We start from the raw sequence: 69,114 nt of genomic DNA on the forward strand, positions 1-69,114 counted from the left end.
CCGGACGTCTGAAACCCGCTTGCAGGAGATCAGGCAAAAGAGAGTGACGAGCTTCGCCGACAGCTGCCGAAGGGAAAGGTCCGTATTCTGAGGCCAAGAAGACAAAAAAGAAAGGACACAAGACACATCCCACGTGGCAGAAAATCTAGGTCTAGGAGGACGAGACATCCGAGAACCGCGCAGGAGGCGACACACTAAAGGATGTTGTCCCGCAGGGGTACCATCAAAACCTTGGTGAGAGGCAGAAATAGCCGATCTGAACAGGCTGATTGTGCGGTAAGCCTTGCCCTGGTCAAATAAAGAAGAAAGGAAATGCAAGATCTCCGTCACAGGTGCCGATACGGGATCCAAGTCCCTAGCCACGCACCAGCGAGCCCAAGATCCCCAGGCCGATCTGTAAGATCTTCTGGTGCCAGGGGCCCACGCATTTTCCAAGAGGACTCTAGCTGTTCCCGAAACTCCTGGGACCTCCCAGGGTCCCCTGAAATCCGACATGCCAGCAGGCGCAGGGATCCGTCTAGGAGAAGAGGATGTGGTTGGTGATTCGGACCTCGGAGGAGAGTCTGAGACGTCGGGAGCAGGTACGGGATCTCTATCATCATCTCCAGAAGGTGCGGAAACCACGACTGGGAGTTCCAAAATGGGACCAGCAGCACCAGATCCGCCGAATAACGTCGCACCTGAATCAGGGTCCTCGGGATCAGCTGAAATGGAGGAAACGCGTAAAGCAGATCTCTGGACCAATCCTGCAGAAATGCGTCCACCGCTTCGGCTTCCGGGTCCGGGCGCCAACTGTAAAAACGTCGTAGTTGCGAGTTGAGACGGGAAGCAAACAGGTCGATGCAGCAAGGACCCCAAATTGACATTAAGGAACGGAACACCGCGGGATCCAACTGCCAGTCGCTGGAATCGGAAAGATACCGAGAGCTCCAATCCGCATGAATGTTCTGGACGCCAGGGAGATATTCCGCCAAAACAACCAACTCCTTGTCTAGACAGTAGTCCCAGAAATCCTTCGCCAGACGAGACAAGATGGTGGAGCGGGTTCCGCCCATGCCATTGATGTACCTCACCGCTGACACGTTGTCCATGCGAAGTTGGATGCAGGATCTGGCCGTGCCTTTCGTGAAACTCTTGATTGCAAATGATCCAGCCAACAGTTCCAGCGCATTGATGTGGAATCCCGCCTCGGCCTCTGACCAACCGCCTCCGGTCGTGATCCCCTCGCAGTGAGCTCCCCAGCCCGACAGGCTGGCACCCGAATCTACCACGAAATCCGGACGATGGCCGAAGATCGCCTTGCCGTTCCACGCACGCAGATTGTGGATCCACCAGGATAGTTCCTCCTTGGCCTCCTCGTCCAGCGAGATCCAATCCGCATAGGAAGCCCCCGCCCGAAGGTGGGAGATCTTCAGGCGCTGTAGAGCCCGGTAGTGAAGCGGGGCTGGGAAAACCGCCTGGATAGACAAGGCCAGCAGCCCTATGATCCTGGCTAGATGGCGTAGAGGGATCTGGGAAGACGACCGAGCTTTGCACAACTCCTTCCGTATGGACCGAACCTTGGCCGGAGGTAGGCTGAGCGTCCCTGCCGTGGCATCCACCAGAAACCCCAAGAACTCCATCACGTGAGACGGGGTGAGGCAAGACTTCTCCTGATTGAGGAGGAAACCCAGATCTGACAGAAGATCCATGGTCCAGCGAAGATGATCCAGTAACTACTGACCGATTCTGGGCCATGATCAGAATGTCGTCCAGATATATGATGAGACGAACTCCACGACTGCGCAGCCACGCCATAGCCGGACGCATCAGCTTGGTGAAACACCAGGGAGCTGAAGAGAGGCCGAACGGGAGGCACGTGAATCGCCAAATCCTGTCCTGCCAAGAGAAACAGAGAAGGTTCCTGGACGCGTCCTCTACTGGGACAGTAAGATAAGCGTCCTTCAAGTCCAGCTTGACCATCCAATCGCCCATCTGAAGGAGGTCCCGAAGGAGATGGATGCCCTCCATCTTGAAATGGCGGTATCTGACGAACGCGTTGAGGGCGCGTAAATTGATAACAGGCCGAAGTTGGCCCCCCTTTTTTGCCACTAGAAAAATATTGCTGATTATCAGGCCAGGGGACATCGGAGCCGGTTCTATGGCTCCTTTGCGGACCAGGTCCGACAGTTCTGAGTCGACCAGCATGCGGTTCTCCGCTGAGAGTATCGCCGGGTGCGGGGGTGGGAGGGATAGTGGAGAGGACGTCAGCTCGATATGGAAACCCCTGACCGTGGACAGGACCCAACGGTCCGAGGTGATGTGGGACCAAGCTGGGGAAAAAAGACGTAGTCTGCCCCCTACACAAGCCTTTAAAGAATTGAAATGAGTTGGTAGACTCACCGTAGGGACGTCTAGAAGACGGATTTCCTCGATATCCTCTTGGACGCCAGGAGCTTCCTCGTGAAGGGAAGAACGAAGACTGTTCTCGTCTGTGGTCCTGGAATGAAGACCTCTGGGAGTAGGAGCCTCGGCCCGAACCACGGGACTGAAATTGGGCACGGCCGGACAGGCGGCCCCTGAAGCTGCCGGCCCTGGTAGAGACCCTACCGTGAAAAACTCGCTTCATGGAGGACTGGGCCTTGTCTAAGGCCGTGAAAGCCCCCACAAACCTCCCTAGGTCCTTAATGAACGGTTCTCCAAATAAAAGGCCCTGGGCCTCCTTTCCAGCCTCCGTCAGAGCTAGGTTTGACAGCTTTGGCTCAATTTTGAAGAGGATGGCCTTCCGCCTCTCTATAGCCAAGGACGTATTCACGTTCCCTGCTATGCAAATGGCCCTCTGTACCCATTCGCGCAATTCCAGCGGGTCAACTTGCTTGTCCTCAGCTTTAGCTGTCTCTGCCAGGTCGAAAAGCTTAGCTAGCGGGCCAAATATGTCCAGGAGTTTATCCTGGCAGGATCGTAGCGCCGACTCCAGACCCCTACGCGGGTTCCAACCAGATTTGGCGAGGAACTGCGTCATTTTGGGGTCGACCGCTGGAGTCTCGCACACCCTGTTAGGGATGACTGGTCTGGGGCACTCCGCCCTAAGCTTATTGCGAGCCTCTTTGGAAAGAGGACATCGCACTCTAGCCTCCAAATATTTGGAGACGTGCTCCAATGGTAACCACTCAGCCGAGCGGGGGTGGTGGAGAGAATCTGGGTCGAACAAAGGTTCTCCAGAGGGATCCGTCAAAGGTGCAGGCATACCGTCTGCGGCAGACAATAGGGAGCTACACCCAGGTAGGGGGTTGTCCTCCATGACCCCTGATGGGTCCTCCTCTGCCTCCTCAAAGGCGTCATCAATAGCCTCCTCCTCGGATCCGATATCAGAGTCGGAATCCATCTCCTGCAGTGCTCTAGCACTTTTCCAGTTGCGCGTGCGTTCTGCCCGACGCGTACGGGCTCTCTTGCGCGGACCAGGCGCGCCAACATTGGTGGGAACATCATCACCTTTCTGAATTCTTTTTCTGGAGGCAGACGGCCCTGGCCCGGTGGGTGAGGACACCATGACGGGCTGCGGGGACTGAGAGGTAGTCGGATGGGCAGCTAGGGCCTGAGCGATAGTCTGGGAAATGACCGAGGTCATTGAACCCATGGCTGCAGCAATGGCGCTGGACAGCGACGCTTGAAAATCAATGGTCTGATCCCCAGGGATCGGGATATGGCCATCCTCCCCCGAAGGGGTTAATTCCACCAGAGGGACGTCCTCTGCTGCAGGGCCCTGGCCACTATGCACATTCTTAGGCATGATGGCCTGTGCAAGTGTGTACTGATAATGGTACTGCCTTAGTATAATATAATAGGCGATCTAGCCAGTTATAGTATGAGGGAAGACAGGGTTAAAAAACCCAGTCTCAACCACACAGGAAGAAAAAACGCTAACAATGGCCGCCCACTAGAACAAGCGGCAGCCACAGGAGCGTCTGGGGAGAAGGAAACTGGATGGGGATTTGCCCCAGGCCAGTAACAAGAGAAACGCTGCGAAAAGAAACCTAACCGGACACCCAGGGACGGACCGAGGCAGCCGAGCTCCAGGCCGAGAAGACGAACAAAGCGGAAGCGGAAGTGCCCGAGATCTCGCAAGATCTCGGGCGCGCCTGCCGGGAGGGAAGAGAGCGCAGCCGCGGCCGCACTGAGGTAAGCGGCGGCGGGGAAAGAGCCGCCCGATTAGGAGGGGGGAACAGAAGAGGGCACAGTGAGGGAGAAAACAGAGGGAGAAACAAGATGTCCGTCCTGGGAACCGAACCACCAATAGGGGACCCCAAAAGAGACCATAAGATAGGGGAAAAAGTATAAATTTAACAGGCACAGTAAAAATATCACCTATATGCACCCCCAAATAGCCCCACAAGGGGGAAAACAATCAAGACAAAATTCCCAAAGCATATAAAATCATCAGTAAGACATAATGAGAAAACAGTAACAAAGCACTACTTATCTCTGCGGTCAGCAGCAAAGAAAGAGGGGGATTTGCAGGCGGTGTGGCCTGTTATAGAGGGACTATGGGGAGGGGCTGATGACATGTTTCAATATTTTTATTTGTTCTTTGCTGCTATTGGTCAGAGTAAAGAAGGAGAATAGCAATATGAGCCTCCGGGTCTTGTAATAAAATCTGTATGCAGTGAGCTCCCTCTAGTGGTGGCTGTATAATCTGTATGTAGCGATCTCCCTCTAGTGGTGGCTGTATAATCTGTATGTAGTGAGCTCCCTCTAGTGGTGGCTGTATAATCTGTATGTAGTGATCTCCCTCTAGTGGTGGCTGTATAATCTGTATGTAGTGATCTCCCTCTAGTGGTGGCTGTATAATCTGTATGTAGTGAGCTCCCTCTAGTGGTGGCTGTATAATCTGTATGTAGTGAGCGCCCTCTAGTAGTGGCTGTATAATCTGTATGCAGTGAGCGCCCTCTAGTGGTGGCTGTATAATCTGTATGTAGTGAGCTCCCCCTAGTGGTGGCCGTATAATCTGTATGTAGTGAGCTCCCTCTAGTGGTGGCTGTATAATCTGTATGTAGTGAGCTCCCTCTAGTGGTGGCTGTATAATCTGTATGTAGTGATCTCCCTCTAGTGGTGGCTGTATAATCTGTATGTAGTGATCTCCCTCTAGTGGTGGTTGTATAATCTGTATGTAGTGAGCTCCCTCTAGTGGTGGCTGTATAATCTGTATGTAGTGAGCTCCCTCTAGTGGTGGCTGTATAATCTGTATGTAGTGAGCTCCCTCTAGTGATGGCTGTATAATCTGTATGTAGTGAGCTCCCCATAGTGGTGGCTGTATAATCTGTATGTAGTGAGCTCCCTCTAGTGGTGGCTGTATAATCAGGTGATTTTCCTATTTCATGACGTAAAGTCATGATTTTATTAAAGACACGGAGGCGAGTATTGCTATTCTCCTTCTTTACTCTGACCAATAGCAGCAAAGAACAAACAAAAATATTGAAACATGTCATCAGCCCCTCCCCATAGTCTCTCTATAACAGGCCACACCGCCTGCAAAACCTCCTCTTTCTTTGTAACTCAAGTCCGAACATCTAACAGAACCGGAAAACCGAAAGTCTCAGAACATCATGGAACAACAACCGCCGTCCATCCGGAAGCGGCGCCGAAGGATGCTCCTCGTCCTGTCCACATCAACCGAACGGCCGGAACCAAACTGCCGACGACGTAGACCAATAGACACCGCATACCAGGCCGGTCTCAACCTGAAAAGGTGAAAAAAACAGAAAAATGACAGTAACAAAATTGGGACATGGTATCCAAAATCAACTGGTTGCGATAAACCTACTCAGGAAAAACTCATAGAGTTAAGATCAACATGCGCATGACAACAAACCAATAACATGTGTAGAATAAACATCATTCATAATAATAAACATACATATAGGGAGGGAACTCAGGGTGGGCAATACTCGCCTCCGTGTCTTTAATAAAATCATGACTTTACGTCATGAAATAGGAAAATCACCTGATTTTATTACAAGACCCGGAGGCTCATATTGCAAGTTCAAAGTTAAGACAAATTCTCAATGATTGATGAGAAAACGTGAGGACCTGGCCGAAAGTAAAATTCTCTGAACGTGGATACTCTGGACCAGTCCGCCAATTTCAAAATGTCCTCCAACCTGGCGCCAGACACCGCCAAAGAGGTAGCGGATGCCCCCCTAGCGGAATGTGCCGAAAAAATGGAAGTGTCCACGCCCGCCAATTCCATGATCCACTTCATCCACCTAGCCAGCGTGGGAGTGGTCACCGGGGCAAAAGGACGAATGGTAGAGAGGAAAAGATGAGAAAACTCCCGTGAACGATGAAGGGAAGTGCGAGCTTCATACTCCTTGAGGCATTCCACCGGACAGAGAGAAGGCGAGGCCGGGAAAGCCGGATAAGCGACTGAGCGTATGTGAGACTTGGTCCTCCTAGAGATGTCAAAGGAGACCCCCTCCGGAGTATACGAGCGGGCATCATAATCCAAAGCCCGGACGTCGGACACCCGCTTGCAGGAAATTAGACAGAAAAGAGTGACGAGCTTCGCCGACAGTTGCCTCAAGGACAGGTCTGAATTCTGAGGCCAAGAAGATAGAAAGGAAAGGACACAAGACACGTCCCAAGTAGCCGAAAATCTGGGCCTAGGAGGCCGAGACATCCGAGAGCCGCGCAATAGACGGCATACCAAAGGATGTTGCCCCGCAGGAGTACCATCAAACCCCTGGTGGGACGCAGAAATGGCCGACCTGAAAAGGCTGATCGTGCGATAGGCCTTGCCCTGGTCGAAAAGAGAAGACAGGAAGTGCAAGATCTCCGTCACAGGTGCCGAAACGGGATCCAAGTTCCTAGCCACGCACCAGCGATCCCAAGACCCCCAGGCAGATCTGTAAGATCTTCTGGTCCCTGGGGCCCAGGCGTTCTCCAAAAGGACTCTAGCTGTTCCCGAAACTCCCGGGACCTCCCAGGGTCCCCTGAAATTCGACACGCCAACAGGCGCAGAGATCCGTCCAGGAGAAGAGGATGCATCTGGTGATTCGGACCTCGGAGGAGAGTCTGAGAAGTCGGGAGCAGGTACGGGGTCTCTATCATCATCTCCAGAAGGTGAGGAAACCACGACCGGGAAGTCCAAAACGGGACCAGCAGAAGCAGATCCGCTGAATGACGGCGTACCTGAATCAGGGTCCTGGGAATCAGTTGGAAGGGGGGGAATGCGTAGAGCAGACCCCGCGACCAATCCTGCAGGAACGCGTCCACAGCTTCGGCCTCTGGGTCCGGGCGCCAACTGTAGAAACGTGGCAGCTGCGTGTTCAAGCGGGAGGCAAACAGGTCGATACAGCAATGCCCCCAAAGAGACGTTAAGGACCGGAACACCGCTGGATCTAACCGCCAATCGCTGGAGTCGGAGAGATATCGAGAACTCCAATCTGCCCGAATGTTCTGGACGCCCGGAAGATATTCCGCCAAGACAATCAACTCCTTGTCCAGACAGTAGTCCCAGAAATCCTTCGCCAACCGAGATAGGATGGTGGAACGTGTACCGCCCATGCCATTGATGTAACGCACTGCCGACACGTTGTCCATGCGAAGTTGAATGCAGGCCTTGGCCGTGTCTCTCGTGAAACTCCTGATTGCGAACGAACCTGCCAACAGTTCCAGCGCATTGATATGGAATCCCGCTTCGTCCGCTGACCAGCCGCCTCCGGTCGAGATCCCCTCGCAGTGAGCTCCCCAGCCCGACAGGCTGGCATCCGAATCCACTACGAAGACCGGACGATGACCGAAAATGGCTTTGCCGTTCCAAGCTTGTAAATTGTGGATCCACCAGGACAACTCCTCCTTGGTTTCCTCGTCCAGGGAAATCCAATCCGCATAGGAAGCCCCTTTCCGGAGGTGGAAAATCTTCAGACGCTGGAGGGCCCGGTAATGTAGCGGGGCTGGGAAGACCGCCTGGATAGACGACGCTAGAAGCCCTATGATCCTGGCCAGTTGACGCAACGGGATCTGGGAGGACGACTTGGCTCTGCACAATTCCTTCCGAATGGACCGAACCTTGGACGGTGGTAGGCTGAGAGTCCCCGCCGTGGAATCCACCAGAAACCCCAGGAACTCCATCTCGCGAGCCGGGATGAGACAGGACTTCTCCTGATTGAGAAGGAAACCCAGCTCCAACAGGAGATCCATAGTCCAGCGAAGATGAGTCAGCAACACCGCATGATCCTGTGCCATGATCAGGATGTCGTCCAGATAGACGATGAGACGAACTCCCCGACTGCGCAGCCAGGCCATAGCAGGGCGCATCAGCTTGGTGAAGCACCACGGAGCAGAAGAGAGGCCGAAAGGGAGGCATGTAAACCGCCAAATCCTGTCCTTCCAAAGGAAACATAGAAGGTTCCTGGACGCGTCCTCGACAGGGACGGTAAGATACGCGTCCTTCAGGTCCAACTTGACCATCCAATCGCCCACCTGAAGCAGGTCCCGCAGGAGATGGATGCCCTCCATCTTGAAATGGCGGTACCTGACGAACGCGTTGAGAGCGCGTAAATTGATGACGGGCCGAAGCTGGCCCCCTTTTTTCGCCACCAAGAAAATGTTGCTGATTATCGCACCAGTGGATGCCGGAGCCGGCTCTATGGCCCCTTTGCGGAAGAGCTCGGATAGCTCTGAGTCCACAAGTATGCGGCTCTCTACTGACAGCACTGCCGGATGTGGGGGCGGGATGGATAGGTGAGGAGATGTCAACTCTATGTGGAAACCCCTGACCGTGGAGAGAATCCATTGGTCCGAGGTGATGCGCGACCAAGCTCGAGAAAAGAGCTGGAGTCTGCCCCCTACACAAACAGTTGAAGAATTGAAATGAGGCATCGGTCTTACCATAAGGACGTCTGGAACCAGGGTTTCCTCTGTATCCTCTAGGTCTCCAGGATCCTCCCCGGGAAGGGAAGAAAGATGATGTCTCCCGCCTCTGCTCCTGGAATGCAGGTCTCTGGGAGAAGGAGCCTCTGCCCGTAGCACGGGATTGGAAGTGGGCACGGCCGGACAGACGGCCCCTGAAACTGCCGGCCCTGGTAGAGACCCTACCGTGAAACACCCGTTTCATTGAACTCTGGGCCTTATCGAGTGCTGTAAAGGCACCAACAAAACGGCCTAAGTCCTTAATAAAGGACTCGCCAAACAGCAAGCCCTGGGCCTCCTTACCGGCTTCCGTGAGCGCCAAGTTGGAGAGTTTAGGCTCAATCTTGAAAAGAATGGCCTTGCGCCGTTCAATGGCCAGGGACGTGTTGACGTTTCCTGCCACGCAAATCGCGCGCTGCACCCACTCGCGCAGCTCTAGAGGGTCTACCTGTTTACCCTCGGCCTTGGCAGCCTCGGCCAGATCAAAAATCTTTGCCAGGGGGCCAAATATGTCCAGGAGCTTGTCCTGACAGGCACGCAGGGCCGACTCCAGACCCTTCCTCGGATTCCACCCAGATTTGGTGAGGAATTGGGTCATTTTAGGGTCTACCGCCGGAGTCTCGCACACCCTGTTGGGAATTACGGGTCTGGGGCATTCCGCCCTAAGCTTGTTGCGCGCCTCTTTGGAGAGGGGGCAACGCACTCGGGCCTCCAAATATTTGGAGACATGCTCCAACGGCAACCATTCCGCAGACCGAGGGTGGTGTAGGGAATCCGGGTCAAAGAGAGGTTGCCCTGACGGGTCCGTCAAAGACGCGTCTGCTGCCGAAAGCATGGAGCTGCACCCGGGTAAAGGGTTTGAATCTATGACCCCAGAAGGGTCGTCCTCTGCCTCCTCAAAGGCGTCACCTAAAGCCTCCTCATCCGAACCGACTTCAGAGCCGGACGCTACATCCTGTAGTGCTCTAGCACTTTTCCAACTGCGCGTATGTTCTGCCTGACGCGTACAGGCTCTCTTGCGCGAACCCGGCGCGCCAACATTGGTGGAGACAACGTCACCAGTCAAGCTTGTTCTGGAGGCAGGCCCTGGCCCGGTAGGTTTAGATACCGTAGCGGGCTGTGGGGTGGGAGAGGCAGCTGGATGGGTTGCAAGGGCTCGGGCAATAGACTGGGAAATGACCGAAGTCATTGATCCCATGGCCGCAGCAATCACATTAGATAAGGTAGTTTGAAAAACCAGGGAAGGATCCGCAGAGGGTGTCCCAATCTCACAATCATCCCCAGAAGGGGTTAAATCAGCCTGAGGCATATCCTCTTCCATAGGGCCCTGCCCACTGAGATCTGTATGGGGCATTATCACACAGCCCGCCTCTATATCTGTAGTGAAAGGGGTTAAACTGAACACTAATCCTACCCTAAGAACTCCGCTGGTGAGGATTTTCCCCAGCCAGGGAGAGGAACTAGAGTGGGGGAGAAACCTGATAGAAAGAAGCGGGAACCGGTAAGCAGGGAGGCCGCCGAGCACAGGAGCCGGAGCAGATGCAGGACAGTGCGCGCCGAGACTACGGAGCGCCGCACTGAACCCGGAAGCGGAAGCGCCCGAGATCTCGCGAGATCTCGGGCGGAGCGAAGCGCGGCAAGCAGGAGCGCCGGCGGCCAGATCAAAGGTGAGCCGCGGCGCGAAAGATAAGCGGATGGGGGAGGGAGAGCGAGGGGAGGTGCGCAGTGCGAACGGCAAGCCGGGGAGAGAGAAAAAACTCAGTCAGATGACAGAAGTAACAAACCCAGATAGGGAGAGGCACAGACAGAAGGGGATGATAACCCCCAAAGGGATAATCGGACACACAGGGTACCCCTGAACACAGGTCACCAGAGCTGTGCTAAGGAATCACACAGCAAAAGTCAATGGGAGATCCCATAAAACAACCTGCAAACAATAGAGTATCACATAAAACCCAAAAGGGAAAAAACTACAATAAGAGAAACAGTAATAGTAATCAGACAAATATCACAGGTACTTATCTCTGCGGTCAGCAGCAAAGAAAGAGGAGGATTTGCAGGCGGAGTGGCCTGTTATACTGGGACTATGGGGAGGGGCTGTTCAAATGTTCAATATTTATTTTTATCTTTGCTGCTATTGGTCAGAGTAAAGAAGGAGAATAGCAATATGAGCCTCCGGGTCTTGTAATAAAATCTGTATGTAGTGAGCTCCCTCTAGTGGTGGCTGTATAATCTGTATGTAGTGAGCGCCCTCTAGTGGTGGCTGTATAATCTGTATGCAGTGAGCTCCCTCTAGGGGTGGCTATATAATCTGTATGTAGTGAGCTCCCTCTAGTGGTGGCTGTATAATCTGTATGTAGTGAGCTCCCTCTAGGGGTGGCTGTATAATCTGTATGCAGTGAGCTCCCCCTAGTGGTGGCTGTATAATCTGTATGTAGTGAGCTCCCTCTAGGGGTGACTGTATAATCTGTATGTAGTGAGCTCCCTCTAGTGGTGGCTGTATAATTTGTATGTAGTGAGCTCCCTCTAGTGGTGGCTGTATAATCTGTATGTAGTGATCTCCCTCTAGGGGTGGCTGTATAATCTGTAGGTAGTGAGCGCCCTGTAGTGGTGGCTGTATAATCTGTATGTAGTGAGCGCCCTCTAGTGGTGAAAATCCAGCCTAAATGGATACAAATCTATATAATGGGTTAAAGGTAAGAATTTCTAGTCCAGCTACAGCATAACCCTTGCAAAAAGATAAACTTTAATATTACTCATACGGTAAACAATTTGTCCTATAATGTCCATACATATAACCGTCCACCAAGATTCTATTAAGGAAGGGGGGGGTAAGGTGACCCTAATTACAAAACCTAGATCTAGGCCCTCTGCCCAGGGGCGACTCCTGAAGGTGGAGACCCCCCGTCCTCGAACCTATCTGGCAGCTCCTAGTTGGCCCTAATGTGTATGGGCTAATAACAAGTAATCTAATGGTGGACTGGCATAGGCACGGACAGAAAAGATATAACAAAATGCACAGTGTATACAACCCTGATGGTATATAATGCCAAGAGGTACACGGTGCAACCGACTACATAAAACAATACACGACACCTAAGAAGATAACTATTGATCACACAGACAATTCTGTGCTCAACCCCAACGCGTTTCCCCCACGGTGTGGGATCATCAGGGGGTAAATGGATTTAGGTTAGATAGCTAGATAGACAAAATGTCGAACGGCGGGAGGCCCAATAAATATCGGGACACCCACGATACGCCAGTTCGGCAGTAAATGGTGTCACCAGATAGTCAATAATCAAGTTAAAAGATTGGACCAGATAACCATACTGGGAGAAAGGGAGGGAGGGACAGAAACCAACAGTCTTGATGTTAAAGGCACGTAATTTTGACGTAGTAGAATCAGAGTGGATACCTGTTGAAAAGAAAGGAAAATGTACACATGTATGTATGCATAGAACTACATCCAGACACCGAGATAAATTATGTGAGGGACCACCACCAGCAAAGGTCTCATTCAAGAGAGTCACTCACTGTGTCCAGAGGAAGTTCAATATATATATACCGCCACGTTAGGTCTGACAAAAGGCCATGATTAACCTTAAGTTAATATTCCCATAGACCTCTGGTGTTCACAGAGTCCAGTATACATAGATATCACTGACAACGATAAGCTGAAACACAATGTAGTGGCCAGTCAATAGAAGAAAATGCTTAATTGGACCCACATAGTGTAGCCTAGATAGGGGGAATAGGCATACCTTACAATACGTCCTGGATCAAATTAGACAGTCGCTTAGGATAAAGAGACTGATCGTCTTGCGTCCCCTATATAACAAAAGCATATGATAAAGCGTGTGTCCCCTTTAAAACCACAGTGGCAAACCCCACATGTATCAATGTGGTAGCCAGGGTTACTTACTGTTGGTGCCTACAACCGACTCATCCTCCCATGACAGATGAAGGTCACTTCTCCCAGGGTCCAACAATACGCCTCAGTGGACAGCCCCCTATTATAGTCAGCCCCTCCTAATCAATGATAATGGATAGCCCCTGTGTAAGGGCTAAGGTGTACAAACAGCCCCCTCATAGTGTCGATAAGGATTCCAGCTGAGAAGGCGTGCGTTCCACTGTGGAACGCACGCCGCACAGTCGACTTCCAGCCACGACGCCCCGATATGACGTCATGGGCCCTGGGTTCCAGAGTGGAGCGCATCGCAGCACTAGGCTGATAGATCGTGTGTGTGGCGTCCAATTTGGACGTCATCACCGTTGGACATGCGTTCCAGAGTGGAACGCTGATCGGCCGGACTCTATGAACACACAATGGTTAGGGCACTGCTAAGCCTCAAAGAGGGGGGACAGTTTGGAATAAAAATATATAAATATTATACACAGCCCTGATGTAGCCCCTATTCATAGATAAAAGATAAGGAGTCTCTACAGGGGGCAGTGATTATAATGATTTAATTACTTTAAATAGAAGGTATAGACGATAGCTATGGGGGGTGGCTAGACCAAGGGTATGACATAAGACAAATTTAAGATCGCAATAATTGATAGAATAGTTGATAAGTGAATTATAACTAAATAAGTGAAAATATACATAATCACTGTCCATGATAGTAGAATTTAGGTGCTTCACGCACCAGGCGCAGTGTATAGGGACCAAAAGGTCAACCGAGCCCATAAGTAGCAGGGGAATGAAAGGGGAGGGGGTAAGGGGTGAGGGGATGGGAAAAAGGAATATATCAGGGATAGGCCTAGAGGCCAAGAAGCAAAACGGGTCACAAAAAGCATGAAAATGTGAGTCTTTCATTGAGACCATGGGGGGATTGGGACCGGAGTCTATGGATCCATTCACTTTCCTTTTGTAGGATCCTCCTATCCCAATCGCCCCCACGGGGAGATGGATGTACCAATTCAAGAACAGTAAAGCGGAGGGACCTGGGATCACCATCGTGAACATCATTCACGTGTGTCGCAATCGGGGTCACCTCCTTATTCTTAACATCATTGACATGTTCGAGAATTCTCCTTCTGAATTCTCTGACTGTCTTACCGACATAGTCCAGAGGACAAGTGCACTGACATAGATATACTAGGCCCTTAGATCTGCAATTGATAAAATCACGTATCTGGAAGGTCTGACCCGATGTTGATCCAGTGATATGTTTAGCTGTATTCAAAAATTCACATGCCTTACACCCGCCGCATCTATGGACACCTATCGGCCGTCGGTCCAGCCAGGTACCCTCTTTCACAGGTGGTATAAAATGACTAGCCACCAGCCGATCCCTGAGACTTCTTCCCCGTCTATAAGAGACGGATGGACGTTCGATCACAACTTCCGAGAGGTCAGGGTCCATTTTCAGGATAGGCCAGTATTTATTTAAAATTTTCTTGACGTCTTGGTTAGCAGTATCAAAATTAGAGATAATTCTCATCGGCTGGGGGCTGTCCATTTTCCTCATTTTTGGAATGAGTAAATCACTACGTACTCTGGACCGTGCATGTTTAAAGCATCCTTGAGCACTGGTTGTGGGTATCCTCTGGCAGCAAATCTGTCCTGGAGGGCCCTTGCCTCTCTAAAGAAAGCTTCATCACTGGAGCAGTTCCTCCGTGCCCGAAGGTATTGTCCTCTCGGAATACCCTGTTTAAGGGAGGTAGGATGGTAACTGCTCCAGTGAAGGAGAGAGTTAGTTGCTGTTGTCTTCCTGTATAAATTAGTAGATAGATGGTCCCCTACTATTGTTACCATACGTCCAGAAATGTAATGCTGGACGGATTTTGTTCATAGGTAAAATGGAGTCCAATTTCATTTTTGTTGAGATCAGAAACAAAGCGCTTAAGCTCCATCGAGTCTCCTTTCCAGACAACGAACACGTCGTCGATATAGCGGGTCCAGAATTGAATATTTCTGGACCACCAGACTTCATGATCTGGAAAGACGTGTGTATCTTCCCACCAGCCCAGGAAGAGATTGGCATATGTGGGGGCACAGGGGCTCCCCATAGCCGTCCCCCTGAGCTGGTGGTAGAATCTTGAGTTGAATAGAAAGAAGTTATGGGTTAGGGTATATTCGAGTAGCCTGATAATAAAGCTATTGTGTGAATCGTATTGTATACCCCTAGCACATAAAAAATACTCTATGGCTTTAAGGCCATGCTGATGAGGAATCGAACTATATAATGACTCAACATCAATGCTACATAGGATACAGTCAGAAGTCAAGAACGAGAGCATCAATTTTGTTGAGGAAGTCCATTGTGTCCCTTGTATATGCTGGGAGGGACACAACGAACTCCCTCAACACCTTGTCCAGGTATACCCCACAATTCTGAGTAAGTGAGTTGACTCCCGATACTATAGGGCGACCCTTCAACGGGTTAACCCCTTTGTGAATCTTGGGGAGCCCGTAGAAGGTCGCTATCAAGGGTTTAGTGGGTAACAGGAACTCAAATTCGAGTGCCCCTATCACATTTCTTCTCCAAGCCAGCCAACAGAATCTGTTTAAGATCGGCCAAAAATATCTGAGTAGGATTCGAGGGTAAAATTCTATAGCCTTCCTTATCCTTAAGGAGGTCCAGGCACATATGGATATAGGCATCATTCTCGAGAACAACCAAATTACCGCCTTTGTCAGAAGGTTTTACTACAATACTGCGGTCTTTTTCGAGAGACTGTAATGCCTGCATCTCCTGTGCAGGGAAAGATTAAAGGATTTTGGGCCTAATCGAGCAAGATGTTCAAGGTCATTGATGACCATTTGTAGAAAAATGTCTACATGCTCATAGTTAGCAGGGGGGGGGGGCATTTTCTTACTTTTCAATTTTAATGTAGTGAACGGACCTGATCCAGTGACACGAGTATGATCTCTATTTAAAGTCGATGAGGGTTTGAAGGTCATCGAAATCCCCTTCATCTAGGCCCATCCTCCTACATGTATCTCTATTTGAGGTTCTAAAGAATTTATGCCACTTGAGTCTCCTGCAGAAGAGGTGAAGGTCCTTGGTCCATGAAAATAGACTAAGTTGGTGGTGGGCACAAATGACAGGCCTCTCTTAAGGACCTCCACCTCCACCGGAGTGAGACCCCGAGTGGACAGATTCACAATTTGGAGATCTGTTACTGTCCCCTCTCCTGTCGACCCCGATCGCGTAGCTGATAGGGCATCACGCTCTTCTCTAAAAAAGATGATGACGGTTGTGGTTGAGTTTGAATGTTGGAATAACCAGAGGGAGGCGAGGAGGAGGAGGTATTTTGGTAGCCTGGTCCACGTGTCCCCCGTCCCCTGCCTCTGTAACCTCCGCCCCTCTGCCATCCTCGACCACCGCGTCGTCTCGTGCCTTGGCGCCCCGGATTGGAAGAGCTACCAAAGGGTTTGGAGTATGACTCGGTGTCTGAGGAATCAATTTCCGAGGAGGATGGTTCAGAGCCCCCTACAGGTCCCGGTGTTATGGTGTATGCTCGATTCTCCTTAAACTCACTTAAGTCCCTCACAAATTGTCTATGCTTCCGTTCCTTAATCAGTCCCTGAAAGCGCTCAACAGAGGTCTGGAGGGATACTTCACGTCTGGAAAATTCGGGGTCCTCTTTTAATTTTAGGGCACTCTCAATTTGCTCATGTAATTTTTTAGAGGACAGCTCGAAGACTTGTTTCTCTTCTTCAAGTAGTAGATTCATTAAATTAAGTGAGCTTTGTGTGAGTATCTCCTCCCACTTGACTAGGAGAGATGGTGATGATATTCTGTCAGCCGGTTTAACCCGAAGGCGTAACCCCCGGGGGACGATTTTATGTCCAATATAACTCTCCAGGGATTTGATCTCCCACCACGACTTAATGTTTTCCTTATAGCAATTGTATAAATCGTTAAAAACCTGTTTACTAGTGACCTGTTGGCCTAAACCCGGTACATCCTTATCCGAGAATATATCCCTTGCTTCGATAACTAGGGCTTCGGTGAATATAGTCCCTGAGAGAAAACTGGGCATAATCTAAAGTAGAAGATAAAAATCCAGCCTAAATGGATACAAATCTATATAATGGGTTAAAGGTAAGAAGTTCTAGTCCAGCTACAGCATAACCCTTGCAAAAAGATAAACTTTAATATTACTCATACGGTAAACAATTTGTCCTATAATGTCCATACATATAATCGTCCACCAAGATTCTATTAAGAAAGGGGGGTAAGGTGACCCTAATTGCAAAACCTAGATCTAGGCCCTCTGCCCAGGGGCGACTCCTGAAGGTGGAGACCCCCCGTCCTCGAACCTATCTGGCAGCTCCTAGTTGGCTCTAATGTGTATGGGCTAATGACAAGTAATCTAATGGTGGACTGGCATAGGCACGGACAGAAAGGATGTAACAAAATGCACAGTGTATACAGCCCTGCTGGTATATAATGCCAAGAGGTACACGGTGCAACCGACTACATAAAACAATACACGACACCTAAGAAGATAACTATTGGTGGGCCGGAAGAGGAGGCGCCCGAGATCTCGGACGCGCGCGGAAGCTGAGGCCGGAGGGCGCAGAGGCGGCAAGAGGATAAAGGGAACAAAGTAAAATGGCGGGAAACGGACACAGAAAGGGACCGGAGCGGTAAGGAAGACAGGCGATAGCCGACCAGGCGCAGGCAGATGAGAACGGGGCAAGTAACACCCTAGGAAAAAACACTAGTTATATATACCTGTAGAGGACAAACAGAAATACAATAAGACCTGTAAGGACAAATAAATATATATACAATGAAACAGCCAGAAAACAAGGAGCTATCACAAGTACTTATCTCTGCGGTCAGCAGCAAAGAAAGAGAAGGATATGCAGGCGGAGCTGCCTGTTATACTGGGACTATGGGGAGGGGCTGATCACGTGTTCAGTTTTTCTTTGCTGCTATTGGTCAGAGTAAAGAAGGAGAATAGCAATACTCGCCTCCGGGTCTTGTAATAAAATCTGTATGTAGTAAGCTCCCTCTAGTGGTGGCTGTATAATCTGTATGTAGTGAGCTCCCTCTAGTGGTGGCTGTATAATCTGTATGTAGCTAGCTCCCTCTAGTGGTGACTGTATAATCTGTATGTAGTGAGCACCCTCTAGTGGTGTCTGTATATTATGTATGTAGTGAGCTCCCTCTAGTGGTGGCTGTATAATCTGTATGTAGTGAGCTCCCCCTAGTGGTGGCTGTATAATCTGTATGTAGTGATCTCCCTCTAGTGGTGGCTGTATAATCTGTATGTAGTGAGCTCCCCCTAGTGGTGGCTGTATAATCTGTATGTAGTGAGCTCCCCCTAGTGGTGGCTGTATAATCTGTATGTAGTGATCTCCCTCTAGTGGTGGCTGTATAATCTGTATGTAGTGAGCTCCCTCTAGTGGTGGCTGTATAATCTGTATGTAGTGAGCTCCCTCTAGTGGTGGATGTATAATCTGTATGCAGTGAGCTTCCCCTAGTGGTGGCTGTATAATCTGTATGTAGTGATCTCCCTCTAGTGGTGGTTGTATAATCTGTATGTAGTGATCTCCCTCTAGTGGTGGTTGTATAATCTGTATGTAGTGAGCTCCCTCTAGTGGTGGCTGTATAATCTGTATATAGTGAGCTCCCTCTAGTGGTGGCTGTATAATCTGTATGTAGTGAGCTCCCTCTAGTAGTGGCTGTATAATCTGTATGTAGTGAGCTCCCTCTAGTGGTGACTGTATAATCTGTATGTAGTGAGCTCCCTCTAGTGGTGGCTGTATAATCTGTATGTAGTGAGCTCCCTCTAGTGGTGGCTGTATAATCTGTATGTAGTGAGCTCCCTCTAGTGGTGGCTGTATAATCTGTATGTAGTGAGCTCCCTCTAGTGGTGGCTGTATAAGGCTACTTTCACACGAGCGTTCTGCTGTCCACTCGTGAGCTCCGTTTGAAGGAGCTCACGAGCGGAGCAGAACGCTTCCGTCCAGCCCTGATGCAGTCTGAATGGATGCGCTCCGCTCGCCTCCGCACGGCCAGGCGGACACCTGAACACTCCTTGCAGCGTTCGGGTGTCCGCCTGGCCGTGCGGAGGCGAGCGGATCCGTCCAGACATACAATGTAAGTCAATGGGAACGGATCCGCTTGAAGATGACACCATATGGCTCAATCTTCAAGCGGATCCGTCCCCCATTGACTTTACATTGAAAGTCTGAACGGATCCGCTCAGGCTACTTTCGCACTTAGAAATTTTTCTAAGTTATTAATGCAGACGGATCTTATTAATTATAAGATTAATTAGCAGAGAGCTGTGGGTCTGTCCAGCATGGAGAGATGGCCTGATTTGTAGGAGACCAGAAAATCCAGTGACTTCTACGACTATGGAAACTTTTGGGTGCCAGAAATAGCAAAAGGGGATATCTCCTCTGTAGCTTCTGTAGAGCTGAGATGTAAAATCCAGAATCTGTCATTTATCTTTTTTTTTCATGTTATTTCCGGTCTGTTTTCTCCCTGAGCATTGTTGAAGTAATTGTTTCTCCCAGGAAACTATCAGTAAGCAGGCTGGTTGCTGTTGACTGATTTTTTTTCAGTGCTGGTTTTCCATTTGCTTGGTTTATATGAATCCATGGGACAGTGCAGCTCAGTAAAGCCTGTCTGACACACACTCGGCAGTAGAGACGTCTGTCTGCAGCAGTTTGCTGACAGTTTCCCTATGTGCTCTATTTTTCCATAGAATTAAACAAAAACTAAATTTTAATTGCCTAAAAAAGCTTATGAGGATGCATCGCTCAGATGCCGGATTCCTCATCTGACGACTATAGATCTGATGAGATGTACAGGGAATGGTCCCAATCACCCGATCAGCGGAGCATTATACATTCTGGGCGGGGTCTCCCCAGTCAGGTTATTACAGTATTGTGTTTGAGCTGAGCTGCCGCCACCTGCTGGTCATACTGGTAATTTCATGTCTTTAACGCAATTAGTGATTTGGTACCAAGTGCAATTCCCAGCTCAGACAGCAGAGGGCGCAGATGTGTCATACTAAATGGATCAGTTTGTCTACGTTCACAGCGGCGCAGTAGTAATCTGGCCCAGTATGAAGGCTACTTCAGCACCTACAGGGGGCGCCACCCGACTTTCCAGGTCTCCTGAATGTCTATAGTCTGGCTGGAGGGGCAGTACTGACGTCTGACTGAGGCCTCATGCACACGACCCTTGTTTTGGTCCGCATCCGAGCCGCAGTTTTTGTTCGTTTTGCGGACAAGAATAGGCAGTTATATCAATGGCTGTCCGTGCCGTTCTGCAAATTGCGGACCGCAAAACACAGAACGGTCGTGTGCATGAGGCCTGACACTTATAAAGGAGCCTTTAAAACCACCCAGCTTTCCCAGACACCGGAATGGTAAGGTGAACATCAGCCGGGAAGATGGAGGAGACGTGCCATTCAGGCGTCCAGGAAAGCTGGGTGACGCCCCCGTGATGTGCAGGGTGATCAGATCGCCGCCTCGCCCCGTGCAGACAGCGCTTCCTCTCGCCCAGTTTATTTTGGATTCTCTTCACGGGCGAGGACGCCGGGCTCAGATATCGCTTCTGTTTTATTTGGCCTCTCTGCTGGATCATATCAGATGGATCTCGACATCTGGGCGTCTCGGAGAGGCTGAAACGGAGGCGCTTCAGACAGAGGGTCGCGTATGACGGCAGCTGCATGTCCTAATAGCACCATCTAATAGTCCGGAATATCTGATAATCTGGGACGGCCTCGAACCAGGAAGCGTCACTGAGAGGTGAGATCAAAAATGATTTTCAGGTGAGATCCTACATGGGGGGGGGGGGGGAGCAGTCTGAATTTGTCCTCCATGCTTTACACTGCAGCTCTGTTGGTTCTGATTGGCGGCCCAGTAAGAAGTCAATGCATGGAGAGGTGATTATATTACATCAAGGAGCGAAACCCCCTAGGAAGAAACCGTAGATTATAAAAATGACTGCGGCACATAGAGGGAAGGGGTCTTCATAAGGAAGAGGGTACCCATTGTCCATGAAGATTTTGGGGGGTCCTGCCCCTTTAAGGCCTGGAGAGCATCCTGCAGTTGATACATTGTAGCTGTTAGGATCTGATACATTGTAGCAGTTATTGCAGCTGGAGGGGGAGGGGCTTGCTGGGGAGCTGGCCGCCGGCCCTGTGGTCGCCGATCGCTGCTGAGACCTGATTATTATTTCCTGACTTTTATTCTGGTTATTTCCTTCTCAGAGATACATTTCTTCATGACGTTGTGTAAGCGGCGGCGGCGGGGTGACCAGATGGCGGCTAACCCTGTAATGCCCTGCTGGACGCTGCTTGGGGGCACAAGGCAAAATGACATGTTATTCAGTGATTATGTCACCTTCTGTCTGATCCTGGGAAAGCTGGGTAACAACAGAGGGGTCAGAGGCCCTAATAATGTGACAGCGCTCCCATAACATTGTCAACCACGTGCCTACTAGGTCCTGGAGGTCTGGTGCCCTATAGGGGGGGCTAGTGAAAAGACAAGCAGTCCATATAGATATATAGGGGAGGGGGCATCACAGGAGCAGCCATGGATCCCCCATAACACTATCACCCGGTCATGTGGCTGAGATGCTGCGGTCCCTTTATCCGCAGTGTGCAGGGGCCCCCCGATCTCCTGCAGGTAGAGGCCAATCCCTAGTACGGGGGTTGAACACTTATGCAAGCGGGATCTTGAACCAATTTCATTCATAATCCGCTGATGATCTGGGGACTGAATACTTTTGCAAGGCACTGTGTATGAAGGGATCATAACTGTAAAGTGTCTGGTGACTTGTGATTCAGCCCCCCGACTACCTTGTGATCTCATGTATTCATATCTATGGTGGCACCCCGAATACCTGGTGATCTCATGTATTCATGTCTATGATGGCACCCCGACTACCTTGTGATCTCATGTATTCATATCTATGGTGGCACCCCGACTAGCTGGTGATCTCATGTATTCATGTCTATGATGGCATCCCGACTAGCTGGTGATCTCATGTATTCATGTCTATGATGGCACCCCGACTACCTGGTGATCTCATGTATTCATGTCTATGGTGGCACCCCGACTACCTGGTGATCTCATGTATTCATGTCTATGATGGCATCCCGACTACCTGGTGATCTCATGTATTCATGTCTATGGTGGCACCCCGACTACCTGGTGATCTCATGTATTCATGTCTATGGTGGCACCCCGACTAGCTGGTGATCTCATGTATTCATGTCTATGTTGGCACCCCGACTACCTGGTGATCTCATGTATTCATGTCTATGGTGGCACCCCGACTAGCTGGTGATCTCATATATTCATGTCTATGATGGCATCCCGACTACCTGGTGATCTCATGTATTCATGTCTATGGTGGCATCCCGACTACCTGGTGATCTCATGTATTCATGTCTATGGTGGCATCCCGACTACCTGGTGATCTCATGTATTCATGTCTATGATGGCACCCCGACTACCTGGTGATCTCATGTATTCATGTCTATGGTGGCATCCCGACTACCTGGTGATCTCATGTATTCATATCTATGGTGGCACCCCGAATACCTGGTGATCTCATGTATTCATGTCTATGATGGCACCCCGACTACCTTGTGATCTCATGTATTCATATCTATGGTGGCACCCCGACTAGCTGGTGATCTCATGTATTCATGTCTATGATGGCACCCCGACTACCTGGTGATCTCATGTATTCATGTCTATGGTGGCACCCCGACTACCTGGTGATCTCATGTATTCATGTCTATGATGGCATCCCGACTACCTGGTGATCTCATGTATTCATGTCTATGGTGGCACCCCGACTACCTGGTGATCTCATGTATTCATGTCTATGGTGGCACCCCGACTAGCTGGTGATCTCATGTATTCATGTCTATGATGGCACCCCGACTACCTGGTGATCTCATGTATTCATGTCTATGGTGGCACCCCGACTAGCTGGTGATCTCATATATTCATGTCTATGATGGCATCCCGACTACCTGGTGATCTCATGTATTCATGTCTATGGTGGCATCCCGACTACCTGGTGATCTCATGTATTCATGTCTATGGTGGCATCCCGACTACCTGGTGATCTCATGTATTCATGTCTATGATGGCACCCCGACTACCTGGTGATCTCATGTATTCATGTCTATGGTGGCATCCCGACTACCTGGTGATCTCATGTATTCATTTCTATGGTGGCATCCCGACTACCTGGTGATCTCATGTATTCATGTCTATGGTGGCACCCCGACTAGCTGGTGATCTCATGTATTCATGTCTATGGTGGCATCCCGACTACCTGGTGAGCTCATGTATTCATGTCTATGGTGGCATCCCGACTACCTTGTGATCTCATGTATTCATGTCTATGGTGGCATCCCGACTACCTGGTGATCTCATGTATTCATGTCTATGGTGGCATCCCGACTACCTGGTGATCTCATGTATTCATGTCTATGGTGGCACCCCGACTAGCTGGTGATCTCATGTATTCATGTCTATGATGGCACCCCGACTACCTGGTGATCTCATGTATTCATGTCTATGGTGGCACCCCGACTACCTGGTGATCTCATGTATTCATGTCTATGATGGCACCCCGACTACCTGGTGATCTCATGTATTCATGTCTATGGTGGCACCCCGACTACCTGGTGATCTCATGTATTCATGTCTATGGTGGCACCCCGACTACCTGGTGATCTCATGTATTCATGTCTATGATGGCATCCCGACTACCTGGTGATCTCATGTATTCATGTCTATGGTGGCACCCCGACTACCTGGTGATCTCATGTATTCATGTCTATGGTGGCACCCCGACTAGCTGGTGATCTCATGTATTCATGTCTATGATGGCACCCCGACTACCTGGTGATCTCATGTATTCATGTCTATGGTGGCACCCCGACTAGCTGGTGATCTCATGTATTCATGTCTATGATGGCATCCCGACTACCTGGTGATCTCATGTATTCATGTCTATGGTGGCATCCCGACTACCTGGTGATCTCATGTATTCATGTCTATGGTGGCATCCCGACTACCTGGTGATCTCATGTATTCATGTCTATGATGGCACCCCGACTACCTGGTGATCTCATGTATTCATGTCTATGGTGGCATCCCGACTACCTGGTGATCTCATGTATTCATATCTATGGTGGCATCCCGACTACCTGGTGATCTCATGTATTCATGTCTATGGTGGCACCCCGACTAGCTGGTGATCTCATGTATTCATGTCTATGGTGGCATCCCGACTACCTGGTGAGCTCATGTATTCATGTCTATGGTGGCATCCCGACTACCTTGTGATCTCATGTATTCATGTCTATGGTGGCATCCCGACTACCTGGTGATCTCATGTATTCATGTCTATGGTGGCATCCCGACTACCTGGTGATCTCATGTATTCATGTCTATGGTGGCACCCCGACTAGCTGGTGATCTCATGTATTCATATCTATGGTGGCACCCCGAATACCTGGTGATCTCATGTATTCATGTCTATGATGGCACCCCGACTACCTGGTGATCTCATGTATTCATGTCTATGATGGCACCCCGACTACCTGGTGATCTCATGTATTCATGTCTATGGTGGCACCCCGACTACCTGGTGATCTCATGTATTCATATCTATGGTGGCACCCCGAATACCTGGTGATCTCATGTATTCATGTCTATGATGGCATCCCGACTACCTGGTGATCTCATGTATTCATGTCTATGGTGGCACCCCGACTACCTGGTGATCTCATGTATTCATGTCTATGGTGGCACCCCGACTACCTGGTGATCTCATGTATTCATGTCTATGGTGGCATCCCGACTACCTGGTGATCTCATGTATTCATGTCTATGATGGCACCCCGACTACCTGGTGATCTCATGTATTCATGTCTATGGTGGCACCCCGACTAGCTGGTGATCTCATGTATTCATGTCTATGATGGCACCCCGACTACCTGGTGATCTCATGTATTCATGTCTATGGTGGCATCCCGACTACCTGGTGATCTCATGTATTCATGTCTATGGTGGCATCCCGACTACCTGGTGATCTTATGTATTCATGTCTATGATGGCACCCCGACTACCTGGTGATCTCATGTATTCATGTCTATGGTGGCACCCCGACTACCTGGTGATCTCATGTATTCATGTCTATGGTGGCACCCCGACTACCTGGTGATCTCATGTATTCATGTCTATGGTGGCATCCCGACTACCTGGTGGGTGTACCTGGTCAGATTTTCACATCACTCATCTCTGGCCCCGTCCCAGTATTACCCCTGTGCCTCTCTGACCGTCCAGGAAATCGCCGGCCCCGGGGCCGTGAGTCAGGGTGAGTCACTATATAACATCACTGTATACAGGAGCAGTGGAACTGAGTGCAGCAGGAGGAGCTGGAGTGGGCTGCACCGTGCCCGGGACCGCAAGCTCCTCTGCCCAAAAATCCAGCATCTGACATTCCTGTGCACACAGCGCTGGACCCCGGGGAGAGGAGGTAAGAGACCCCGATATACTCTGCGGAGACCCCACCAAAGCCAGGACAGGGTGCTCACTTATCTAATCCTACCATGTGTGATACTGTCTGCTGAGCTGTGTATCTAATCCTATCCTGTGTGATACTGTCTGCTGAGCTGTGTATCTAATCCTCTCCTGTGTGATACTGTCTGCTGAGCTGTGTATCTAATCCTATCCTGTGTGATACAGTTTGCTGAGCTGTGTATCTAATCCTATCCTGTGTGATACTGTCTGCTGAGCTGTGTATCTAATCCTCTCCTGTGTGATACTGTCTGCTGAGCCGTGTATCTAATCCTGATCTGTCTGCTGAGCTGTGATAATCCTATCTGGTGAGCTGTCTGCTGAACCTCTGTATAATCCTATCCTGTGTGATACTGTCTGCTGAGCCTGTGTATCTAATCCTCTCCTGTGTGATACTGTCTGCTGAGCTGTGTATCTAATCCTATCCTGTGTGATACTGTCTGCTGAGCTGTGTATCTAATCCTATCCTGTGTGATACATGTCTGCTGAGCTGTGTATCTAATCCTATCCTGTGTGATACAGTCTGCTGAGCTGTGTATCTAATCCTATCCTGTGTGATACTGTCTGCTGAGTCTGTGTATCTAATCCTATCCTGTGTGATACTATCTGCTGAGCTGTGTATCTAATCCTATCCTGTGTGATACGTCTGCTGAGCTGTGTATCTAATCCTATCCTGTGTGATACTGTCTGCTGAGCTGTGTATCTAATCCTCTCCTGTTGTGGGGGGGATCCAGTCCTGCTGAGCTGTGTATCTAATCCTATCCTGTGTGATACTGTCTGCTGAGCTGTGTATCTAATCCTATCCTGTGTGATACTGTCTGCTGAGCTGTGTATCTAATCCTATCCTGTGTGATACTGTCTGCTGAGCTGTGTATCTAATCCTATCCTGTGTGATACTGTCTGCTGAGCTGTGTATCTAATCCTATCCTGTGTGATACTGTCTGCTGAGCTGTGTATCTAATCCTATCCTGTGTGATACTGTCTGCTGAGCTGTGTATCTAATCCTATCCTGTGTGATACTGTCTGCTGAGCTGTGTATCTAATCCTATCCTGTGTGATACTGTTCTGCTGAGCTGTGTATCTAATCCTATCCTGTGTGATACTGTCTGCTGAGCTGTGTATCTAATCCTATCCTGTGTGATACTGTCTGCTGAGCTGTGTATCTAATCCTATCCTGTGTGATACTGTCTGCTGAGCTGTGTATCTAATCCTATCCTGTGTGATACTGTCTGCTGAGCTGTGTATCTAATCCTATCCTGTGTGATACTGTCTGCTGAGCTGTGTATCTAATCCTATCCTGTGTGATACTGTCTGCTGAGCTGTGTATCTAATCCTGTCCTGTGTGATACTGTCTGCTGAGCTGTGTATCTAATCCTCTCCTGTGTGATACTGTCTGCTGAGCTGTGTATCTAATCCTATCCTGTGTGATACATGTCTGCTGAGCTGTGTATCTAATCCTATCCTGTGTGATACTGTCTGCTGAGCTGTGTATCTAATCCTATCCTGTGTGATACTGTCTGCTGAGCTGTGTATCTAATCCTGTCCTGTGTGATACTGTCTGCTGAGCTGTGTATCTAATCCTATCCTGTGTGATACTGTCTGCTGAGCTGTGTATCTAATCCTATCCTGTGTGATACTGTCTGCTGAGCTGTGTATCTAATCCTTCCTGTGTGATACTGTCTGCTGAGCTGTGTATCTAATCCTATCCTGTGTGATACTGTCTGCTGAGCTGTGTATCTAATCCTCCTCCTGTGTGATACTGTCTGCTGAGCTGTGTATCTAATCCTATCCTGTGTGATACTGTCTGCTGAGCTGTGTATCTAATCCTATCCTGTGTGATACTGTCTGCTGAGCTGTGTATCTAATTCCTATCCTGTGTGATACTGTCTGCTGAGCTGTGTATCTAATCCTATCCTGTGTGATACTGTCTGCTGAGCTGTGTATCTAATCCTACCCTGTGTGATACTGTCTGCTGAGCTGTGTATCTAATCCTCTCCTGTGTGATACTGTCTGCTGAGCTGTGTATCTAATCCTATCCTGTGTGATACTGTCTGCTGAGCTGTGTATCTAATCCTATCCTGTGTGATACTGTCTGCTGAGCTGTGTATCTAATCCTATCCTGTGTGATACTGTCTGCTGAGCTGTGTATCTAATCCTATCCTGTGTGATACTGTCTGCTGAGCTGTGTATCTAATCCTATCCTGTGTGATACTGTCTGCTGAGCTGTGTATCTAATCCTATCCTGTGTGATACTGTCTGCTGAGCTGTGTATCTAATCCTATCCTGTGTGATACTGTCTGCTGAGCTGTGTATCTAATCCTATCCTGTGTGATACTGTCTGCTGAGCTGTGTATCTAATCCTATCCTGTGTGATACTGTCTGCTGAGCTGTGTATCTAATCCTATCCTGTGTGATACTGTCTGCTGAGCTGTGTATCTAATCCTATCCTGTGTGATACTGTCTGCTGAGCTGTGTATCTAATCCTTCCTGTGTGATACTGTCTGCTGAGCTGTGTATCTAATCCTGTCTGCTGAGCTGTGTATCTAATCCTATCCTGTGTGATACTGTCTGCTGAGCTGTGTATCTAATCCTATCCTGTGTGATACTGTCTGCTGAGCTGTGTATCTAATCCTATCCTGTGTGATACTGTCTGCTGAGCTGTGTATCTAATCCTGTCCTGGTGTGATACTGTCTGCTGAGCTGTGTATCTAATCCTATCCTGTGTGATACTGTCTGCTGAGCTGTGTATCTAATCCTATCCTGTGTGATACTGTCTGCTAGCTGTGTATCTAATCCTGTCCTGTGTGATACATGTCTGCTGAGCTGTGTATCTAATCCTATCCTGTGTGATACTGTCTGCTCAGCTGTGTATCTAATCCTGTCCTGTGTGATACTGTCTGCTGAGCTGTGTATCTAATCCTATCCTGTGTGATACTGTCTGCTGAGCTGTGTATCTAATCCTATCCTGTGTGATACTGTCTGCTGAGCTGTGTATCTAATCCTATCCTGTGTGATACTGTCTGCTGAGCTGTGTATCTAATCCTATCCTGTGTGATACTGTCTGCTGAGCTGTGTATCTAATCCTATCCTGTGTGATACTGTCTGCTGAGCTGTGTATCTAATCCTATCCTGTGTGATACTGTCTGCTGAGCTGTGTATCTAATCCTATCCTGTGTGATACTGTCTGCTGAGCTGTGTATCTAATCCTATCCTGTGTGATACTGTCTGCTGAGCTGTGTATCTAATCCTATCCTGTGTGATACTGTCTGCTGAAGCTGTGTATCTAATCCTATCCTGTGTGATACTGTCTGCTGAGCTGTGTATCTAATCCTTTCTGTGATACTGTCTGCTGAGCTGTGTATCTAATCCTATCCTGTGTGATACTGTCTGCTGAGCTGTGTATCTAATCCTATCCTGTGTGATACTGTCTGCTGAGCTGTGTATCTAATCCTATCCTGTGTGATACTGTCTGCTGAGCTGTGTATCTAATCCTATCCTGTGTGATACTGTCTGCTGAGCTGTGTATCTAATCCTATCCTGTGTGATACTGTCTGCTGAGCTGTGTATCTAATCCTATCCTGTGTGATACTGTCTGCTGAGCTGTGTATCTAATCCTATCCTGTGTGATACTGTCTGCTGAGCTGTGTATCTAATCCTATCCTGTGTGATACTGTCTGCTGAGCTGTGTATCTAATCCTATCCTGTGTGATACTGTCTGCTGAGCTGTGTATCTAATCCTATCCTGTGTGATACTGTCTGCTGAGCTGTGTATCTAATCCTATCCTGTGTGATACTGTCTGCTGAGCTGTGTATCTAATCCTATCCTGTGTGATACTGTCTGCTGAGCTGTGTATCTAATCCTATCCTGTGTGATACTGTCTGCTGAGCTGTGTATCTAATCCTTTCCTGTGCGATACAGTCTGCTGAGCTGTGTATCTAATCCTATCCTGTGTGATACTGTCTGCTGAGCTGTGTATCTAATCCTATCCTGTGTGATACTGTCTGCTGAGCTGTGTATCTAAGCCTCCCTAGTGTGATACTGTCTGCTGAGCTGTGTATCTAATCCTATCCTGTGTGATACTGTCTGCTGAGCTGTGTATCTAATCCTATCCTGTGTGATACTGTCTGCTGAGCTGTGTATCTAATCCTGTCCTGTGTGATACTGTCTGCTGAGCTGTGTATCTATCCTATCCTGTGTGATACTGTCTGCTGAGCTGTGTATCTAATCCTATCCTGTGTGATACTGTCTGCTGAGCTGTGTATCTAATCCTATCCTGTGTGATACTGTCTGCTGAGCTGTGTATCTAATCCTCCCCTGTGTGATACTGTCTGCTGAGCTGTGTATCTAATCCTATCCTGTGTGATACTGTCTGCTGAGCTGTGTATCTAATCCTATACTGTGTGATACTGTCTGCTGAGCTGTGTATCTAATCCTATCCTGTGTGATACTGTCTGCTGAGCTGTGTATCTAATCCTCCCCTGTGTGATACTGTCTGAGCTGTGTATCTTATCATATCCTGTGTGATACTGTCTGCTGAGCTGTGTATCTAATCCTATCCTGTGTGATACTGTCTGCTGAGCTGGTATCTAATCCTATCCTGTGTGATACTGTCTGCTGAGCCGTGTATCTAATCCTCCCCTGTGTGATACTGTCTGCTCAGCTGTGTATCTAATCCTATCCTGTGTGATACTGTCTGCTGAGCTGTGTATCTAATCCTATCCTGTGTGATACTGTCTGCTAGGATGTGTATCTAATCCTCTCCTGTGTGATACTGTCTGCTGAGCTGTGTATCTAATCCTGTCCTGTGTGATACTGTCTGCTGAGCTGTGTATCTAATCCTTTCCTGTGTGATACTGCCTGCTGAGCTGTGTATCTAATCCTATCCTGTGTGATACTGTCTGCTCAGCTGTGTATCTAATCCTGTCCTGTGTGATACTGTCTGCTCAGCTGTGTATCTAATCCTATCCTGTGTGATACTGTCTGCTGAGCTGTGTATCTAATCCTGTCCTGTGTGATACTGTCTGCTGAGCTGTGTATCTAATCCTATCCTGTGTGATACTGTCTGCTGAGCTGTGTATCTAATCCTATCCTGTGTGATACTGTCTGCTGAGCTGTGTATCTAATCCTATCCTGTGTGATACTGTCTGCTCAGCTGTGTATCTAATCCTGTCCTGTGTGATACTGTCTGTTGAGCTGTGTATCTAAGCCTATCCTGTGTGATACTGTCTGCTGAGCTGTGTATCTAATCCTATCCTGTGTGATACAGTCTGCTGAGCTGTGTATCTAATCCTATCCTGTGTGATACTGTCTGCTCAGCTGTGTATCTAATCCTGTCCTGTGTGATACAGTCTGCTGAGCTGTGTATCTAATCCTATCCTGTGTGACACTGTCTGCTCAGCTGTGTATCTAATCCTATCATGTGTGATACTGTCTGCTGAGCTGTGTATCTAATCCTATCCTGTGTGATACTGTCTGCTGAGCTGTGTATCTAATCCTATCCATAGGGACGGCCATACTGGACTTAGTATTAACCAATAGACCTGACAGAACAACAGATGTGCAGGTCGGGGGACACCTGGGAAATAGTGACCATAAAGCAATAACCTTCCAATTATCATTCAAAAGAGAGTTTCTACAGGAAGGAACAAAAATACCAAACTACAAAAGAGAGGCCATAGGCCTAACTAACTGGGACAAAGTCCTCAAAATCAAAAAATACAGCCACAAAATGGGATAATTTTAAAAGCATCCTAAAATCTAATTGTTAGAGGTACATACTTTATGGGAATAAAGGGTTAAGGAACAAGAAAAAAACTATGTGGATAAATAGAACTGTAAAGACAGCAATAAATGACAAAAAGAAAGCATTTAAATCACTAAAACAGGAGGGTAGCATAATAACAAATAAAAGTAGAGACCGAGAAATTAATTGCCAAAGAGAACAAAACTAACCCTAAAATGTTCTTCAATTATATAAATGGTAAAAAGTATAAATCTGAAGGTGTCGGCCTCTACACAGTGATGAGGGGGAGAGAGCGACGAGGAGAAAGCAGAGCTATTAATTTTTTTTCTCCAATGTTTTCACTGAGGAAAATAAACTGTCAGATGAAATGCAGAATGTAAAAGTTAATTCCCCATTAAAAGTGTCCTGTCTGACCCAGGAAGAAGTACAGCGGTGTCTTAAAAAGATTAAAATAGACAAATCGCTGGAACCAGATGGCATACACCCCTGTATCCTGAGGGAATTAAGTAATGTCATAGCCAGACCCTTATTTCTGATATTTGCGGACTCTATACTGACAGGGACAGGATTGGCGCAGGGCAAATGTGGTGCCAATATTCAAAAAGGGTCCAAACACAGAGCCTGGAAACTATAGGCCGGTAAGTTTAACATCAGTCGTGGGTAAACTGTTTGAAGGTTTTCTGAGAGATGCTATCTTGGAGCACCTCAATGAAAATAAGCAAATACCGCCATATTGGCATGGCTTCGTGAGGGATCGGTCATGTCAAACTAATTTAATCAGTTTCTATGAGGAGGTAAGTTCTAGACTTGACAGCGGCGAATCAATGGATGTCGTGTATCTGGTCTTCTCCAAAGCATCTGACACTGTACCACATAAAAGGTTAGTATATAAAATGAGAATGCTCGGACTGGGGGAAAACGTCTGTATGTGGGTAAGTAACTGGCTGAGGGATAGAAAACAGAGGGTGGGTATTAACGGTACACACTCAGATTGGGTCACTGTCACTAGTGGGGTACCTCAGGGGTCAGTACTGGAGGTGTCACTGTCATTAGTGGGGTACCTCATGGGTCAGTACTGGAGGGGTCACTGTCACTAGTGGGGTACCTCAGGGGTCAGTATTGGAGGGATCCACTGGTCCACTAGTGGGGTACCTCAGGGGGTCAGTACTGGAGGGTGTCCACTGTCACTCAGTGGGTACCTCAGGGGTCAGTATTGGAGGGATCACTGTCACTAGTGGGGTACCTCACTGGGGTCAGTACTGGGAGGGGTCACGGTCACTAGTGGGGTACCTCAGGGGTCAGTACTGGAGGGGTCACTGTCAACTAGGCGTAGTACCTCAGGGGTCCAGTACTGGACGGGGTTCACTGTCACTAGTGGGTACCTCAGGGGTCAATGCTGGAGGGGGTTCCCTGCCACTAGTGGGGTACCTCAGGGGTGCAGTACTGGAGGTGTCCCACTGGCCCTAGTGGGGGTACCTCAGGGGTCAGTACGGAGGGGTCACTGTCACTAGTGGGGTACCTCAGGGGTCAGTACTGGAGGGGTCACTGTCACTAGTGGGGTACCTCAGGGGTCAGTACTGGAGGGTTCACTGTCCACTAGTGGGGTACCTCAGGGGTCAGTGCTGGAGGGTCAATGTCACTAGTGGGGTACCTCAGGGGTCAGTGCTGGAGGGGTCACTGTCACTAGTGGGGTACCTCCAGGTGGTCAGTACTGGAGGGGTCACTGTCACTAGTGGGGTACCTCAGGGGTCAGTACTGGAGGGGGTCACGTCACTAGTGGGGTACCTCAGGGGTCAGTGCTGGAGGGGTCACTGTCACTAGTGGGGTACCTCAGGGGTCAGTACTGGAGGGGTCACTGTCACTAGTGGGGTAACCTCAGGGGTCAGTACTGGGAGGGGTCACTGTAACTAGTGGGGTACCTCAGGGGTCCTAGTACTGGAGGGGTCACTGTCACTCTCGGGGATACCTCAGGGGTCAGTACTGGAGGGGTCACTGTCACTAGTGGGGTACCTCAGGGGTCAGTACTGGAGGGGTCACTGTCACTAGTGGGGTACCTCAGGGGTCAGTACTGGAGGGGTCACTGTCACTAGTGGGGTACCTCAGGGGTCAGTACTGGAGGGGTCACTGTCACTAGTGGGGTACCTCAGGGGTCAGTACTGGAGGGGTCACTGTCACTAGTGGGGTACCTCAGGGGTCAGTACTGGAGGGGTCACTGTCACTAGTGGGGTACCTCAGGGGTCAGTACTGGAGGGTCACTGTCACTAGTGGGGTACCTCAGGGGTCAGTACTGGAGGGGTCACTGTCACTAGTGGGGTACCTCAGGGGTCAGTACTGGAGGGGTCACTGTCACTAGTGGGGTACCTCAGGGGTCAGTACTGGAGGGGTCACTGTCACTAGTGGGGTACCTCAGGGGTCAGTACTGGAGGGGTCACTGTCACTAGTGGGGTACCTCAGGGGTCAGTACTGGAGGGGTCACTGTCACTAGTGGGGTACCTCAGGGTCAGTATGGAGGGTCACTGTCACTAGTGGGTACCTCAGGGGTCAGTACTGGAGGGGTCACTGTCACTAGTGGGGTACCTCAGGGGTCAGTACTGGAGGGGTCACTGTCACTAGTGGGGTACCTCAGGGGTCAGTACTGGAGGGGTCACTGTCACTAGTGGGGTACCTCAGGGGTCAGTACTGGAGGGGTCACTGTCACTAGTGGGGTACCTCAGGGGTCAGTACTGGAGGGGTCACTGTCACTAGTGGGTACCTCAGGGGTCAGTGCTGGAGGGGTCACTGTCACTAGTGGGTACCTCAGGGGTCAGTACTGGAGGGGTCACTGTCACTAGTGGGGTTACCTCAGGGGTCAGTACTGGAGGGGTCACTGTCACTAGTGGGGTACCTCAGGGGTCAGTACTGGAGGGGTCACTGTCACTAGTGGGGTACCTCAGGGGTCAGTACTGGAGGGGTCACTGTCACTAGTGGGGTACCTCAGGGGTCAGTACTGGAGGGGTCACTGTCACTAGTGGGGTACCTCAGGGGTCAGTACTGGAGGGGTCACTGTCACTAGTGGGGTACCTCAGGGGTCAGTACTGGAGGGGTCACTGTCACTAGTGGGGTACCTCAGGGGTCAGTGCTGGAGGGGTCACTGTCACTAGTGGGGTACCTCAGGGGTCAGTGCTGGAGGGGTCACTGTCACTAGTGGGGTACCTCAGGGGTCAGTGCTGGAGGGGTCACTGTCACTAGTGGGGTACCTCAGGGGTCAGTACTGGAGGGGTCACTGTCACTAGTGGGGTACCTCAGGGGTCAGTGCTGGAGGGGTCACTGTCACTAGTGGGGTACCTCAGGGGTCAGTACTGGAGGGGTCACTGTCACTAGTCGGGGTACCTCAGGGGTCAGTACTGGATGGGGTCACTGTCACTAGTGGGGTACCTCAGGGGTCAGTGCTGGAGGGGTCACTGTCACTAGTGGGGTACCTCAGGGGTCAGTACTGGAGGGGTCACTGTCACTAGTGGGGTACCTCAGGGGTCAGTGCTGGAGGGGTCACTGTCACTAGTGGGGTACCTCAGGGGTCAGTGCTGGAGGGGTCACTGTCACTAGTGGGGTACCTCAGGGGTCAGTGCTGGAGGGGTCACTGTCACTAGTGGGGTACCTCAGGGGTCAGTACTGGAGGGGTCACTGTCACTAGTGGGGTACCTCAGGGGTCAGTACTGGAGGGGTCACTGTCACTAGTGGGGTACCTCAGGGGTCAGTACTGGAGGGGTCACTGTCACTAGTGGGGTACCTCAGGGGTCAGTACTGGAGGGGTCACTGTCACTAGTGGGGTACCTCAGGGGTCAGTACTGGAGGGGTCACTGTCACTAGTGGGGTACCTCAGGGGTCAGTACTGGAGGGGTCACTGTCACTAGTGGGGTACCTCAGGGGTCAGTACTGGAGGGGTCACTGTCACTAGTGGGGTACCTCAGGGGTCAGTACTGGAGGGGTCACTGTCACTAGTGGGGTACCTCAGGGGTCAGTACTGGAGGGGTCACTGTCACTAGTGGGTACCTCAGGGTCAGTGCTGGAGGGGTCACTGTCACTAGTGGGGTACCTCAGGGGTCAGTACTGGAGGGGTCACTGTCACTAGTGGGGTACCTCAGGGGTCAGTACTGGAGGGGTCACTGTCACTAGTGGGGTACCTCAGGGGTCAGTACTGGAGGGGTCACTGTCACTAGTGGGGTACCTCAGGGGTCAGTACTGGAGGGGTCACTGTCACTAGTGGGGTACCTCAGGGGTCAGTACTGGAGGGGTCACTGTCACTAGTGGGGTACCTCAGGGGTCAGTACTGGAGGGGTCACTGTCACTAGTGGGGTACCTCAGGGGTCAGTACTGGAGGGGTCACTGTCACTAGGGGGTACCTCAGGGGTCAGTACTGGAGGTGTCACTGTCACTAGTGGGGTACCTCAGGGGTCAGTACTGGAGGGGTCACTGTCACTAGTGGGGTACCTCAGGGGTCAGTGCTGGAGGGGTCACTGTCACTAGTGGGGTACCTCAGGGGTCAGTGCTGGAGGGGTCACTGTCACTAGTGGGGTACCTCAGGGGTCAGTACTGGAGGGGTCACTGTCACTAGTGGGGTACCTCAGGGGTCAGTACTGGATGGGTCACTGTCACTAGTGGGGTACCTCAGGGGTCACTGTCACTAGTGGGGTACCACAGGGGTCAGTACTGGAGGGGTCACTGTCACTAGTGGGGTACCACAGGGGTCAGTACTGGAGGGGTCACTGTCACTAGTGGGGTACCTCAGGGGTCAGTACTGGAGGTGTCACTGTCACTAGTGGGTACCTCAGGGGTCAGTGCTGGAGGGGTCACTGTCACTAGTGGGGTACCACAGGGGTCAGTACTGGAGGGGTCACTGTCACTAGTGGGGTACCACAGGGGTCAGTACTGGAGGGGTCACTGTCACTAGTGGAGTACCTCAGGGGTCAGTATTGGAGGGGTCACTGTCACTAGTGGGGTACCTCAGGGGTCAGTACTGGAGGGGTCACTGTCACTAGTGGGGTACCTCAGGGGTCAGTACTGGAGGGGTCACTGTCACTAGTGGGGTACCTCAGGGGTCAGTATTGGGCCCTATTCTCTTAAATATATTTATTAATGATCTTGTAGAAGGCTTGCATAGTAAAATATCAATTTTTGCAGATGACACTAAACTGTGTAAAGTAATTAACACTACAGAGGATAGTATACTGTGTATATACTACAGAGGACACTACTGTATATATACTACAGAGGACAGTATACTGTATATATACTACAGAGGACAGTATACTGTATATATACTACAGAGGACAGTATACTGTACATATACTACAGAGGACAGTATACTGTATATATACTACAGAGGACAGTATACTGTATATATATACTACAGAGGACAGTATACTGTATATATACTACAGAGGACAATATACTGTATATATATACTACAGAGGACAGTATACTGTATATATACTACAGAGGACAATATACTGTATATATATATGTACCAAAGAACATAGTGTACTGTGTATATATATACTACAGAGGATAATATACTGAATATATACTACAGAGGACAGTACACAGTATATATATACTACAGAGGACAGTACACAGTATATATATACTACAGAGGACAGTATACGGCTACAGAGGGATCTGGATAGATTGGAGGCTTGGGCAGAGAAGTGGCAGATGAGGTTTAACACTGACAAATATAAGGTTATGCACATGGGAAGGAATAATGCAAGTCACCCGTACATACTAAATGGTAAAACACTCACATGGAAAAGGAATTTTGGTGAACAGCAAACTAAGCTGTAGAAACCAGTGTCAGGCAGCTGCTGCCAAGGCCAATAAGATAAGTGGTTGCATCAAAAGGGGCATAGATGCCGGTGATGAGAACATAGTCCTACCACTTTACACATCACTGGTCAGACCACACATGGAGGACTGTGTACAGTTCTGGGCTCCTGTGAACAAGGCAGAGGGTCCAGAGGAGGGCAACTAAAGTAATAACTGGAATGGGTGAACTAACAGTACCCTGAAAGATTATCAGCATTAGGGTTATTCACTTTAGAAAAAAGACTGAGGGGAGATCTAATTACTATGTATAAATATATCAGGGGTCAGTACAGAGATCACTCCCATCATCTATTTATCCCCAGGACGGTGACTGTGACGAGGGGACATCCTCTGCGTCTGGAGGAAAGAAGGTTTGTACACAAACATAGAAGAGGATTCTTTACGGTAAGAGCAGTGAGACTATGGAGCTCTCTGCCTGAGGAGGTGGTGATGGGGAGTGCAATAAAGGAGTTCAAGAGGGGCCTGGATGTATTTCTGGAGTGTAATAATATTACAGGCTATAGCTACTAGAGAGGGGTCAGGGATCCAGGGAGTTATTCTGATTGGAGTCGGGAAGGAATTTTTTATTCCCCTAAAGTGGGGAAATTTGTCTTCTACCTCACAGGGTTTTTTTGTCTTCCTCTGGATCAACTTGCAGGATAACAGGCCTAACTGGATGGACGGAGGGATTTTTTCGGCCTTATATTGTGTTACTATCCTGTGTGATACTGTCTGCTGAGCTGTGTATCTAATCCTATCATGTGAGATACTAGCGGGGCTCGGTCAGCAGTATATTCCTAGTCGGGTCTGTATATTACGCGGTCACAGACATGATTTTTACTCCAGTTACATCCAGAGCTGCATTCACAGTGTTGCCAGTATTAAGTGAAAGAGCAGTGCATTGTGGGAGCTACTTTACCAGGTCACATGTCTGGCAGCAGGATGAAGCTGAACTGAACAAAGTAAAAGCCAACAGAATTGTGAATGCAGCTCTGGATGTGACTGGAGTAGAAGATGTAAAGTAATTAACAAACATCAGCCGCCTGTATGAAAACAAATGCAGTGAAATTGACTTTTGTTTTTCTGGCAGGGGTTATAATTCAGAATCTGATTGGCTAATGGAATGTATTCCCCAACCCCCACTCCGTTAGGGGCGGGGTCTTGAGGGTGCATTATATTCGGGGGGGGGGGCACTAAGACTGAAAATGGGTGGTGCAGAGGGACAAAGGGAAAATAAGATGAAGCCAGTAATGCAAAGTGATGACATCACAAGCAGCACCTGTGACATCATCAGCAGTGACAGGGTGGGGCCAGGTGTGGCTTTGGCACTTAAAGGGGTCTTACATTTTCTGTGTTTTCTTCAAATTGTGGATTTTCTGAGCAGGATTCCGTTCTCTGCAGGCGCCGCTGTCTGTGGTCAGGGAGGGGGAGTGACCACAAGGGGACGCAGATCTGGTAGGGGCTCATCAGGGAATGTGAGCAGAATCATAGGGCTATAGAGGGGGAAGTAGAAATCTGGGAGGCGGGCACATGGGGGGGGGGGGCTCTGGAAGTGATTTTGTGACTTGCTGACGTGATCTCTGTAAAATTAACCTCTTATAAACTGAAAATCCACCCTGCTCCCATCCTGCTTACACAGCTGAGGCTTTGTTGCAGTGTATCATGTAGACAGGAGCTGAGGTCCAGGACAAGAGACAGATGAGATCATACAGCGCTGGTCGTGGTCGCAGAGACCCGGGCCCTGGAACCTAAGAAGGAGACCAGTTCTATAATTGCTACATTGTGACAAAACTGCTGCTGTGTGAGGCTTGGATAAGAAGATTCCCAGTCACTGACAGCAAGCAGAGATTTTAGGAGTTAGATGTTGCAGGGTTATGTCCGGACGCCTCCTGTAAGTCATCTGGATCTGGTTTAGAAAAATCAGATGTGGAAAATAAGAATAATAAGAGGAAGAAGAGGTGCGATCCTCAGGGAAATCCCCCCGTCCCTCCTCCTGTCATTGTCCTTAACGGCTGTAATGGCTTCACACAACAGCCCGGGAGGGGGGCAAAAAAACTGGGCCCTAGGTTTAGGGGCCACGGGCTGCTCCTGCCGAGAGAGCAGTGCTGATGCAAGCAACCATTGTGGAAAAGCAATGATGATGTCATTACACGAATCAGTGACGTCATCGCAACATTTGAATACAAAAATAGTGCTTCACTGTCATAGTTATATGTGCGTTGTACAGTGCCTTGAAAAAGTATTCATACCCCTTGAGCTTTTCCACATTTTTTCCCGTTACACCCACAAATGGATTGTATGTGATCGACACAAAGTAGCAAATATGTGTGAAGGGAAAAGAAGATGATACAAGGTTTCACAATATTTATTAAATAAAAGTCTGGAAAGTGCGGCTGCTTTTGTATCCACCCCCCTGAGTCAGTACTTTGTAGGACCACCTTTCGCTGCAGTCTTTGGGGGATGTCTCTACAGCTTTACACACCTAGACACTGACATTGTTGCCCATTCTTCTTTGCAGAAGAGCTCGCGCTCAGTCAGATCGGATGGAGAGCGTCTGTGAACAGGGATTTTCAAGTCTTTCCACAGATTCTCAATGGGATTTAGGTCTGGACTGTGACTGGGCCGTTCTAACACATGAAGATGCTTTGATCTAAACCAGGGATGCTCAACCTGCGGCCCTCCAGCTGTTGTAAATCTACAACTCCCACGATGCCCTTCTGTAGGATGATAGCTGTAGGCTGTCAGGGAATAATGGGAGTTGTAGTTTTGCAACAGCTGGAGGGCCGCAGATTCAGAATGCCTGATCTAAACCCTTCCATTGTAGCTCTGGCTAGTAGCCTTCTTGGCATGTATCAAAGCTTATAAACACTTTTTGTAGCAGCCAAGAGTCTTTCAATTCTTTTTTTAGGGAATTTCCTCCATTCTCCCTTGCAGACATCTTCCAGTTCTGTGAGATTCCTGGGATGTCTTGCATGCTCTGCTCTTTTGTGGTCTAACCACAGATTTTCAATGATGTTAAAATCAGGGGACTGTGAGGATCATGGTAGAAACTTCAGCAGATCAGGGGACTGCGAGGATCATGGTAGAACCTTCAGCAGATCAGGGGACTGTGAGGATCATGGTAGAACCTTCAGCAGATCAGGGGACTGTGAGAATCATGGTAAAACCTTCAGCAGATCAGGGGACTGTGAGGATCATGGTAGAACCTTCAGCAGATCAGGGGACTGTGAGAATCATGGTAAAACCTTCAGCAGATCAGGGGACTGTGAGGATCATGGTAAAACCTTCAGCAGATCAGGGGACTGCGAGGGCCATAGTAAAACCTTCAGCAGGTCAGGGGACTGTGAGGATCATGGTAGAACATTCGGCAGATCAGAGGACTGTGAGGGCCATGGTAGAACCTTCAGCAGATCAGGGGACTGTGAGGATCATGGTAGAACCTTCAGCAGATCAGGGGACTATGAGAATCATGGTAGAACCTTCAGAAGATCAGGGGACTGTGAGGATCATGGTAGAACCTTCAGCAGATCAGGGGACTGTGAGAATCATGGTAAAACCTTCAGCAGATCAGGGGACTGTGAGGATCATGGTAAAACCTTCAGCAGATCAGGGGACTGCGAGGGCCATAGTAAAACATTCGGCAGATCAGGGGACTGTGAGGATCATGGTAGAACATTCGGCAGATCAGAGGACTGTGAGGGCCATGGTAGAACCTTCAGCAGATCAGGGGACTGTGAGGATCATGGTAGAACCTTCAGCAGATCAGGGGACTGTGAGAATCATGGTAAAACCTTCAGCAGATCAGGGGACTGTGAGGATCATGGTAGAACCTTCAGCAGATCAGGGGACTGTGAGAATCATGGTAAAACCTTCAGCAGATCAGGGGACTGTGAGGATCATGGTAAAACCTTCAGCAGATCAGGGGACTGCGAGGGCCATAGTAAAACCTTCAGCAGATCAGGGGACTGTGAGGATCATGGTAGAACATTCGGCAGATCAGAGGACTGTGAGGGCCATGGTAGAACCTTCAGCAGATCAGGGGACTGTGAGGATCATGGTAGAACCTTCAGCAGATCAGGGGACTATGAGAATCATGGTAGAACCTTCAGAAGATCAGGGGACTGTGAGGATCATGGTAGAACCTTCAGCAGATCAGGGGACTGTGAGAATCATGGTAAAACCTTCAGCAGATCAGGGGACTGTGAGGATCATGGTAAAACCTTCAGCAGATCAGGGGACTGCGAGGGCCATAGTAAAACCTTCAGCAGATCAGGGGACTGTGAGGATCATGGTAGAACATTCGGCAGATCAGAGGACTGTGAGGGCCATGGTAGAACCTTCAGCAGATCAGGGGACTGTGAGGATCATGGTAGAACCTTCAGCAGATCAGGGGACTGTGAGAATCATGGTAAAACCTTCAGCAGATCAGGGGACTGTGAGGATCATGGTAGAACCTTCAGCAGATCAGGGGACTGTGAGAATCATGGTAAAACCTTCAGCAGATCAGGGGACTGTGAGGATCATGGTAAAACCTTCAGCAGATCAGGGGACTGCGAGGGCCATAGTAAAACCTTCAGCAGATCAGGGGACTGTGAGGATCATGGTAGAACATTCGGCAGATCAGAGGACTGTGAGGGCCATGGTAGAACCTTCAGCAGATCAGGGGACTGTGAGGATCATGGTAGAACCTTCAGCAGATCAGGGGACTATGAGAATCATGGTAGAACCTTCAGAAGATCAGGGGACTGTGAGGATCATGGTAGAACCTTCAGCAGATCAGGGGACTGTGAGGATCATGGTAAAACCTTCAGCAGATCAGGGGACTGCGAGGGCCATAGTAAAACCTTCAGCAGACCAGGGGACTGTGAGGATCATGGTAGAACATTCGGCAGATCAGAGGACTTTGAGGGCCATGGTAGAACCTTCAGCAGATCAGGGGACTGTGAGGATCATGGTAGAACCTTCAGCAGATCAGGGGACTATGAGAATCATGGTAGAACCTTCAGAAGATCAGGGGACTGTGAGGATCATGGTAGAACCTTCAGCAGATCAGGGGACTGTGAGGATCATGGTAGAACCTTCAGCAGATCAGGGGACTGTGAGGATCATGGTAAAACCTTAAAGGGGTTGTCCAGGTTCAGAGCTGAACCTGGACATCCCTCCATTTTCACCCCGGCAGCCCCCCTGACATGAGCATCGGAGCAGTTCATGCTCCGATGCTCTCCTTTGCCCTGCGCTAAATCGCGCAGGGCAAAGGCATTTTTCTGAGTTCCGGTGACGTACCGGGGCTCTCTATGGGGCTGACAGGAACCCCGGTGACGTCACCGGCACTGATGGGCGGGATTTGGCTCTGCCCTAGCCAGTAAAACGGCTAGGGCAGAGCTAAAGCCCGCCCCTCAGAGCCGGTGACGTCACCGAACACACTGCTGGGCGGAAGTTACCGCCCGGCAGTGTGTTATTGTAAACACAAGAGCCTGTGCCCTGCGCGATCTAGCGCAGGGCACGGGAGCGCATCGGAGCATGAGATGCTCCGATGCCAGGCTCAGGAGGGCTGCCGGGGTGAAAATAAGGGTATGTCCGGGTTCAGCTCTGAACCCGGACAACCCCTTTAAGCAGATCAGGGGACTGTGAGGATCATGGTAAAACCTTCAGCAGATCAGGGTACTGTGAGGATCATGGTAGAAACTTCAGCAGATCAGGGGACTGTGAGGGCCATGGTAGAACCTTCAGCAGATCAGGGGTCTGTGAGGGCCATGGTAAAACCTTCAGCAGATCAGGGGACTGTGAGAGCCATAGTAAAACCTTCAGCAGATCAGGGGACTGTGAGGATCATGGTAAAACATTCAGCAGATCAGTGGTCTGTGAGGGCCATGGTAAAACCTTCAGCAGATCAGAGGACTGTGAGGATCATGGTAAAACCTTCAGCAGATCAGAGGACTGTGAGGATCATGGTAAAACATTCAGCAGATCAGGGGACTGTGAGGATCATGCTAAAACCGTCAGCAGATCAGGGGAGTGTGAGGGCCATGGTAGAACCTTCAGCAGATCAGGGGAGTGTGAGGGCCATGGTAGAACCTTGTACTTGCACCTCTTGAGGTTGTCTGTTGTGGATTTTGAGGTGTGTTTAGGATTATTACCCATTTGTAGAAGCCATCCTCTTTTTTGCCTCAGCTTTTTTACAGTTGGTGTTATGTTTGATTCCAGAATTTGCTGGAATTTCATTGAATCCATTACTCCCTCTACCCATGAAATGTTCCTTGTGTCATTGGCTGCAACACAGCCTGTAATAAACGTACCCGTCTGAACTCCAGTGGTGCAGTCCTCAGCCTCGTCACGACCTCGTCGGGAGAGACGCCCTGTGGAGCCACACCCCCTGGTGATGCGACCACATCCTTAGTACAGGATCCTCTTTCTCCCCATAGGGGGCATGTCATGGAGGAGATTAGCAGTGGGCTGATTACTCAGCTGCTCTATTACTGTGTGCCAGTGTTTCTGACTAATGGAGCACCGAGTCATGGACCTATCTGGTTCTGATCCAGGGACCCGGCACTCTATTTAAACCCCTTCCTTGCCATATACCATTGCCAGTCCTAGTCTTTGTTGGCTCTAGCTGGTTCCCTTGTTCCTGTATTGCTACTTGTTCCCAATTTTCCTGACCCTGGCTTGTCTTCTGACCACTCTCTGTCTCTGTCTCTGTTTTGGTACTGCCAGCCCACCTGATTCTGACCCACTTTGTACGACTCTGCTTTTGTGTTGTCTGTATTGTGTGTCTTGTTCGTCCTGCACCTATACTAGTGTAGGGACTGTCATCCAGTTGCAGTTCTGCCATTTAGGGCTCACACTGCAAGTAGGTAGGGAAAGCGGGCTGGGGTCTAGTTCAGGGACTCACTGTCCTCATCTGTCCCTACCCATAGCCGTTACATTATCATTGGCCATAAAAAAAGTTAGTCTACCTGCACTATTATGAAAATCCTGTCAGCCTTAGCCCCACAGATGGAGGGTATTGCCCAGTTGGTGCAGGATCTGGCTGAGAGAGTCCCGCTGCAAGAGTTCCATCAGACTAGTTCCCCTGCTTCCACAGCCCTGTCACTGGTGGAACCTAATGTTAAACTCCCTGGCTGCTTCCCTGGTTACTGTAAAAATGTTGTAACCTTCAATGAAAGCTGGAAACATTATTTTCATCTTAGGCCACACTCATCAGGTCCTGAAGCACAGAGAGTAGGCATCATCATGTCTCTGCTTCAGGGGAAGCCTCGGGAGTGGGCATTTTTGCTATCACCTAATTCTCCTGAACTATTTCCTGTTGACCGTTTCTTTTCCGCTCTCGGCCTTTTGTATGATGAGCCAGACGGGGCGGCTTATGCTGAAAGTCAGCTTCTTTCTTAACATCAAGACAGACGACCAGTGGAAGATTATTGCTCGGAATTCCGTTAAGTGGTGTACTGCCTCTGATCGGAATGATCCGGCCCTTAAGTCACAGTTTAAACTAGGTCTTTCTGATATTCTGAAAGACCCCCTAGTTAGTCATCCTACCCCAAGATCCCAAGACAAGGCTATGTCTTTAGCTATTTGACTTGACAGACGTCTTAGGGAACGTAAGTGGGAATGATCTGTCCTTGTCCATCATTCTTCCTTTTCCTTCTCTTCCTTCTCTGTTCCTCAAAGCCTCTGTGTCCAAGGCACCAGGGGAGTCCGAGGAGCCCATACAAGTGAGTACCATGTCTTCTCAGCAATGGTAGGAACACCGCCTGAAGAATGGCCTTTGCTTCTACTGTGGTAGTCCTGTAAATCAACTGTGTATTATACCTTATGTCTGTGGAGGTTTCACTACTCGTTTAGGCTCACAATCACTGATGCAAATAACTGAAGTGTGAACTTGGCCTTAATTAAAATTTTGTGTCAGCCTTGGGTCTTGTAGTACATAAACTACCTGAACCCATTCCATTTTCTAGCCGGAGGGTTTATTGAATATAAAACCCCTGAATCGGTTATAGTCACGGGGGTTATTTCGAGGTTCCTTCATAAAGCAGCCAGAAGATCCAGATGGAGCTCCACTCTTTTATTTGTAATCCAATCCAACAAAATATCTCAGGGGATGGCCTCAACACATCTCCCTGATCAGACAAACCTTACACATGGTCCCAGGATCTGGCCTCAGCTCAGATCTTGACCCTTCCAGTACAAAAGAGCAACTAACTACCATGCCCAACTTCTTCACTTTGTCTTCTCATCAGTTCCCCCTTTTCTCTCATTTCTGATCTATTTGTTAGGGCTCAGTGGTTCACTAAAAGTGACCTTAGAGGAGCCTACAATTTGATTAGAATACCCTGAAGGGCATTTTGAATCCCTTGTGATGCCCTTTGGGCTGTGTAATGCCTCCACTCTGTTTCAAAACCTCATAAATGACATTTTCTGAGAGTTCCTGGGTCAGTTTGTTGTTGTGTATCTCGATGATATTTATATATATTTTTTCTCCCGACTAGTCTTCTCATGTTATACATGTGAGAAAGGTCCTCCAAAAATTGAGGGACCATAAACTGTTTGCTAAGCTAAGTAAATGTGAATTTGGTGTAAGAGAAGTTTCCTTCCTGGGTTATATACTGTCACCCCAAAGTTTCTGTATGGACCCCACTAAAGTACAATCCATAGTTGATTGGGCCAAACCTACCTCTATCAAGGCTCTTCAACAATTCCTGGGTTTTGCAAAATGTATAGAAAATTCATTCATGTTATTGCCAAGCCTTTGACTGATTTACCCAGGAAAGGGGCAGATCTGCGCCATTGGTCCCCTGATGCTCCTCTGTCCGGCTTTGAAACCCTGAAAGAAAGATTTATTCACGCACCCGTACTTATTCAAGGGCCAAGGTACCCAGGAGACATCCTGCAGGTTTACTTTGTTCCTTGCCCATTCCTCAGAGACCCTGGACCCACATCTCAATGGATTTTATTACAGACTTTTCTTCTTCTCAAACAAATGGTCCAACTGAAAGGGTCAACCAGGTACCGGCAATTTTTTTAAAAAGCTTTGTGTCTGATTGTCAGAACCAGGGGAAGAGGTTTTTGTCTCGAGCAGAGTTTGCTATCAACAATCACGTCATCTCCTCTAGTGGTGCTTCACCTTTTCATTGTGATTATGGTTAAATCTGTGTTTTTCTTCAGTCTCTGGGTAAAGCTCTCTGAGTCCTGTGGTGGATGCCATTGTGAATGATCTCGCAAGAGCCTGGAACAATCTCAAAGCATCCAGTGTGAACAAGCCAATAAAAAGCGTTCCTTACATCCGGACTTTACTCTGGGAGAACTTGTCTGGCTTTCTACAAAGAATCTGCATCTCAGGGTCTCGTCTGGTAAATTTGCTCCTAAGTTTATTGGCCCAAATAAGATCACCTCTATAATAAACCTTGTATCGTTCCGTCTTCAGTTACCACCCTCATTTAGGGTACATGATGTGTTCCACAAATCATTGCTGAAGAAGTACATTCCTCCTGTAATTCCTCCACCTCCTGATCCAGTTGTAATTCAAGGCAATTTAGAGTACGAGGTAGAAAATATTCTTGACTCCTGAGTCCATGGTTCTCTTCAGTACCTCATCCTTCGGAAGGGATACGGTTCTGAACAAAGAACATGGGTCGCTGCCCGGGATGTTCACGCTCCTCCTTTAAAGAGGAAGTTTCATCTTGAGTTTCCATCGGAACCTGCTGCTTATGTTGAGGGTCTGGTGGTCCCTCTTAAGGAAGGAAGTTATGTAATGCTATGTTTCTCCCCGCAGTGCTGGAGGACACCAGCAGTGGGCTGATTGATTGCTCAGCTGCTCTATTACTGTATACCAGTGTTTCTGACTAATGGAGTGCTGAGTCATGGACCTATCAGGTTCTGATCCAGCGACCCGGCGCTCTATTTAAACCCCTTACTGGCCATACACCATTGTCAGTCCTAGTCTTTGTTGACTGTAGCTAGTTCCTGGATTGCTATTTGATCCCAGTGTTCCTGACCACCGCTTGTCTTCTGACCACTCTCTGTCTTATATTTATACACCTATACTGGTGTAGGGACAGTCGTCCAGTTGCGGTTCTGCCATTAAGGGCTCACACTGCAAGTAGGGAAAGCGGGCTGGGTTTTAGTTCAGGGATTCACTATCCTCGTCTATCCCTGCCTACAGCCATTATTATAGTCCCAAAGCATGATTGATCCACCCCCCATGTTTAATGGTTGGAGAAGTGTTCATATTCACGAAATTCTGTGCTCTATTTTTTCCAAACATACCTTTGCTCATTGTGGCCAAAGAGTTCTATTTTACCCTCATTGGTCCACAGAACTTGTTTCCAAAATACATCAGGATGGTTTAGATGTTCTTTTGCAAACTTCTGATGCTTGTGGTGAGGACGCAGGAGAGGTTTTCTTCTGATGACTCTTCCATGAAGGCCATATTTTTGTAGGGGTCGCTGAACAGTAGAGCAATGTACCACAACTCCAGAGTCTGCCAAACCTTCCTGAAGGTCTTTTGTGATCAAGCTGGGGTTCTGATTTGCCTTTCTAGCAATTCTACGAGCAGCTGTCTCTGACATTTTTCTTGGTCTTCCAGACCTTCTTTTCACCTCCACTGTTCCTGCCATTTCATAATAAAATTTCGAACTGAGGAGATGACAACCTGAAAACGCTTTGCTATCTTCTTATAGCCTTTTCCTGCTTTGTGGGCCTCAACCATTTTTATTTTTAGAGTGTTAGGAAGCTGCTTAGAAGAACCCATGGCTGCTGTTTTCTGGGACAAGGTTAAAGGAGTCTGGGTATTTATAAAGCTTTGAAATTTTCATCTGCTGGCCTTTCCTAACTACGTTCGTGAACAGGTTTGAGTACGGGTTCCGATATATGGTGAACTGCGTTATGGATTCCGTTGCCACGTACCATAACGCAATTCAATGACGGAATGCATAACGGAATTCCTTTAGAGGCATTCCGTTATTCATTCCATCATAATAGAAGTCTATGGGCTGCAAAACGGATCCGTCCACTTTCCATTATGCAGGAGAGTACTCGATTCATGCTCAACAGAAATGATGGCCGCCAACAATGTTGGGGACATCAAGGAGAGCGCTATGCATCATCCACTGTTGTCACCAGACGAGCCTTTGGTGGTGGTGGTGGAGTTACAGTGTGGGCAGGGGTGTCTAGTCAATACAGGACTGCCCTTCACTTTGTGAATGGTCCAGTGATAAGCCCATACTACTTGAAGAACATTATTTATCCAGTCATTGTGCCTCTGCAGGAATAACACAGGCCTAATTACGTCTTCATGGAGGACAATGCCAGCTCATCGAGGTCCCATCATTAGGGAACAATTGCTGGAGACTGGGGGACCTCAAATGGAGTGGCCTGCACTTTCTCCAGACCTGAATCCCATTGAAAACCTATGTGATCAGCTGAGTCGCCATGTAAAGGCTCGTAACCCTGTACCCCAGAACCTCAATGACCTGAGGGCCGCCCTTCCAGAAGAGTGGGATGCCATGCCTCAGAGACAATAAGGCAACTTGGGAACAGCAGGAGATGTTGTTGTCAAGCTGTAATTGATGCTCAAGGCCTGACAGGTTCCTGAGACACTGACATTTTGTGGCAGTATACCCAGCACTGGTGTGGGCTTCTGTGTCAATAAATTATTTGAGATGAGGAAATCACCATTGCTGCTTCTACCGAGTAATGTATGTGCTCTGCATGTAATAGTTATATGTGCGCTGCATGATGTGCGGGGGAGATCTCCCATCACAGGACTATGTCATAATAGTTAGATAACAGCTGAGCTGTCAATCACCATGTAGACCCGCCCACAAGGAGCCGCCTTGCAGTATAAACCCTGGGGGCAACTCATCAGCGACCAGTAAACTATAAGTGAGTGGATCCCCAGTTCATCTGCCATGTGTTCCATCACCGTCTGCCTCCATCTTTCATGCAGCTTCACATCTCGTCATTTTCCTCCTTACAGACCGTTCAGCAAGTTCCTGATTTGTGCCGCCATGAAGACCTTCACATCCCTGACGCTGTTGCTGACTTTCCTGACCATGGTCGTCGAGGGAAATAGTCCCAGTAAGGGTCAGGTGGGTGATCCTGTCACTGTAGATGGAGGGAGGTGGAGAAGCCATAGCCCAGGGGCTATTGGAGGTCTGTCACCCATGGGTTTATAGGGGGATCGGTGCATCAGCCCTTCCCTTTAGTATATTGCATTTGTGGGTCACCATCCTGTGCTGTGAGGACACAAACCCATGTTCTGATGTTCTGCTCTGAGGACACCGAACCCATGTTCTGATGTTCTGCTCTGAGGACACCGGACACATGTTCTGCTCTGAGGACACCGGACACATGTTCTGCTCTGAGGACACCGGACACATGTTCTGCTCTGAGGACACCGGACACATGTTCTGCTCTGAGGACACCGGACACATGTTCTGCTCTGAGGACACCAGACACATGTTCTGCTCTGAGGACACCGGACACATGTTCTGCTCTGAGGACACCGGACACATGTTCTGCTCTGAGGACACCGGACACATGTTCTGCTGTTGTATTAGGGCTATTGCAGACAGTGACACCTGCTGGTCACAGTTGTTATTGCATCCTTCCTCTTCGCTCATAGGTTTTGATTGAAACTGTGGGCATTTATCATCCTCGCAGACTCATTCAGGTTGAGCAGGGTTTGCTGTATATATCACAATGTATTCTTTGTCTTCATGTCCAGCAGTTGAAAAGCTCAGAGACGGCGAAGAGTAGAGGACGCCTGACCCAGCCAGTGCTCATGATCCAGCGAGGGAGGAAGAAGAGCATCTGGTCCTACAAACCCGGGCACCGATCCCTGGCCTTCCTGGTAAATTTACATGAGAATTATAAGAGTAGGGGGCACACGGCTCCACCTAGTGGGTGATATCAGGATAACACGCTGTGGAGACGGGGACAAAGGATTGCAACTCCAGTTTGCTCTAGTTTTACTCCAGTTTTACTCCAGTTTGCTCCGGTTTTACTCCGATTTGCTCCGGTTTTACTCCGGTTTGCTCTGGTTTTGTGTACCCGTCTGCAGGTTAAATCTACATAACATGTCACTGTTCTAACAAGAATCCATTAGAACGGTGACTGCAGCTCTGGGTGTGACTGGAGTAGAAGACGTAATGATTTATATGTAGCTACAAACAGGTGATAATGGGGGCGAGTGGGCGACCATGTGTAATCTACACCCATCAGCCATAACATTACAACTAGTGAATCGCGCGGATAACCGGGTGACAATGGCGCCTGTCCGGGGGATATCAGTCCGTCCTGGATGCGGATGTTGGGAGCAGGGAAGATCTGAGTGAAGTGTGGACGACGGGTGGGATCAACGTCTGGTCCGATCCAAGGAAGAGCTAATGTAGACAACATTACTGCTGGAGGGGACATCGCAGCAACGCACACGTGTAATCCACATACAACACATGTGTAGCACACGTACGATACACACAGTACACAGAGTGACCGCTGTCCTGCATATTACACACTTCTCATCTCTCCTGTAGGTTGCTGGGGAGGTGGACGTGGTTTCTCCACCACCGGTGACACCTGGGACAGGGGACTATCGCTGCCTCGGCTGCTGTGGAGACAAAGAGATGATCCTGGTAAGGAACCATCAGTCATGGAGGCCACTGGTGTATAATGGAGGCCACTGGTGTATAATGCAGGCCACTAATGTGTAATGGAGGTCACAGGTGTGTAATGGAGGTCACAGGTGTGTAATGGAGGCCGCTGGTCTATAATCAAGACCGCAGGTGTATAATGGAGGACGCAGGTGTATAATGTCCACACACTGAGGCTCAGCACTGAGAGCTAGCAGTGGTGCTGCAGAATTGTGAATGCAGCTCTGGATGTGACTGGAGTGTAAAGTAAACAGTCCCTACACGAGCAGCTGATACTTTGTGGTTTTCTTCTCTTCCTGCACAGGGTAAATCTACCGCCGCTCCAAAAATCTCCAACAGAGTCAGCAGGGTGCTGGCGCCGCCCGCAGGGCCCAGGAACCCGGGGACCGAACCAAACTCCATCAATGACCGGTGTCTCGGCTGCTGCGAGGAAAGTGTGACCCCCAGCCTGAGAGTGACCGCTGTGACCGAGGTGCGAAGCATCGACAGAAGGACTGGATCTCTGCTTGATGTAAGTGAATGGAAACATTCTTGTTCTAGCCTAGCCCTCATACAGCTGCATCTTGTTACAATGTATCAGTCTATCTAGAGAATGTTCTGCAGCAGCTCAGATCTTCCTCCTGTCCTGGACCACGGGTTCATCAGCTCCTCAGGGAGTATCTGGAGTGGAGTAGTGCAATCAGGGCTTGTGGGGATGTTCTGTGCAATGCTCTGCAGGGCTGTGGGAGATGAATCAGGGCTTGTGGGAATGTTCTGCTGTGGTTTCCTGCGTTCTCCGGGGGCGAGGGACGGCGGTCATGTACATCTGGGATCGGGACATGTAAAGATGTTTATGCAGGTGGAGGCGGTTTGTGACCACACGATGGGGATATTCATCCGGATGAAGCTGAACATTGCACAGGGCAGGATAGAGCAATCTGGGCCCCTGTGGTGACCAATGAGGGGCCCGACTCACAAACCTCCTGCAAATAATATCGTATGTGAGTCCTGGACGAGTTTCCATTTTTGCATTTCGTTTTTTTACTCCCTGCCTTCGCAGAGCCATAACGTTTTTATTTTTCTGTTCACATAGCGGTATGGGGACTTATCTTCTGTGGGACAAGCTGGACTTTCTTACGGCACCATATGCAACCTTCTTACCGCCTCCGTAGGATCTACAGCTCTGGTAGCCGGGTTTCTTCAGAGAGAAGGAACAGCTCCCCCGATCGCTGAATGGGGAAGCCGTTCCTGGCCGCTGTGATTGGCGTTATCGCCATTCATAGACATTAGCCCCGCTTCTCTGCTGTTTATGGTGCCCGCTGCGCTGACAAGCGGGTGCCATATTTAAATCCCCTCCTTCCTCATACATGTATAGTGCTGGGACTCAAGGGGTTAAAGGTTAGTGGCCCTTTAATTGGTGACAGCGCCATCTGGTGGACGAGTGATTTTATTTATGAAGCGACTTTATCCAAACCGATTTTATGTATTATGAGTATTATATTTTTGGTTATTATTACTATTATTAATTATTACCCTGAAATAATAATGAGTAAAATAAAATAAAAATTCCTCTCCCCTCTTCTGGTCTCGCTGGAAGTCGCTCTTTAAAGGGAATCTGTCACCAGTTTTGACCATGATGAACTGCTGACAGCTCCAGGCACTAGCTCTATACCTTGGGGGGAGCTTTTATTATCAGGATTCATGAGAATTTATCTTGCCAAGATCTGCTCCTGCAAGTGTCCAGGAGGCGGAGCTTCACTGTGAAGTGCCCTCTGAGTGACAGCGCAGCGCGCAGCCCGGGGACCGCCATCTAGTGTATGCGTTGCTGATCCTATACCCATCTCCTGTGTCTTTGTAGGGAGTGTCAGAGTTCTTATAGGGGTTTTCCAGGAGTAAAATAAAGCTGCCTATCCTCAGAAAAGGTCATTAATATCAGATCGGGGGGTCTGGCTCCTGTACCCCCCACTCATCAGCTGTCGGGCTGTGGTGCACTGGCGAGCGCTGCGGCCTCCTCCGAGACCCGTCACGTTCATCGGTCACATGACCTAACAGCAGCTCAGTCCCATTCAGCTGCCGGGGGAAGATCCAGGGATCTGAGGAAAATAATCCTCCTGAGTGTAGAGAGACCCCGTACCGACGAGAGGTGCCCCGAACCCCATGGGGTCCGGGGAGCAGGAGCCGCCTTCAGGTCAGGGATCTCCAGACGAGGACGGTCATTCTAAGATCTGTCTGATCTCCTGATAGAGAAAAACCACAACCGGGTCACAGAGCGGGGCGACAGCGGGCGAGCAGAGGGCGGCACAGAGACCGCATCACCTGCCCTGTACCTCACCCAGGTGCAACCCCGACTGGAGGTACGAGTCGTCCAGCTCAAGTGAAGAGGTGAGTGTATCTAATCCCATCCTGTGTGATACTGTCTGCTGAGCTGTGTATCTAATCCTATCCTGTGTGATACTGTCTGCTGAGCTGTGTATCTAATCCTACCCTGTGTGATACTGTCTGCTGAGCTGTGTATCTAATCCTACCCTGTGTGATACTGTCTGCTGAGCTGTGTATCTAATCCTACCCTGTGTGATACTGTCTGCTGAGCTGTGTATCTAATCCTACCCTGTGTGATACTGTCTGCTGAGCTGTGTATCTAATCTTATCCTGTGTGATACTGTCTGCTGAGCTGTGTATCTAATCCTATCCTGTGTGATACTGTCTGCTGAGCTGTGTATCTAATCCTATCCTGTGTGATACTGTCTGCTGAGCTGTGTATCTAATCCTATCCTGTGTGATACAGTCTGCTGAGCTGTGTATCTAATCCTGTCCTGTGTGATACTGTCTGCTGAGCTGTGTATCTAATCCCATCCTGTGTGATACAGTCTGCTGAGCTGTGTATCTAATCCCAATCCTGTGTGATACTGTCTGCTGAGCTGTGTATCTAATCCTATCCTGTGTGATACTGTCTGCTGAGCTGTGTATCTAATCCCATCCTGTGTGATACTGTCTGCTGAGCTGTTTATCTAATCCTATCCTGTGTGATACTGTCTGCTGAGCTGTGTATCTAATCCTCTCCTGTGTGATACTGCCTGCGGAGCTGTGTATCTAATCCTATCCTGTGTGATACTGTCTGCTGAGCTGTGTATCTAATCCTATCCCGTGTGATACTGTCTGCTGAGCCGTGTATCTAATCCTATCCTGTGTGATACTGCCTGCTGAGCTGTGTATCTAATCCTATCCTGTGTGATACTGTCTGCTGAGCTGTGTATCTAATCCTGTGTCTGAGCTGTGTATCTAATCCTATCCTGTGTGATACTGTCTGCTGAGCTGTGTATCTAATCCTGTCCTGTGTGATACTGTCCTGCTGAGCTGTGTATCTAATCCTATCCTGTGTGATACTGTCTGCTGAGCTGTGTATCTAATCCTATCCTGTGTGATACTGTCTGCTGAGCTGTGTATCTAATCCTATCCTGTGTGATACTGTCTGCTGAGCTGTGTATCTAATCCACTCCTGTGTGATACTGTCTGCTGAGCTGTGTATCTAATCCTATCCTGTGTGATACTGTCTGCTGAGCGGTGTATCTAATCCTATCCTGTGTGATACTGTCTGCTGAGCTGTGTATCTAATCCTATTCTGTGTGATACTGTCTGCTGAGCTGTGTATCTAATCCTATCCTGTGTGATACTGTCTGCTGAGCTGTGTATCTAATCCTATCCTGTGTGATACTGTCTGCTGAGCTGTGTATCTAATCCTATCCTGTGTGGTACTGTCTGCTGAGCTGTGTATCTAATCCTATCCTGTGTGATACTGTCTGCTGAGCTGTGTATCTAATCCTATCCTGTGTGATACTGTCTGCTGAGCTGTGTATCTAATCCTATTCTGTGTGATACTGTCTGCTGAGCTGTGTATCTAATCCTATCCGGTGTGATACTGTCTGCTGAGCTGTGTATCTAATCCTATCCTGTGTGATACTGTCTGCTGAGCTGTGTATCTAATCCTATACTGTGTGATACTGTCTGCTGAGCTGTGTATCTAATCCTATTCTGTGTGATACTGTCTGCTGAGCTGTGTATCTAATCCTCTCCTCTGTGATACTGTCTGCTGAGCTGTGTATCTAATCCTCTCCTCTGTGATACTGTCTGCTGAGCTGTGTATCTAATCCTTTCATGTGTGATACTGTCTGCTGAGCTGTGTATCTAATCCTCTCCTCTGTGATACTGTCTGCTGAGCTGTGTATCTAATCCTATCCTGTGTGATACTGTCTGCTGAGCTGTGTATCTAATCCTATACTGTGTGATACTGTCTGCTGAGCTGTGTATCTAATCCTATCCTGTGTGATACTGTCTGCTGAGCTGTGTATCTAATCCTATCCTGTGTGATACTGTCTGCTGAGCTGTGTATCTAATCCTATCCTGTGTGATACTGTCTGCTGAGCTGTGTATCTAATCCTATCCTGTGTGATACTGTCTGCTGAGCCGTGTATCTAATCCTGTGTGATACTGCCTGCTGAGCTGTGTATCTAATCCTGTCCTGTGTGATACTGTCTGCTGAGGTATCCTTGTGATACTGTCTGCTGAGCTGTGTATCTAATCCTATCCTGTGTGATACTGCCTGCTGAGCTGTGTATCTAATCCTGTCCTGTGTGATACTGTCTGCTGAGCTGTGTATCTAATCCTATCCTGTGTGGTACTGTCTGCTGAGCTGTGTATCTAATCCTATCCTGTGTGATACTGTCTGCTGAGCTGTGTATCTAATCCTATCCTGTGTGATACTGTCTGCTGAGCTGTGTATCTAATCCTATCCTGTGTGATACTGTCTGCTGAGCCGTGTATCTAATCCTGTGTGATACTTCCTGCTGAGCTGTGTATCTAATCCTGTCCTGTGTGATACTGTCTGCTGAGCTGTGTATCTAATCCTGTCCTGTGTGATACTGTCTGCTGAGCTGTGTATCTAATCCTGTCCTGTGTGATACTGTCTGCTGAGCTGTGTATCTAATCCTATCCTGTGTGATACTGTCTGCTGAGCTGTGTATCTAATCCTGTCCTGTGTGATACTGTCTGCTGTATCTAAGCTGGACCCTTCTCCCTCCAGGTGCCGCTGTTCAGGCGTCAGGGACCGCGCAGCAGATTGCAGCCCCTCCGGTTCCGGACGGGAAGCCGCTGCCGCCATCTTGGCTGTAGATCGGCTCTGGGCTCCGCTGAGGACAGTTCCAGCTCCAGCGAGGAGGACTGAGCCGCGGGTCAGTAATGTCCTGTCTGTACCGGGGAAAGCTGGGTGGCAACCAATATGGCCACCGCTGCACCTCCTGCGGGGCTGTCACCCAGCTTTCCCAGAGTCCCAGAGTAACAATGTAACAAAGTATAATGAAGAAAGCTGGGTGACAATGGCGACCATACTGGTTGTCAGAGCTCATTCTGGGGCCCTCAGGGGCCCCTTCCAGGGATAGTTTTACAGAATCTTCTTATTGCTAACTGTTGCGTCTCCTCCCTACAGACACCTGGATGAAGAGGGGGGCCCGGCCGATCGGAGGGGCCCCGGACACCATGGGGGCCGAATATCTTATTTAAATTATACAATTAGTGATAGAAATGAGTCTGTATAATTGTAATGAAAGAAAGCAGTAGATTGTAAGCTCTGGGGCTCAGCCCCCCCCCCCCCCCCCCCCCCCACTGTATTTTAATTAAAAGGATGAGTCACCTTTATATAATATTATTCGTGTCATCAGCAAATTATGACTCTTGTCACCTGGAAGCCATCAGTGAGCAGGAGAGCTGCTGCCGACAGATCCCATTGTAGCTTGTGTGGCATTCAAATTGACTCAAAAGGGGTCAGGAGACCGGAGAACGGACGAGAGGCGGAGAACGGACGAGAGGCGGAGAACGGACGAGAGGCGGAGCCTCGCTGACAATGAGGACGGCGGGGTTGTTATCGGATGTGACCCGTTATAATCACCTGCCTGATGTATAATAATAAACTATATTATGAAGTGTTACATTGTTATTTCTTCACTGTCACTGACGCCCACAATGTCCTGAGCCGATACCAGTGCCACCTAGTGATGTCATCTAGTACTGCAGGTCTGACACTGTATCATGTACATATAATAGTGCCACCTAGTGATGTCATCTAGTACTGCAGGTCTGACACTGTATCATGTACATCTAATAGTGCCACCTAGTGATGTCATCTAGTACTGCAGGTCTGACACTGTATCATGTACATATAATAGTGCCACCTAGTGATGTCATCTAGTACTGCAGGTCTGACACTGTATCATGTACATATAATAGTGCCACCTAGTGATGTCATCTAGTACTGCAGGTCTGACACTGTATCATGTAAATATTATAGTGCCACCTAGTGATGTCATCTAGTACTGCAGGTCTGACACTGTATCATGTACATATAATAGTGCCACCTAGTGATGTCATCTAGTACTGCAGATCTGACACTGTGTATCATGTACATATAATAGTGCCACCTAGTGATGTCATCTAGTACTGCAGGTCTGACACTGTATCATGTACATATAATAGTGCCACCTAGTGATGTCATCTAGTACTGCAGGTCTGACACTGTATCATGTACACATAATAGTGCCACCTAGTGATGTCATCTAGTACTGCAGGTCTGACACTGTATCATGTACATATAATAGTGCCTCCTAGTGATGTCATCTAGTACTGCAGGTCTGACACTGTGTATCATGTACATATAATAGTGCCTCCTAGTGATGTCATCTAGTACTGCAGGTCTGACACTGTGTATCATGTACATATAATAGTGCCACCTAGTGATGTCATCTAGTACTGCAGGTCTGACACTGTATCATGTACATATAATAGTGCCACCTAGTGATGTCATCTAGTACTGCAGGTCTGACACTGTATCATGTACATATAATAGTGCCACCTAGTGATGTCATCTAGTACTGCAGGTCTGACACTGTATCATGTAAATATTATAGTGCCACCTAGTGATGTCATCTAGTACTGCAGGTCTGACACTGTATCATGTACATATAATAGTGCCACCTAGTGATGTCATCTAGTACTGCAGATCTGACACTGTGTATCATGTACATATAATAGTGCCACCTAGTGATGTCATCTAGTACTGCAGGTCTGACACTGTATCATGTACATATAATAGTGCCACCTAGTGATGTCATCTAGTACTGCAGGTCTGACACTGTATCATGTACACATAATAGTGCCACCTAGTGATGTCATCTAGTACTGCAGGTCTGACACTGTATCATGTACATATAATAGTGCCTCCTAGTGATGTCATCTAGTACTGCAGGTCTGACACTGTGTATCATGTACATATAATAGTGCCTCCTAGTGATGTCATCTAGTACTGCAGGTCTGACACTGTGTATCATGTACATATAATAGTGCCACCTAGTGATGTCATCTAGTACTGCAGGTCTGACACTGTATCATGTACACATAATAGTGCCACCTAGTGATGTCATCTAGTACTGCAGGTCTGACACTGTATCATGTACATATAATAGTGCCACCTAGTGATGTCATCTAGTACTGCAGGTCTGACACTGTGTATCATGTACATATAATAGTGCCTCCTAGTGATGTAATCTAGTACTGCAGGTCTGACACTGTGTATCATGTACATATAATAGTGCCACCTAGTGATGTCATCTAGTACTGCAGGTCTGACACTGTATCATGTACATATAATAGTGCCACCTAGTGATGTCATCTAGTACTGCAGGTCTGACACTGTATCATGTACATATAATAGTGCCACCTAGTGATGTCATCTAGTACTGCAGGACTGACACTGTATCATGTACATATAATAGTGCCACCTAGTGATGTCATCTAGTACTGCAGGACTGACACTGTATCATGTACATATAATAGTGCCACCTAGTGATGTCATCTAGTACTGCAGGACTGACACTGTATCATGTACATATAATAGTGCCACCTAGTGATGTCATCTAGTACTGCAGGACTGACACTGTATCATGTACATATAATAGTGCCTCCTAGTGATGTCATCTAGTACTGCAGGTCTGACACTGTATCATGTACATATAATAGTGCCACCTAGTGATGTCATCTAGTACTGCAGGTCTGACACTGTGTATCATGTAAATATTATAGTGACACCTAGTGATGTCATCTAGTACTGCAGGTCTGACACTGTATCATGTACATATAATAGTGCCACCTAGTGATGTCATCTAGTACTGCAGGACTGACACTGTATCATGTGCATATAATAGTGCCACCAAGTGATGTCATCTAGTACTGCAGGACTGACACTGTATCATGTGCATATAATAGTGCCACCTAGTGATGTCATCTAGTACTGCAGGTCTGACACTGTGTATTATGTAAATATTATAGTGACACCTAGTGATGTCATCTAGTACTGCAGGTCGGACACTGTGTATCATGTACATATAATAGTGCCACCTAGTGATGTTATCTAGTACTGCAGGACTGACACTATATCATGTGCATATAATAGTGCCTCCTTGTGATGTCATCTAGTACTGCAGGTCTGACACTGTGTATCATGTAAATATTATAGTGACACCTAGTGATGTCATCTAGTACTGCAGGACTGACACTGTATCATGTGCATATAATAGTGCCACCAAGTGATGTCATCTAGTACTGCAGGACTGACACTGTATCATGTGCATATAATAGTGCCTCCTTGTGATGTCATCTAGTACTGCAGGTCTGACACTGTGTATCATGTAAATATTATAGTGACACCTAGTGATGTCATCTAGTACTGCAGGACTGACACTGTATCATGTACATATAATAGTGCCACCTAGTGATGTCATCTAGTACTCCAGGACTGACACTGTATCTGGTACATATAATAGTGCCTCCTAGTGATGTCATCTAGTACTGCAGGTCTGACACTGTATCATGTACATATAATAGTGCCACCTAGTGATGTCATCTAGTACTGCAGGTCTGACACTGTATCATGTACATATAATAGTGCCACCTAGTGATGTCATCTAGTACTGCAGGACTGACACTGTATCATGTGCATATAATAGTGCCACCAAGTGATGTCATCTAGTACTGCAGGACTGACACTGTATCATGTGCATATAATAGTGCCACCTAGTGATGTCATCTAGTACTGCAGGTCTGACACTGTGTATTATGTAAATATTATAGTGCCACCTAGTGAGTCATCTAGTACTGCAGGTCTGACACTGTATCATGTACATATAATAGTGCCACCTAGTGATGTCATCTAGTACTGCAGGTCTGACACTGTATCATGTACATATAATAGTGCCACCTAGTGATGTCATCTAGTACTGCAGGACTGACACTGTATCATGTACATATAATAGTGCCACCTAGTGATGTCATCTAGTACTGCAGGTCTGACACTGTATCATGTACATATAATAGTGCCACCTAGTGATGTCATCTAGTACTGCAGGACTGACACTGTATCATGTACATATAATAGTGCCACCTAGTGATCACATCTAGTACTGCAGGACTGACACTGTGTATCATGTAAATATTATAGTGCCACCTAGTGATGTCATCTAGTACTGCAGGTCTGACACTGTATCATGTACATATAATAGTGCCACCTAGTGATGTCATCTAGTACTGCAGGTCTGACACTGTATCATGTACATATAATAGTGCCACCTAGTGATGTCATCTAGTACTGCAGGTCTGACACTGTGTATCATGTACATATAATAGTGCCACCTAGTGATGTCATCTAGTACTGCAGGTCTGACACTATATCATGTACATATAATAGTGCCACCTAGTGATGTCATCTAGTACAGCAGGACTGACTCTGTGTATCATGTACATATAATAGGGCCTCCTAGTGATGTCATCTAGTACTGCAGGACTGACACTGTATCATGTACATATAATAGTGCCACCTACTGATTTCATCTAGTACTGCAGGTCTGACACTGTATCATGTACATATAATAGTGCCACCTAGTGATGTCATCTAGTACTGCAGGACTGACACTGTGTATCATGTACATATAATAGTGCCACCTAGTGATGTCATCTAGTACTGCAGGTCTGACACTGTGTCATGTACATATAATAGTGCCACCTAGTGATGACATCTAGTACTGCAGGACTGACACTGTGTATCATGTACATATAATAGGGCCACCTACTGATGTCATCTAGTACTGCAGGACTGACACTGTGTATCATGTACATATAATAGTGCCACCTAGTGATGTCATCTAGTACTGCAGGACTGACACTGTGTATCATGTACATATAATAGTGCCTCCTAGTGATGTCATCTAGTACTGCAGGTCTGACACTGTGTATCATGTACATATAATAGTGCCACCTAGTGATGTCATCTAGTACTGCAGGACTGACACTGTATCATGTACATATAATAGTGCCACCTAGTGATGTCATCTAGTACAGCAGGACTGACACTGTGTATCATGTAAATATAATAGTGCCACCTAGTTCTCAGCGCCATGGATACTTTAGTCATCCGTTACAGCAGGGTCTGTGTGTACGTGCGGCCCCTGCTCCACACGTCATCTCCTCCTCTGTGCCTCACACAATCCTCTGCAGATTTCTCCTGCGCCGCCCCTCTACTCTGGAACTCCCTGCTCCAACCCATCAGATTCTCCCCCAACATCCAAACCTTCAAGAGTGACCTGAAAACCGCCTCTTCAGGAAAGCCGACCCCCTGCCATGAGCATGCTGCCACCCCACACCGACGAGCAGCCTATACCGTCACCTGCTGTGTTCTCCCCTTCTCTTGTAGATTGTAAGCTCTTGTGGTCAGGCTCCTCTCCCCCTCTGTACCAGTCCTCTAGTAGTTTCTTTTTATATTTGTGTGACCTGTCTGGATGTAGAGCGCCACGGAATTAATGTGGCTTTAAAACAAATCCTGCTGGATGGCGGTACCCCGTGTTCCTGGGGCTGGAGAACACTCGCCTCTTCTTCTGTTCGCTGCGTCTCAGGTCAGGAAACCATTTCATTGATTGCAATACCAGACACATCCATGGGCGAGGGGCGGCGCTGTTGCCTGCAGAGTACCTGTGAGGACAGGCAGTGACATGACGCTCACATGATGCTGTGGGTGCAGCCGCACACTGTAACAGGATCTGCAGGGTTTGGCTCCTACTTTCACTTTCTTAGGATTCTCCTCCTTCTGGTGATTTCCAGGATGGGGCTTTCCAGACGGCACAGACATCTGCTGGGGAGAGAGGCCGGATCCATGTGAGCCCCCTCACCGGTCACTGACTGCCCCCTAAACGGAGAGCGACCCCCATCATTGCACGGAGGCGGCCGGTGTGTAGAAGTAATAGGTAACTATGCTGCGGATTTACAGATGAGCTTTTAGTGAATGACCCTGAAAGTATGTGCCCCCCCGACCGGTCACTGAGATGATATCAGTGCGGGGGCGAGTCGTCAGGACCGGACCGCACCGCCATTCCTTACGGCTTTTCGGATGGTCAGAGCGCGGCATTTATGGGTCGTATAGGAGGGGGCAGTCCAAAAGAGGAACCCCGGGGTCTGGTGCTGCCTGAGAGCTCATGGGGCGCAGTACCCCCAAGAGCCCACCAGCAGGCTGTGGAGACATAACATGTTGGGAGACCCCTAAAGAAACCAGTGGAATTGGAGTGATGTCATCTAGTACTGCAGGTCTGACACTATATCATGTAAATATTATAGTGCCACCTAGTGATGTCATCTAGTACTGCAGGACTGACACTGTGTATCATGTACATCTAATAGTGCCACCTAGTGATGTCATCTAGTACTGCAGGTCTGACACTGTGTCATGTACATATAATAGTGCCACCTAGTGATGTGATCTAGTACTGCAGGACTGACACTGTATCATGTACATATAATAGTGCCACCTAGTGATGTCCTCTAGTACTGCAGGTCTGACACTGTATCATGTACATATAATAGTGCCACCTAGTGAGTCATCTAGTACTGCAGGTCTGACACTGTGTATCATGTACATATAATATGCCTCCTAGTGATGTCATCTAGTACTGCAGGTCTGACACTGTATCATGTACATATAATAGTGCCACCTATGGATGTCATCTAGTATGCAGGCTGACACTGTGTTCATGTACATATAATAGTGCCACCTAGTGATGTCATCTAGTACGCAGGACTGACACTGTTTCATGTACATATAATAGTGCCACCTAGTGATGTCATCTAGTACTGCAGGTCTGACACTGTTGTATCATGTACATAGAATAGGTGCCACCTAGTGATGTCATCCTAGTACTGCAGGTCTGACACTGTATCATGTACATTAGAATAGTGCCTCCTGTGATGTCATCTAGTACTGCAGGACTGACACTGTATCATGTACATATAATAGTGCCTCCTTGTGATGTCATCTAGTACTGCAGGACTGACACTGTGTATCATGTACATATAATAGTGCCTCCTAGTGATGTCATCTAGTACTGCAGGACTGACACTGTGTATCATGTACATATAATAGTGCCACCTAGTGATGTCATCTAGTACTGCAGGTCTGACGCTGTGTATCATGTACATATAATAGTGCCACCTAGTGATGTCATCTAGTACTGCAGGACTGACACTGTATCATGTAAATATAATAGTGCCACCTAGTGATGTCATCTAGTACTGCAGGTCTGACACTGTATATCATGTACATATAATAGTGCCTCCTTGTGATGTCATTCTAGTACTGCAGGTCTGACGCTGTGTATCATGTACATATAATAGTGCCACCTAGTGCTGTCATCTAGTACTGCAGGACTGACCACTGTATCATGTACATATAATAGTGCCTCCTTGTGATGTCATCTAGTACTGCAAGGTCTGACGCTGTGTATCATGTACATATAATAGTGCCACCTAGTGATGTCATCTAGTACTGCAGGTCTGACACTGTATATCCATGTACAGATAATAGGTGTCACCCTAGTGATGTCATCTAGTACTGCAGGTCTGACACTGTGTATCATGTACATATAATAGTGCCACCTAGTGATTCATCTAGTACTGCAGGTCTGACACTGTGTATCATGTACATATAATAGTGCAACCTAGTGATGGTCCATCTAGTACTGCAGGTTCTGACACTGTATATCATGTACATATAATAGTGCCACCTAGTGATGTCATCTAGTACTGCAGGACTGACACTGTGTATCATGTACATATAATAGTGCCACCTAGTGATGTCATCTAGTACTGCAGGTCTGACGCTGTGTATCATGTACATATAATAGTGCCACCTAGTGATGTCATCTAGTACTGCAGGACTGACACTGTATCATGTACATATAATAGTGCCACTAGTGATGTCATCTAGTACTGCAGGTCTGACACGGTATCATGTACATATAATAGTGCCTCCATTGTGATGTCATCTAGTACTGCAGGTCTGACACTGTGTATCATGTACATATAATAGTGCCTCCTTGTGATGTCATCTAGTACTCTGCAGGACTGACACTGTATCATGTACATATAATAGTGCTCCTTGTGATGTCATCTAGTACTGCAGGTCTGACACTGGGTCATGTACATATAATAGTGCCACCTAGTGATGTCATCTAGTACTGCAGGTCTGACACTGTATATCATGTACATATAATAGTGCCACCTACTGATGTCATCTAGTAATGCAGGTCTGACACTGTGTCATGTACTATAATATTGCCACCTAGTGATGTCCATCTAGTACTTGCAGGTCTGACACTGTGTATCATGTACATATAATAGTGCCACCTAGTGATGTCATCTAGTACTGCAGGTCTGACACTGGTATCATGTACATATAATAGTGCCACTTAGTGATGGCATCTAGTACTGCAGGTCTGACGCTGTGTAGCATGTACAGATAATAGTGCCACCTAGTGAGTCACTCTAGTACTGCAGGACTGACACTGTATCATGTACATATAATAGTGCCACCTAGTGATGTCACCTAGTACTGGCAGGACTGACACTGTGTCCTCATGTACATATAATAGTGCCTCCTAGTGATGTCATCTAGTACTGCAGGTCTGACGCTGTGTATCATGTACATATAATAGTGCCACCTAGTGATGTCATCTAGTACTGCAGGTCTGACACTGTATATCATGTACATATAATAGTGCCACCTACTGATGTCATCTAGTACTGCAGGTCTGACACTGTGTCATGTACGTATAATAGTGCCACCTAGTGATGTCATCTAGTACTGCAGGTCTGACACTGTGTATCATGTACATATAATAGTGCCACCTAGTGATGTCATCTAGTACTGCAGGTCTGACACTGTGTATCATGTACATATAATAGTGCCACCTAGTGATGTCATCTAGTACTGCAGGTCTGACACTGTGTATCATGTACATATAATAGTGCCACCTACTGATGTCATCTAGTACTGCAGGTCGGACACTATATAATGTACATATAATAGTGCCACCTAGTGATGTCATCTAGTACTGCAGGTCTGACACTGTGTATCATGTACATATAATAGTGCCACCTAGTGATGACATCTAGTACTGCAGGTCTGACACTGTGTATCATGTAAATATTATAGTGCCACCTAGTTCTCAGCGCCATGGATACTTTAGTCATCCGTTACAGCAGGGTCTGTGTGTACGTGCGGCCCCTGCTCTACACGTGATCTCCTCCTCTGTTCCTCACACAATCCTCTACAGATTTCTCCTGCGCCGCTCCTCTACTCTGGAACTCCCTGCTCCAACCCATCAGATTCTCCCCCAACATCCAAACCTTCAAGAGTGACCTGAAAACCGCCTCTTCGGGACCCCCTGCCATGAGCATGCTGCCACCCCACACCGACGAGCAGCCTATACCGTCACCTACTGTGTTCTCCCCTTCTCTTGTAGATTGTAAGCTCTTGTGGTCAGGCTCCTCTCCCCCTCTGTACCAGTCCTCTAGTAGTTTCTTTTTATATTTGTGTAACCTGTCTGGATGTAGAGCGCCACGGAATTAATGTGGCTTTAAAATAAATCCTGCTGGATGGCGGTACCCCGTGTTCCTGGGGCTGGAGAACACTCGCCTCTTCTTCTGTTCGCTGCGTCTCAGGTCAGGAAACCATTTCATCTATTGCAATACCAGACACATCCATGGGCGAGGGGTGGCGCTGTTGCCTGCAGAGTACCTGTGAGGACAGGCAGTGACATGACGCTCACATGGTGCTGTGGGTGCAGCCGCACACTGTAAACAGGATCTGCAGGGTTTGGCCTCCTACTTTCACTTTCTTAGGATTCTCCTCCTTCTGTGGTTTCCAGGATGGGGCTTTCCAGACGGCACAGACATCTGCTGGGGAGAGAGGCCGGATCCATGTGAGCCCCTCATCGGTCACTGACTGCCCCCTAAACGGAGAGCGACCCCCATCATTGCACGGAGGCGGCCGGTGTGTAGAAGTAATAGGTAACTATGCTGCGGATTTACAGATGAACTTTTAGTGAATGACCCTGAAAGTATGTGCCCCCCCGACCGGTCACTGAGAGATGATATCAGTGCGGGGGCGAGTCGTCGGGACCGGACCGCACCGCCATTCCTTACGGCTTTTCAGATGGTCAGAGCGCGGCATTTATGGGTCGTTGTGTGAGATCCATATCTTCTCATGTGTCCATAGATACATAATATATACATTGTATCACTCCTAGTGTAAACATCAGACAGGAGTGGGCAGTCCAAAAGAGGAACCCCGGGGTCTGGTGCTGCCTGAGAGCTCATGGGGCGCAGTACCCCCAATTGCCCACCAGCAGGCTGTGGAGACATAACATGTTGGGAGACCCCTAAAGAAACCAGTGGAATTGGAGATCCCCTTTAGGTCATGTTCACATGGCAGATTTGACCATTAGATTTCGGTCACGGATCCAGGCGCAGATTTAGCAGTGTCACCCACAGAAACCGCAGCAGTAACGAGAACGTCAATTAGATTTTGTTTCTGCGGCGCGGATTTCTAATTCACCTGAAGAAAATTCCTGACTGCGGAGCGAATTCCCACCAAGGGGAGGTGGGTCTTGAGTGGACACCACTCAATTTCGGGGCAGAATTTGTGCTGAAAATCATGTAAGAAGTCGACAACCACAGAGCAGAGTATGTGGGACAAGACAGCGGGGGCGTACATGGGGGGAGGAAAGATTACAATAGCGCCCCCTAATGGGGCTGAGCACAGAATTTGGAAGAATACATTGTATCCTGTGAAGTCGCTGGAGAGTGTCAGTCTTGAGCCTCATTATTTAGCAATCAGTGCAACTCAGCCCCAACTAGTTGAGGTTCTCCAAAGATCTTTATTTACACCGGCAAGTGAAACGCCAGCCTCAGTAAAGCTGCCCCTTTATGACCATGAGAGGATGGACCCTCAGGGTCACACATGTCTTTCTCTTCCAGGATTACTAGAAGATTTGGACCATAGTTGATGGTAACCATGGCTGGTTGGTGGTGGATCGCTGTTCTTCTGGTGACTTCTGTGAGCGGCCGTGTCCCAGTGGATTCCCTCACAGACCCTCAGACAGAGGCGGTCAGACTGGTCCGGGAGGATTTCCACAAGAGCAACAAGGTCAAAAATGCGTTCCAAGTGTCCTCCATGCTGGCCGCAACGCAACAGGTGAGTGGTGACCATCAGGGTGGACAATGGCCTGGAGGCATGATGAGTGGTGACCATCAGGGTGGACAGAGGCCTGGAGGCATGGTGAGTGGTGGACCATCAGGGTGGACCGAGGCCTGGAGCATGGTGAGTGGTGACCATCAGGGTGGGACAGAGGCCTGGAGGCATGGTGAGTGGTGACCATCAGGGTGGTGACAGAGGCCTGGAGGCATGGTGAGTGGTGACCATCAGGGTGGACAGAGGCCTGGAGGCATGGTGAGTGGTGACCATCAGGGTGGACCGAGGCCTGGAGGCATGGTGAGTGGTGACCATCAGGGGTGGACAGAGGCCTGGAGGCATGGTGAGTGGTGACCATCAGGGTGGACAGAGGCCTGGAGGCATGGTGAGTGGTGACCATCAGGGTGGAGACAGAGGCTTGGAGGCATGGTGAGTGGTGACCATCAGGGTGGACAGAGACTGGAGGCATGGTGAGTGGTGACCATCAGGGTGGACAGAGACCTGGAGGCATGGTGAGTGGTGACCATCAGGTGGACAGAGACTGGAGGCATGGTGAGTGGTGACCATCAGGGTGGACAGAGCCTGAGGCATAGTGAGTGGTGACCATGGGTGGACAGAGGCCTGGAGGCATGATGAGTGGTGACCATCGGGTGGACAGAGACCTGGAGGCATGGTGAGTGGTGACCATCAGGGTGGACAGAGGCCTGGAGGCATGGTGAGTGGTGACCATCAGGGTGGACAGAGGCCTGGAGGCATTTCCCAGTCATTATTAGTTTCTCCAGGATTCTGTACAGTTTTCTATGATCATTTCTGTCACTTTTAGGAAAACTTTGATGTTAAAGGAACATTTGTTAAAGTAAGATTCATCATGAAACAGACAAATTGTCAGAGACGCGACTGGATGAACCGAAAGTGCGTCCCCATAATGACAGCCAAGGTGAGGGGCGGAAATATATACCGCTTTATATCTATATTGTATATACAGCGTACATTGTATATGTGAGTGTATGTATAGCCGCATATGTGCATACGGTATATATGTGTGCTCACCTGTATATTGGACTATGTATACAGTATATATGTGTATCTGTATACAGTGTATATGAGTATGTACGGTACGTGTGTATACAGTATATATGTATCTATGTACAGTATGTGTGTATACAGTATATATGTATCTATGTACAGTACGTGTGTATACAGTATATAAGTATCTATGTACAGTACGTGTATACAGTATATATGTATCTATGTACAGTGTGTGTGTATACAGTATATATGTATCTATGTGCAGTGTGTATACAGTATATATGTATCTATGTAAGGTACGTGTGTATAGAGTATGTAAGTATGTACGCTACGTGTGTATACAGTATATATGTATCTATGTACAGTATGTGAGTATACAGTATATATGTATCTATGTACAGTGTGTGAGTATACAGTATATATGTATGTATGTACAGTGTGTATACAGTATATATGTATCTATGTAAGGTACGTGTGTATAGAGTATGTAAGTATGTACGCTACGTGTGTATACAGTATATATGTATCTATGTACAGTGTGTATACAGTATATATGTATCTATGTACAGTGTGTATACAGTATATATGTATCTATGTAAGGTACGTGTGTATAGAGTATGTAAGTATGTACGCTACGTGTGTATACAGTATATATGTATCTATGTACAGTACGTGTGTATACAGTATATATGTATCTATGTACAGTACGTCTGTATACAGTATATATGTATCTATGTACAGTACGTGTGTATACAGTATATATGTATCTATGTATGGTACGTGTGTATACAGTATATATGTATCTATGTACAGTACATGTGATACAGTATTATG

General features: G+C 48.3%; 1 protein-coding gene and 1 long non-coding RNA gene across 5 annotated transcripts; both read left to right on the top strand.

The window, feature by feature from the left end:
- Positions 1–20,471: 20,471 nt before the first annotated feature.
- On the top strand, positions 20,472–56,617 carry LOC122938318. 4 transcript variants are annotated; one of them, XM_044293747.1, is made up of 8 exons: positions 20,472–20,623; positions 48,986–49,097; positions 49,736–49,861; positions 50,544–50,642; positions 50,965–51,171; positions 52,884–53,021; positions 55,717–55,864; positions 56,119–56,617. In XM_044293747.1, the coding sequence occupies exons 2-7, from the start codon at positions 49,017–49,019 to the stop codon at positions 55,855–55,857; spliced, it is 792 nt and encodes a 263-aa protein (XP_044149682.1). In that variant the 5' UTR covers positions 20,472–20,623; positions 48,986–49,016; the 3' UTR covers positions 55,858–55,864; positions 56,119–56,617. The 4 variants fall into 4 exon arrangements, with proteins under 4 accessions (XP_044149682.1, XP_044149684.1, XP_044149681.1 ...); XM_044293749.1 differs by having other exon boundaries at positions 20,474–20,623; positions 49,739–49,861; XM_044293746.1 differs by lacking the exon at positions 20,472–20,623 and adding an exon at positions 25,244–25,388.
- A 5,340-nt stretch (positions 56,618–61,957) lies between these two features.
- LOC122937748 lies at positions 61,958–68,228 on the top strand. The gene is made up of 4 exons (XR_006389910.1): positions 61,958–61,972; positions 65,927–66,068; positions 67,038–67,254; positions 68,075–68,228. It is a non-coding gene; the product is annotated as an uncharacterized LOC122937748 (long non-coding RNA).
- Positions 68,229–69,114: the final 886 nt, after the last annotated feature.

This window comes from Bufo gargarizans, chromosome 5 (assembly GCF_014858855.1).
Source record: "Bufo gargarizans isolate SCDJY-AF-19 chromosome 5, ASM1485885v1, whole genome shotgun sequence".
In the NCBI taxonomy this organism is placed as follows: Eukaryota; Metazoa; Chordata; class Amphibia; order Anura; family Bufonidae; genus Bufo; species Bufo gargarizans.

Bases quoted from the DNA above. Each gene is read 5' to 3' on its own strand.
- LOC122938318 (XM_044293747.1), top strand. From the start codon at position 49,017: ATGAAGACCTTCACATCCCTGACGCTGTTGCTGACTTTCCTGACCATG. The intron at 50,643-50,964 runs GTAAGGAACCAT...CTTCCTGCACAG, and splicing joins GAGACAAAGAGATGATCCTG to GGTAAATCTACCGCCGCTCC. The intron at 51,172-52,883 runs GTAAGTGAATGG...ATCTCCTGATAG, and splicing joins GGACTGGATCTCTGCTTGAT to AGAAAAACCACAACCGGGTC.